Source organism: Sebastes fasciatus, chromosome 17 (assembly GCF_043250625.1).
Source record: "Sebastes fasciatus isolate fSebFas1 chromosome 17, fSebFas1.pri, whole genome shotgun sequence".
NCBI classification, from domain to species: Eukaryota; Metazoa; Chordata; class Actinopteri; order Perciformes; family Sebastidae; genus Sebastes; species Sebastes fasciatus.
The window spans coordinates 25,198,187-25,268,952 of NC_133811.1; the positions used below are offsets into that span (position 1 = coordinate 25,198,187).

At 41.4% G+C, this 70,766-nt stretch overlaps 6 protein-coding genes across 19 annotated transcripts; 3 read left to right on the top strand and 3 right to left on the bottom strand.

Moving 5' to 3' along the window:
• Positions 1–3,723: 3,723 nt before the first annotated feature.
• cdca8 (cell division cycle associated 8) lies at positions 3,724–9,413 on the bottom strand. Its single transcript, XM_074614375.1, has 11 exons — positions 9,270–9,413; positions 8,881–8,976; positions 7,789–7,917; positions 7,486–7,526; positions 7,270–7,345; positions 7,047–7,114; positions 6,802–6,884; positions 5,688–5,786; positions 4,905–5,034; positions 4,180–4,266; positions 3,724–4,062 (listed from the first exon to the last, which is right to left on the bottom strand). Exons 2-11 carry the CDS (start codon positions 8,969–8,971, stop codon positions 4,027–4,029), a joined length of 840 nt encoding a protein of 279 aa, XP_074470476.1. The 5' UTR covers positions 8,972–8,976; positions 9,270–9,413; the 3' UTR covers positions 3,724–4,026.
• Positions 9,414–10,912: 1,499 nt separating this feature from the next.
• On the top strand, positions 10,913–12,324 carry LOC141754932 (class I histocompatibility antigen, F10 alpha chain-like). The gene has a single exon (XM_074614374.1). It carries the CDS (start codon positions 11,004–11,006, stop codon positions 12,069–12,071), a length of 1,068 nt encoding a protein of 355 aa, XP_074470475.1. The 5' UTR covers positions 10,913–11,003; the 3' UTR covers positions 12,072–12,324.
• A 1,406-nt stretch (positions 12,325–13,730) lies between these two features.
• Positions 13,731–16,410, top strand: airim (AFG2 interacting ribosome maturation factor). The gene is made up of 4 exons (XM_074614378.1): positions 13,731–14,171; positions 15,422–15,601; positions 15,690–15,808; positions 16,028–16,410. Exons 1-4 carry the CDS (start codon positions 13,900–13,902, stop codon positions 16,066–16,068), a joined length of 612 nt encoding a protein of 203 aa, XP_074470479.1. The 5' UTR covers positions 13,731–13,899; the 3' UTR covers positions 16,069–16,410.
• A 305-nt stretch (positions 16,411–16,715) lies between these two features.
• cldn35 (claudin 35) lies at positions 16,716–18,280 on the bottom strand. Its single transcript, XM_074614377.1, has one exon. It carries the CDS (start codon positions 17,529–17,531, stop codon positions 16,842–16,844), a length of 690 nt encoding a protein of 229 aa, XP_074470478.1. The 5' UTR covers positions 17,532–18,280; the 3' UTR covers positions 16,716–16,841.
• Positions 18,281–22,458: 4,178 nt separating this feature from the next.
• ago4 (argonaute RISC component 4) lies at positions 22,459–52,790 on the bottom strand. 14 transcript variants are annotated; one of them, XM_074614370.1, is made up of 20 exons: positions 52,577–52,790; positions 49,393–49,461; positions 43,319–43,490; positions 42,948–43,068; positions 41,425–41,606; positions 40,641–40,777; positions 39,465–39,599; positions 38,619–38,706; positions 37,393–37,540; positions 37,150–37,269; positions 36,837–36,965; positions 34,018–34,151; positions 32,399–32,583; positions 32,067–32,226; positions 31,264–31,435; positions 30,829–30,972; positions 30,316–30,450; positions 30,122–30,223; positions 28,461–28,660; positions 22,459–26,750 (listed from the first exon to the last, which is right to left on the bottom strand). In XM_074614370.1, the coding sequence occupies exons 1-20, from the start codon at positions 52,593–52,595 to the stop codon at positions 26,642–26,644; spliced, it is 2,661 nt and encodes an 886-aa protein (XP_074470471.1). In that variant the 5' UTR covers positions 52,596–52,790; the 3' UTR covers positions 22,459–26,641. The 14 variants fall into 14 exon arrangements, with proteins under 14 accessions (XP_074470471.1, XP_074470468.1, XP_074470467.1 ...); XM_074614367.1 differs by having other exon boundaries at positions 30,829–30,996; positions 31,255–31,435; XM_074614366.1 differs by having other exon boundaries at positions 36,804–36,965.
• Positions 52,791–55,423: 2,633 nt separating this feature from the next.
• Positions 55,424–69,268, top strand: clspn (claspin). The gene is made up of 24 exons (XM_074613303.1): positions 55,424–55,662; positions 57,019–57,121; positions 57,654–58,072; positions 58,467–58,610; positions 58,834–58,896; positions 58,985–59,057; positions 59,227–59,329; positions 59,718–60,298; positions 60,392–60,580; positions 60,723–60,886; positions 60,991–61,175; positions 61,499–61,557; positions 61,763–61,959; positions 62,303–62,849; positions 63,870–63,903; positions 64,071–64,164; positions 64,278–64,423; positions 64,567–64,728; positions 64,823–64,944; positions 65,155–65,285; positions 65,531–65,651; positions 66,396–66,472; positions 67,059–67,220; positions 68,727–69,268. The coding sequence occupies exons 1-24, from the start codon at positions 55,633–55,635 to the stop codon at positions 68,850–68,852; spliced, it is 4,032 nt and encodes a 1,343-aa protein (XP_074469404.1). The 5' UTR covers positions 55,424–55,632; the 3' UTR covers positions 68,853–69,268.
• Positions 69,269–70,766: the final 1,498 nt, after the last annotated feature.

Below are 70,766 nucleotides of genomic sequence, written 5' to 3' on the forward strand. Positions count from 1 at the left end.
CCTAATGAATTGGTTTTAGCCTGTTTTGGAGCAAATTATCCTCCCCTCTCCTCCTAATTTTCCAATTTGCTGTGTCATTTATACCTAATTGAGGACCGCACTGGGCTGTATTACTCTCACAAATAGGGTGATATAGTTTATTGAAGGTCTGCTTTATACAGAGGGGGCTGGTAAACCAAACATCAATTGTAGACCATACAGAAGATGGGGATTTTTCCCGGAGGCAGGGGAGCATTGCAAAGAGGCTTTAATTATTTCTCAAAGGCAATCCCGGCCATTGCTCCTACGCTCATTTTATGGTCACTTTCCTTTTCTGTCTTTGATGGAGGTAATGAATGGGCTGAGAATTCACTTTATTTTATCCCTGCTCTGTCGCCCTTCCTGATATTTGCATCTCATATTCCTCTAACCAAATAAGAAAAGCTTGTTTTCAACCTGGCCAGGCCAGGTCCAGCATAGGAATGAATGACAGCACAAAGCTCAGGTTGGTGCTTCCACTATTAGTGCTTTCCACATTAAAACCCTCTGCATGCAGGCTTTGGTTCGCCCTGTAAGGAAAGTAAGTTTGTGTCCTTGACTCTCAAACTGTTCATGGACAGAAAATGGCTAACAAAAGAAGTTATATGTATTTACAAAATCAGAAACGCTGTTTGTTGGTACGCACAGAGGAAGGGACAGATAATACATCTAAATCTCCAGTCTCAATGTCCAATTAGATTTAGGAAAACAATAAACAAAAGTGTTTTCTTAAACTCCTAAAAACTGACGGTTTAACTGCTTTCAGTGTTTACACTTCAACCACAATGTCAACTGTTGTCACCTCTTACATACAGTACCGACCAACACATTTACAGCGCAAACACACCAAAGCCGGGTTTCCACCAAAAGTTCCCAGGACTTTTAGTCCCTGGAACTACTTTTTAAAAGGAACTAAAAGGTTCCTTCAGCCCAGTGTTGTCTGCTTTTCCACCGCGGTCTAAAGACCTGCGAGTGTGTGTTCAGCAACAGTCATCCCTTCAAACTCCAGACCTGAAGGTTATGGTACTTTAAGAAAGTACTATCCCCCTGAGCAGGACCTTTTTGGGGTCTAAAAAGGCCTCAGAAAATGTCCCCAGAACTTGGACCTTGGTGCCTGTGGGCAACATTTCAACTCCTTTAGGTGCTCCAACTTAAACGGTCACTCGCATACAGTGATTCATATTCAAAGAATTACTATATTTTAACCCTTTCGTAGTGTTTGTGTCTGCAGCATAAGCAGCCAAGAGCCTTTTCTTTTGGGTCATTTTTCCCATGAATACACTCCCATTCCGCACCGCACCATCTGCACAAACCTGACAATCACACAAATCAAGAAAGTACTTTCATGGATCACAGAATAGGTTTAATGTCTCCAACTTCTTTTAGGTACCCGGAGTAAACAAACGCTGCCACGTCTCTCACGGACAAATGCCTGAATTCCAGAGCCACCAAGTAAAAAGTTTGTCTCCGTGCAATCAGCAAATGGCATTAACCTCCTGCCTCTCCTCAGAGTAGCCCGTTATTTTCAGGGCTTCATTTCCAATTTTTTTTTGGCAGCAGATGTTCCCCTCCATCCCGCCCATCGTCAGGGGTGCCTGAGCGACAGAGGGGCCGCCCATCAAAACGCCATCAGGACCCTGCTGGCCACCAGACGAACACATGCCCAGAATGCATCATGTGGGGGCCGTTCAGTCCCATTTAACTCTTCCTCCCGTCTGCCACTTCACTTCACCGTCAGCTCGTGTCCTCCTCACTCTCCGTCACCGAAGCAGACAGAACAAAGCATTCGGTGACATTTTTTTGGGGTTCGCGCTGACAAACCAACTTAGCAAAATATGAGTCTCGACCCCCGGCTGGCTCGGTATGAACTGAGTGAGAGACAGCGGCAGACGGAGGTGTGGGCACAGGAATAAATCGATTAGTGGGGCACTTGACGGATGGGATTTATAGGAGGCCTCGACGCACCGGAGAATTAATTTCGCTAGAAGAACATGCCTCTGCCAGGTTCATTCGTCTTAGCGGCAAATTTGGCACTTTCCCCAGGTCTGGGGGCTCAATTAACCAGCAGCTCCAGCAGTTTGGGGAGGAGAACAGCTTTGTTGAGAAATACACCACATTCATGTGTCAGACACATGTGTTAATGATAACAGATTTTGGGAATACAAAATGAGGATGAGGTTAGGTGGTGAACGGGTGGGGTCAGGGGCTGAAAGATGGGATTGGTGGGGGTTGGGGCTTACTGTGGAACAAGGGCACAAAAGGACAGGTAAAAAGCTCCATAGAACGGTTTAAAGCAGTACTGATTGATTTTAGGGCTGTCAAAGTCGTTTAATGCCACTAATTTCTTTCACGCATCTTGTGATTTTTAGGTTGTAGCGGGCTCAGTTTTAAAGCTGAATAAAGCTACTGGTATCATATGAAAGTAGAAAACCTGAGGAATCCATTGGTACCATGTCATACTAGCTTGATGAGAAGGAGGCTAAATAACACTCAATTTTGGTGAGGAAAAACTGGCATGGCCATTTTCAAAGGGGTCCCCTGACCTCTGACCTCAAGATATGTGACTATCGCTCATTTTCTCTAGACTGCTTTAAACCACTGCACAGAGTGGACGCTAATACAGAGTTGCTCGTGCAAGTGTCGACTCTGTACTGTGTGTCTCTCCCTTCCACTATCTCGGGTTCCAGTCCCTCATCCTGAACATCTCAGCGGATGATTTATGTAGCAGTGTTGCTCTGTGACCTCAAAATCCGCCCCATCCATACCGCACCTGTCACTGCGCCACTGCCTGCGTGCTTACTGAAAACCAAGCCATCCGTGCAAAATGGCAATTTTCCACCCACCTAGAGAATGAAAAAAAAAAAAAGGATCCAATCCATTCAGAGGCAAAAGTAGGAAAATTCTATGATATGTAGAGCAGGTGCGCGAGGGCTCGGTGCTCCGCTAACGAGGGAGCTGAACTGCACGCACCGCTGACCGCAACATCTGTCGTTTGCAGGGATGCAGAGTTTGGTTTTTACCTCTGCAACACAGTTTGCACGGCGAGAGACAGCCGATGATGAAGCGCTTTAAGATGGATACAGATGGGGCCCCGTTTCAGCTGGGGGGGCGCAGAGTTCCCATGCTGTGGCGTGGTAGCATATGATGCACGACAATCCGACGGGAATAGCAAAGAGTTCTACTCGTCTGGGCCCAAGGTGAGGCCCGGTCTGACCCCGGTTCATCCCAGGTGGAAACCCTAACGAGCCCATCAGGCCTAACGAAGCTTAACAAGCTTCTAATTGGCAGCGTTATGATGTCCCCGAAGGTCAGAGTGCAGGTTTCTGTGCCAGCATGCGGGCCAGGCTGCCACTTCCTGCCAACAGCGTGTCACGTGACCCACTAAAGCCCCCCTGTGTAAACAAAGTCGTGAAAGGGCAAGAGGAACTTCTTACATAAGCAAAAGCAAGAGTTTGTTAAGCTATTGAGGGAAATAACACCCCAAAACAAAGTGGACTGTTCTGGTAGCAACACTGTAAAGCCACTTTATCAACCTGTCTGCCACCATGAGATAAACAAAGCTCTAAATATGTAATGATGTACATCTAAGTATTCAAATACCAAAACTACGATCTTGATCAGTGTTTGAGCTTCTTAAAGTGAATATCAAGATTGTGAGTGTTATTTTTCTTGATCATAAGCAGGAGAAATAAGTATTGAAACAAATTGTACTTCAATTGTTGGTGTTGTGACCACAGCTTTTAATACTGAGGACAGGTTACAATTGAAGAAAGAAGAAGCTGCTCTGACTACGCCTGACAAACAAACTTCTATGGTGAAATGCTGCCACCTAGTGGTCAACAAGCAAAGGTACAGCTTGGTAGAGATAGATTTGTCTAACTAACCCTGTCCAGTAAATTCTACCAAAACATAATCATGCTAAAATCCAAAAAAACAGGACACCATAAAGCTTTGAAATAAAGATAAAATGTCTTAAAAGTAATGTACAGTGTTCAACAGATGGTTGGGTCACTCCACTGATCTGCACAGGGTTGTAAGTCGATTCTGTCGAGGGAAAAAAAAAACAACCATGAGAATAAAAGCAAATATTTCACACCTAATGCTGCAATAAATCGTGTAGCAAAACAGATCCACGTGATGCTGCAGAAGTGATTAATATACCTGCAGCAGCCGAATGCTCGACAGAGCGGTTTCATCCAGCAGAGACAGGTCCACTGAGTCCAACTGACTGGCCAAAAGCTGAATGCTCTACAGCAACAAATTACAAGACATTTAATTAGTGAATTAGCCGGCTTGTCAGAAGTCATATAATAAATAAAACACAGTGGTCTTATCTAACATAAATACAGGCCTAACACATACTTGAAGTTCCTCAGTATTATCAAGAGTATTATCAAATGTTGCAGTACTAAAGACTTAAAATTACAAGCAAACAAACTGTTCTATTTCAAAGACAAAAATCTGAATATAAAACATAAAAAGGTATAATGATTTTGCTTGTGTTCAGGATGTTTCTGGGCTTCAGCAAAGTGGGGGTGTAACCGCCAATAACAGCACGCAGGGTGTGCAGCCTGTTCAGGTCGTTAAATACCGCCGCTTTGTCACGCCCCCTCGGCTTCTGATATGGAGGCACAAGTCCTTTAGCTCTGCCAGATACAAAGCAGCTGTATTTGATGGATGAGAACGGGTTGTGTGTTTTTATGTGGAAGTGCTCCAGTGTTCGCTCGTTGAGCCGAGGAGGAGGGCCCAACTTTGAATGCTGTGTGTTTTACAAACAGCAACCGACAAATGTCACATGTATACCTTTAATTCCATTCATGGTTCAAACAATTTATTTCATAAATGAAACATCGTCCTGTAGCATCCAGAAGTCTGAGCCCACTCACCTCTCCGTTGCCGATGGGGACGTTGATGACAACGTCCTCATTTCCTGCTGCAATGGGAGAGCCGTTGACTGAAATGCTATAAACCCTCTCTTTGTGGCGGGGAATCCTCACAGCGGGGGTCTTGGGGAGCCTGAGGAAATAAATCTTGAACGGTGAGTATTATGAACCCCTCACTGTGTGTAATGTCTCCGACTTAAAAAAAGATCCAAGAGAGTAAAAATTGCAATAGTTGCTCCATTACAGCAGCATTTCCATTTTAGTGAGAAAGCTATGAGAACACGTCTCTAGTGCCTGCATAATGTAGAACATATAAAGATGACAAATCTACTTGCAGATCAGATCTATAAAAGCAAAGTGCTTTAAGTATCATCCTGAGAATTGATGCAATAGTTTGGGCGTTTATTTGCCCATTGTGTTTTCATAAAATCACAATCAGTACAACAATAAAGAGCAATAACTATAGAAGAATTTCTGCCTCAATGTTAAATACTGAGTATAGCACATAAAAAGCGCACACACAACTAGATAAACACGCACTTGCTTAAATTTAAGAGACAATTCCCCATGCTGCTCTCAGGTTTTTATCACTTCATTTCGGTGGAGACGTTTAACTCCAATGATCAGACTACACCGAATTTTATTGATGCAAATAGCAAAATATGACATAAAGCTGCATCAATTTACAATGCATTAAACATCCTTTGTGACAGAAACAGGGAGAATAGCAGTTGTATTTGACAGAAAAACTGCTGTGGTGTAGCTGTAAGTAGAACGCCTGCTTACCTTGGGTCGAAGCGCGGGGTGACGAGGGGAGTGGGGCCCATCATCAAAGAAGTATCCAGCATACTCCTGGCAGGAGTGACCATTGGCTTCCTGTTCGATCTGAAACCAGACAGAGGCATGTTAGTATATGTAGCTACATTTCCACCACAGGAACTTTCCCCTGGAACTAAGAACCTTTTGAGAAACTCATTGCGTTTCGACTGCAGGGACCAAGGTCTAAATTAAGTTCCAGGGCCTTTTTACCCCCAAAAAGGCCGTGGTCGGGAGCGTAGTACTTTCTGAAAGTACAGGAACTTTCGGGGTGGAGTTTGCAGGGATGACCGTCACTGATTGGTGAAACACACACACAGCACTGCTGCTTCAACTGTACTGCTTCATTCATAAACAAGGAAGTAATCTAGTATCGATTTAGGACCATTTTAGTGAAAGGAGAGAGCATTTCTGTTAGTTTGATAACATTAAAAGTAAAGTTAGGCTCTGCTGCCGGCTTCCTGACACATTTAAAAAAGACAGAGAAAGATCGTGTAAGCAAGCTGAGAGGGCGAGCGGTACAAGAGAGAGACGTAGCACGGCGGTGCTGTGAATGAAAGAGAGAAAAGTTATTTTCTGATTGTTTCACGGCTGTTACGTTCTAAAGCACAAATAAATAACTATCAAACACTCAACAGATGATTTACTGTGGGGATAGACGCTATTAGTTTCATTTTCCTCCTCTGCATTTCATTACATCCAACGTGCATCAGTAAATATACTGTATGCAGCAGTCAATATCCTCGCATGAGACAAAAAAAAAAATTTCCAGCATGATTTTTAGATGAAACAGGCGAACACTCTGAACTGCAGGCTGCAGAGTGTGTTTACGGCTGTGACCACCAGCAGCCCTCGTCTCACGTCATGTTGTTTTTTCACACGTCAGCGGACTCATTTGTCGAATCTTCACAGGTCTTTAGACCGCGGTGGAAACACAGACAACAGCTGGCTGAAGGAACGTTTTAGTTCCTTGAAAAGTAGTTCCAGGGTCTAAAACTACCAGGAACTTTTGGTGGAAACCTGGCTTATGACATTATTGGGCTACTGAACTTGCGAATGGGGTAAAGAAGATAAAGAGTCTTACCGTCTGATGGAGGTGTTCTGCTTGCTGACTGTCAGCGCCTTTGCTCTCTTTGATGTAGTTGGAGGTTTCCTTGTTGCTTTCCCCTGAATTAGGAACAAGCCGTTAAACACCATAAAGTTGCGGCACACTAATGACATTCCATAGCAATCATCCGCTCCGTATATTTATGATCAATGATGCTCTCAAACACTCTGCTGTGTATTCTTCCTCTTATGCGTTGCTTGAGTGAAAAAAGCAGCCATTACCTTCCTAGTTGTGCTCGGGGTGTTTTCATCATCTGAAGTGGATTTGGCTCCACCTTTTTTCTTTGATGCTGCAGGTTGGAGACAAAAACAACGGGATGAAATACACTCCAAACGCTTATTCATTTTCCAAACCAAATAGATTCTTGACTGGGTACTTTGTTGATGGACAGGTTTCATTTAGAAACACTTAAAATGAAAGACACAAAAAGTGTTTTTAACATACTTTTCTTGACTGATTTCAGAAGGACTGCGTGGTCTTCAGCCACAACGCTTTCAACAATAGCAGCTTCCTCTTCTCTCTGCAAACAGACAAGACGTGAATCAAGAACTGAATAAGTGTTTAATAGAGTACAGGGTGTGCCTGCACAAGCTTTAAACTTGTATCATGATTCACAGAGTGTCACATGATATGAGATAATGAGGAAGATAAACAACTCACCTTTATATTATCCACAGCTGGTGACTTTGGTTTCTCAGACACTACAGAGAGGGGCGCAAATGCTTTTCATTTAATAATGTTTAAAAGGATAAAACAATATAACTGTTTCTCATTTTACACAATATAGACCATTGCTGATCATCTGTTTTACAATTATAACATGTTTCAGGAGTCAAAAATACCAGATACAGAATGCTGAAGGAGCCTCTGTTGTGGCACCATTGCAGTATTTCTTAAAACAACATTTATAGAATTGTGATTTTGGGTTTCATAAGACTGATCTGAGTGTTTGTGTCAACTCACTGAAATGTTCCAACCAGCCCATTTGCCTGACGGCTTTGGGGAGCTTAATCAGTGCCATGTTGTAGCTGTTGTCAACATCTTTCAGCAGCTGGTTGATCTTCTCTTTCATTTGTCCAACTCGGGTCTTCACTGTGAAAACAGAACAAGAGTTTCAGTCATTTATAAAAAAAAGTTGTAGCCCTGAAAAGTGTAGCTATTTCACTAACACAAAAATAATTATTGCACAAGTATGAAGTATTTACTGTTTGACAGAGTTTAGAGTTCTTAAATTGTTGCATTTGCATATGTGTATGTATGTATAACAATATATCATTCAATATTCATCCGATGTCCATATCTCCTTTAAAATCTGTCAGGCTCTGTAATAATATAACATGATGAAAGGGGTCATTCTGATATGGTCCTGAGGACAGTCTACCTAGCAACAGTCTGCAGGACAGAAAATAATGCACTATACTAATTTTTAACAGTCTCTTCTGCACTATATTCACTTTTTTTTAATAGTCCTGTATCACAGCTGTTACCCTGCACTATATTAACAGTTTTCTTCATCTCCTTGTATTTTTACATCCAGTATATTACTTACTTTTTACAAACATGTTTTTGCACTATGGAACTGTGATGCTGGAAACTTGAATTTCCTTTGGGATCAATAAAGTTACTATCTATCTATCTATCTACCTATCTATAGCAAGCCTGCCTGGCACTGGTTGGCAATGTGAATTTCTAATTAAGTCAAAATAAAACAAGCTATTTTTATATAGCACATTTCACAATGGACTGCTTTACAAAGTGCCATGTATACTGAAGAATTAATGAATGAATGACTTTATTTCGAACATAAAAATAAATAAAAACAGATAAGAAAATAATAACAAGAGTAATAGTGTCTGAAAAGGAGTAGGTAGAAGTAAAACTTAAATTCCCCTACCCCTTTCTCACTTCTCCTCTATTAACTCATACATCATAGAATGATAATATTATATAATATAATATAATATAATATATAAGCAATCCCAGATTTATTTACATCCCAAATTAAATATATGAACAGCATCCCAAGAAGAAACTTGCAGAGTTAAATATATTCACCTTCGCTGTCGAAGTCCTCCAGAAAGGCTTCCAGCTTGGCTGTTTTGGGGTTGTTCTTCCGTTGTTTGGTGGTCCTTTTCCTGGGAGCCATGTCTTCTACATGGAGAGAGAGATAGATAGATAGATAGATAGATACATTTACCCAGACGCTTGCAGACAACACGAAACAGTGATATCACCAGGTTAAAACAAGGGACGGCCGACATGCTGCTGGTAAACATGCTAACAGTTAAAGCTAACAGTTAAAGCTACCGTCAGTTGGTCTGCTAGTTGATAAGTTTCCTAGCTTACTTCACAATTTAACTGTTTCTTTCACACGGAAAAACATTTAATAAAACACTATAAGTAATTTGTTTGGTTGTAGACATGTTTTATAAACTATAACTTACCTGGTTAGGTGTTTTTCTTCGTAGGTAACTCTTCTTCTTCTTCTTCACAAAGCCGTTTTCAAATGTCGGCGCGGGGGAGGGGCCAGACGTGACGTCAGCCAATCAGAACCCGTGTTTGCTTTCGCGTCACGAAGAATTGTTCTCGGCCAATCAGAGCACTAAACGTCACGTGTTTACATCTGGAGGAAGGAAATTGTCTTCTTCTTCTTCTTGGGTGTTTATTGGCGGTTGGCAAACCAGCTTACTGCCACCTACTGGGCTGGAGTGTGGAGCAGGAGATGGGCAGGAACAAATAAATAAATATATAAAATTAAATTAAAATTAAAATTAAAATTAAAATTAAAATATTATGAATAATAATAATATTAATAATAAATAACTAAAATAAAATAATAATAATACTAATAATAATTAAATTATCTCCATTATTCCTGTTGCCCTTAAAGGGACTATTTGTAACTTTCAGAAATGCTTGTTAACAGCGACACCTGTGGCCGTGAAATCAACGAAAGTCAGCGTCGGGCTCGCGCCTGCTCGCTCTAAATATACCTGAACGAGCATCGCTCAAAACAGTGAGGCGACACACGTCAGCTAAAACCACAATATCACTCTATATTTCAGCTGCTTGGCAGTAATGTTAGCTGACCAGACGAAAGTCTCTCCATGAACATGATTTAGATCTGATCTTAGTGTTGGCTTTTACTGCCTCAGCGCAGGCTGATGCAGCGGGGCTCTGCAGCGTGTCTCCCTGCTCTCTCCGCCCGCAGCCGGAGAGAGCAGAGGAGACACCGGCACCCGGTCGGTAACGAGACGATAACGTTACTAGCTGAGGAGCTCCGTCACTTCACAAGACACGGGAAACCTCTGTTGGTCTGGAGGAGCTGCAGCAGTTATTTCTGCAAAAACGTCCACTGTACATTCACTAGATATTCTCAGAGCTAAACTAACTCTTCTGCAGTGTGTAGTGTGCGCGCATGCACGTGAGGTGGAGCAGGCAATGTGCTTGCCTTCACTGAGTGAAGCGATTTCCACCGGGTTTTCTTTCGGTTTTCTTTAAATACATCCATGATTTCAACCATTGGTGCTCGAGCTGGAAGGACGGTATCAGTGTCTCTCCATCATAATCAGAAAAAGTCGTCATCCTATCAAAGCTTCAAAATGCGATAGGTCACAATGGAGACGTTGATTGTGACTCCTGACACTAATGTGTATGTCAAGTTGTATATGTATTTAATGTTGTGTACCTGTTTATATTTATTACATACTCTGATGGTTAAATTAAAATTCATAGAGGGTGATTATTATTTTTTATTTTTTTATTTGGGAGAGTGAAAAGTGAGCGTAGCTGCAGAAACAGCCTCATACATTTCTACACATTTCATTCCATTAACCTACAAAACCCAATAGAAGAGCTGAGCAGCAGAAGGTCAAATCCTCCTTTCATATGAGAACACATGGTGAAAGCAGAATAAAGCCCCACGTGTCTCCCCATCCCCCTCCACAGGTGGAAAGAACATCATTCTATTTTCACTTTCGTTTTCAACCTCAGTGAGTCAGGTTTACCCGGTTCTAAGTCACGTTGATGCTCAGCTTAAATCCCCATTGGCTCAGATGGAGGTTGATGTCAGCGTCCCTTCTCATCTCTTACTCATTTCCGCCCTGGTGCTCGAGCCGGAAGGACAGTATCAGAGTCTGCAGAATCAGAAAAGGTCGTCATCCTATCAAAGCTTCAACATGCGATATTTCACAATGGAGACGTTGCTTGTGACTCTCCTGACAATAAGCCTTCAAGGTGCGGTAGCAGTAACTCACTCTCTGAGGTATTTCTACACTACGTCTACTGGAGTCCCAAACTTCCCAGAGTTTGTGGTTGTCGGGTTGGTTGATGAAGTTGAGATGCTTCACTATGACAGTAACACCAGGAGAGCAGAATCCAAACAAGACTGGATGAGCAAAGCCACAGAAGAGGATCCTCAGTACTGGGAGGCAGAGACTGATAGCTGTGTGGACGACCAGCAGGTCTTCAAAGACAACATGGAAGTTGTAAAGCAGCGCTTCAACCAAACTGGAGGTCTCCACATTTACCAGTTGATGTACGGCTGTGAATGGGATGATGAGACTGATGAGGTTAGAGGTTTTCTTCAGTATGGTTATGATGGAGAAGACTTAATATCATTTGACCTGAAGACAGAGACGTGCGTCGCTCCAAAACAACAGGCTGTCCTCAGCAAACACAAGTGGGATAATAGCAGAGCTTTGATAGCAGGGAGAAAACACTACCTCACCCAGATTTGTCCCGAGTGGCTGAAGAATTATCTGAACTACGGGAGGAGCTCTCTGCAGAGAACAGAGCTTCCCTCGGTGTCTCTCTTCCAGAAGACTCCCTCCTCTCGAGTCAGCTGCCACGCTACAGGTTTCTACCCTGACAGAGCCATGATGTTCTGGAGGAAAGACGGAGAGGAGATTCATGAGGACGTGGACCTCGGAGAGATCCTCCCCAACCACGATGGAACCTTCCAGATGAGCATTGACCTGACACTTTCAACAGTCACACCTGAAGACTGGAGGAGGTACGACTGTGTGTTTCGGCTCTCTGGTGTGAAGGACGACATCGTCACCAGACTGGAAAAAATCAAAAGCAACAGAGAGAAGCCCACTGACGTGACCGTCCCCATCATCGCTGCAGTGGTCGTCCTCATCGCTGTGATTGGATTCGTCATTTATAAAAAGAACGCCAAACGCCCTGCATCTCCTGTAAACAACCCTGAGGTCTCGGAGGGACTGAATCCAGATACTAACTGATGAACACCCCAGCCTGCACACAGTTTTCTGGATACATTTTGCACTGGATCAAGTAGCAGTGCCGCCACATTCTCCTCCGTAAACTGGGAATTCATTGGTTATTCTTCATTCATATCATAAACTGGTGGAATCAGGGTTGGGAATTTATTTGTAGATGCTCATTGATTGGAATACAAAGAAAACTAATTAGAAAAAAAATACAAATATTATCAAACATAAATGGTGACATTAAATTATTTGGATCATTTAGTTAGTTAATTAAAAAAGAAGTGGCATTTCCTCTGATAAAATATTAGTTTAAATGTTGGTAAATCAAATGAGGATGATTATTTTTTGGAGGGAAGTAAAACAATGATGGCATCACAGAACTCTTCATTTCTGGTTAGTGGTAACACCAATGTAAATTTACATCTAAAGACACAATAGAAATATTTCTATGATAGACACACACACATCCACGTAGACTCCTAGGGTCTGTCAATATGATGATGTATACCTTGAGATAACAGATATTTGTCAACCAGTAGAGTTTCCTTTACTGTTTATACTGAGGAAGTCATCATCCAGTAACATGCTGTGAAGGCTGGCCGTAGGTGTCAGTGTACTGGTTGTCTATGTGTGTTACTGCTGGTGATAAACTGTACTCCACCTCTCTCCCAGTGTGTGGAGAGATTGTGTAAATAGTTTGTTTGAATATTTCTTTAAAAAACTGATACATTTTGAAGATCTTGTTTTTATAATAATTTATGTCTTTGAGGTTGTGGGATGTTTGAAGCTTCTCAGCACACTGATAGAAATGTCCTTGTAAATATTTTCTGCTAGTGTTTTTGGGACAAGAGACGATAACTCTCTTAGTTTTATAAACATAAAGAGATTGAACAGCGATGCTCAAAATCACGTCTTGTGTTGAATGAAGTTGCTATGCTATTTCACTCCTTTTGTACTGTTTTGTTTTTTCAATAAAATATATATTAAAAAAAAACACCCATTAATGCTCTTTTAATTGAAATGGGGGAAACCACATTGGAGTTGAGGAGCCGCATGTGGCTCCGGAGATGCAGGTTGTTGACCCCTGGATTAGACCATGGTGCAGCTGAATGTAGGAATATGTATTTGATTTATCTCTTTTATTTGATTGATTTATTTTTTTGCATTTTATTTGTATACTAGGATTTTGTAGATATTATTTTTAAATGTATTCATTTAGTTTTTTTTTAATTTATTTATTTATTTATTTTTTATATTGATATTGTTTTGCATATAGGAGTTTGATTTGTGGACCAAAATGTGACAATGTTCATATAAAAAAAATCAATAAAATACTAACTATATATATAAAAAAAAAAATACTCAGCACGGAGAACAGCGAAACAACAACAAAGGCTGTAAGGCAAGGCAAGTTTATTTATATAGCACATTTCATACACAAAGGCAATTCAAAGTGCTTTACATATATAAAAGCAAGATAAAAGAGCACAAAGTGCATAAGATAAAAACGAATAAAAGAATATAAAAGTATAAGTTAAGAGAAAAAAATTAAAAGGATAATAAAAACAATCAAATGTAAAGGACTATCTTCTTCACCCAGGACTCTACATGAGGATTTAATCCATCCAATAGTGATCTACCAGTGACCTCTGGAGGGCAGCAACACTCCTCTGCTGCGTCTAGTCTGCAGCAAACTACAAAAGAAGAAGAAGAAACATGGTAGAAATGTGATGCTATTAGCAGCTAACATTACAGGCTCACAGAACCCCTATTAAAGCAGTGCATTACTCCAAAACAGATGTTTTATTTGTTGCACACGCGGCTTTGATTTTGTCCTGAGATGTCCAAACCTGCTGCTCTCGTTTCACTTCATCAGGCTCTGAGGAAAAGCTTCCAGAGTGTTGAGAACAACCAGAGAGTGTGGAGGAGTGTGTTGTTGGACTGCAGTCCTCTGATGGTGTCTCTGGGGAACCTGTCGGAGCAGTCCAGAGCTCTTTCTAATGTCCACATCTCCAACACTCCTCTCAGAGACTTCCCTGATCTGGAGGAGAGGCTGAGATTCAAGCTCCTACAAGCCACCGACACAGTGCTGGGACAACTCAACGACAAGATGTGAGTGACACTAAATAGAAGTGCAACACAAGTAAAGAGTGTTAAGACTGCTAGTGATGATGATGCACAGAGATCCACACACGTGTTTGCTTAATAATCACTCGTTGTGACAGCAGCAGCCATGCAGCAGGGCCAGCTCAATCTGTTAGAGGGGTCCTGGGCAGATAGGAGCTATGGGCCTCTAGCGACCCCCCTATAACAGGGGTCTGCAACCTAACTGTTTTTTGTTTTCATTTTTATTTATCATTGTTGTAGGACTATGGTGCGACGGTACGACGGAGTATTAGGGCCACATTGAGGGGAAAAAATAAATCTGAGATTTTGAGAATAATTTAGTAATTTTACGAGAATAAAGTCAAAGATTTAAGAGAAAAGAAGTCGTAGTATTATGAGAATAAAGTCATAATATTATAAAATCTTTTTTTTTATTCTCGTAATATTACAACTTTTTTTCCTCGTAAAGTTATGACTTTATTGTCGTAATATTACGTCTTTTCTTGTTAAGTTATGACTTTATTCTCGTAGTATAACATTTTTTTTCTCGTAAAGTTCTGACTTTATTGTCGTAATATTACGACTTTTTTTCCTCGTAAAGTTCTGACTTTATTCTCGTAATATTACAACTTTTTTTCTTGTTAGGTTATGACTTTATTCTCGTAGTATAGCATTTTTTTTCTCGTAAGGTTATGACTTTATTCTCGTAATATTACGACTTTCTTTCTCATAATATTTTGGATTTATTCTGGAAATCTCAGATTTTGTTCCCCTCAATGTGGCCCTAATACTCCGTAGTACATTTGCACTTTGGCCCTCACTGCATTAGACTTATATACTATATACTTAGACTATAAACTGTGTTACTTTCATCAAAATGCTCAAATGTTTTGCGGCTCCAGACAGATTTTTTTTTTTTGTGCCTAAAATGGCTCTTTTGATAGTAAAGGTTGCTGACCCCTGCTGAGAGAGAGAAAGAGAGAAGGTGTACTTGTCTGTGACTTGTGTATTTATCTTGTTGCCTTTTATTACCATGCCATGTGGAGGTACCGGTCACATGACTGCTATTGCAACTTCATTATATTCTGCGCAGAGCCCAAGAACAAAACTCATGTGTCAGTTTTCTTGTGATGATTTGATACGACATTTATTTAGGAATATGCTCCACATCATCTAAAATAATAAAGGGTTTAAAGGTAGATTTTTGATTTTGACATATGGCTCTTATACTATCCATGCACCCCTCTTTCCCTCAGGTCTTCTCTGCAGTCCGTCAGAGATTCCATCAGTAACCAGGTCTCTGCAGTCGTCCAGCTTTACGAGCAGAACGCAGACAGTCTGGATCTGCCGACTGTAACCGAGCGCTCGGCCACCGCCCCGTCAGTCTCCGACATGCTGGAGTGGCTGCAGGATGCCGAGCGTCACTACCGACAACAGTATCCTTTCTGTTCATGTTAGCGTTGGCTTTGCATTACGTTTTGGGGTCTCTTTTTTTTTTTGGTTCTCCTCAACTCATGTGTTCAGATTTCTGAGGAGGAAGACTCTGCTGCAGACTCTGAGGGCAGAAGATCTCTCCCTTTTAGAATCAGCTCCCAAAAGATGGAAATCTTTGGAGTCTCCCAGTGCAGAAAACCACATCACAGGTATATGATGTGGACATTTTCAATGTTGTAATGTTGCTGTGTTCATCACCTACCGTAGCAAAGCCATTTTAATTTGGTCTAATGTCAGTTTATAGAACTTGAGACCAACGCTCAGCCAAATCTATGGTGGTTGTTTCATTCATTCAGCTGTCAGTGTTACTGTAGTAGTGAGGTGCTAAAGATGTTGTAGGTGAACTGATTACTTCTGTCTTCTTTCAGATACACTTTGCAAAGTGTCCTTCTTTACGGAGTCCCAATGAAGACAGTCAAAAGTGACATTTATTGGAACTCTGACCAGCAAATCTGACTGATGAAGAGGCTAGAAGAAGAGAAGAGCAAACATACACACATGTGTAGATGGACCTTATTCCTGTGGACCTTAAGGAAAGGACTGGATTTTTATTTTTTTATATAAATGTCATTAGACATGCTCTATAGGATGGGAAGTGTGTGCATATACCAGACTTTATATGGTAAGTGAAGATGAAGAGGAAGTTTCCACAAAAAAAGGACCCTGTGGCGTCATTTCATACTTAAAGGGGACATATCATGAAAAATAAAGACAGTTGCAGATCATAGTTGGTGAAGCACGCTTTAACAAACTTGTTTTATTTCACACTTTTCGATGTAGGCACACTCAGTCAAGGCTTTACGTGACAAATCGAGAGGTAATGACACTGTCAGAGAATAACTGCTTAAGAGATCACTGCAAATCTTCACAACACCAGCCATCATTAAAGCCATCATAACTGTCATAACTTGATCTGACGATATAGGCAATGGGCTTTCTTCAGGCACTACTGGAAATCACAGTGCAGTAAAAAGTCAAATTTCAAACACACGTGTGAAAGTACTGAAGACACGTTTTAACACATTACAAAGAGATATACAAAATATATATCTTGAATATATTAATAAATATATATATTTAAATTTATTGACTTAAAACTTGAGACGGAAAATTTAGGAAAGAAGCAAAGTCAACTCTTGAACTTCATCCCTCTCCACCTGCTAGTGTTCCTTCCTCCTCTTCCTATACATACTCCTTTAATGGTACACTATTAGACGTGATGGGTTTTGGTGGATCTGGTGCTGAAGCGGGTGAATTAGCAAAGCTCCGGCCTATGTAGCCCCTGCGGTACCTGCCGCTCCTCTCCATGAGAGGGCAGGTGCTGCTCAGCACGGCTCCACTGATCATGAGAATGACGGCAGACGCCCAGCCCAGATAAATAGCCTGACCCAGCTCTCTTTTGTGCATCAGTGGCACGTTGGGGTTGTAGAAATCCTGGACGACGGTGTTGGCGGTCCAGGAGACGGGAATCAGCACGCACAGGCCGGTCAGGATGAAGAGAACGCCGCCCGCCAGCGCGATGCCCGCCTTGGCTCGCCGGTCGTCGCCGGCGCAGGTGGTGCACTTCATGCCGCAGCAGGACACGGTGCAGGAGAGCCAGCCCATGAAGATGGCCAGGCACATGAGGGCGCGGGCCGCCTGGATGTCCGGAGGCAACGCCAACATGGAGTCGTACGTCTTACATTGCATGTGGCCGGTGGTCTGGTAGATGCAGTTCATCCAGATGCCCTCCCACTTGATCTCCGATGTTAGGATATTGCTGCCGATGAAGGCCGAGACCTTCCACTGAGGCAGGGCCGTGACGGCGATCGCCATGATCCAGCCGGTCACCGCACAGGTGAAGCTGATCAGCTGCATGCCGGTGTTCACCATGACGACAATACCTTTTTTAGGCCAACCTCTGAGGGTTCCCCTTTATCTACTACAGTTCTTTTGTTTGTTATCCTTCTTTGTGGTCTTCGAAGTCTACTCCTTTTGTCTACTTCCTGTCTGGCTTCCTACGGTCTTTGCCCCAACGCCACTTTGTCAGCAGCCATTTCCTTCTCTTTTCCTCTTCCTCTTCAACATCTGCTCACCGCTTTTCACTTCCACGTGTCGTCAACTCACAAGCGTTACCCAGAAATAATCACTCGCTTCCTCTCCACGGTCGTCCACCTATTCCAAAGGATCAGAGGCACTTTCCCCTGCTATTCATTCCTCAGTTTGAGTCAATGCATTATTGACCAGCCGATGGCTGTGCAGCTACCTGTGGCGGGATCGATCGGCCTTGTGGATGAAATGGATCCCAGCCAAGCTTTCTTTTTTTTTATTGTCTGTCTTTGCCTTCAGCTCTGGTTCAAATCCAGGAGGCCAATTGTTGAGCTGCAGTGTACTTCAGTGTCACACTCGTGGTATGGTGTAGCCTTACCTCAGATGGATCAGCCTGATATAACCTGATACTTGGATTCTGATGCTGCTGTGCGTGTATCCTGTCACAGCAGGGTTGAAAAGGGTGATGCTTGATTACACAGAATAGAAATCGGCGTAGCTTTTTACCTCTTCGTCGACAGAAATCCAACGTTTAGTCCTCATGGAATAAACGAAAACAAACACCCTCAAACAGCTGTTTCAGAGTCAATCAAAAGAGGTTATTCCAGCCACTTATTTGAGTAGGATTTTCCTAAGAATCCACATCAAATTTGCAGGAGACTGGCTGTTAAAGCTGTGTCTCTAATTTAAAAAAAGAAGCACAGGTTTCCAGAGGAAAACAGACAGCAGAACTCATCATCAGACGCTGCTGCTGCCAGTTGAAGTGTCTCCTTGTGGACAATAAACGGCGCTGAGGTCCAAGCCTTGACGAGGCCACTTCAGCTGCTGCTCGGCTTCACCCCACCCCCAGCTGCTTCCTTTGGTAGCAACGCAGCCCAAATGGGTCAGTCTGGGTCCAAACAAGGGTATAAATAACAAATCAAGGCCGTGTGGTAGGACTTCTGGATAAGTAGAGCATCTGTTCACTTCCTCCCATCTTCAGCACCGTCATTGACGGTCAAACCTGCGAGAGCAACACTGACTGAACCCCAGCGATGCAGGAGGGAGGAAGGGAAAGGGCAAAAAGAGGGTGAGACAACAAAAGGAGGGAGGGAGGGAGGGATGGCCGAGGATGGAGCGTCGTCCGTAGGTGGATCAGTTGACACAAAGACAACACGGTGGGGGCCTCTACAATGAGGATTACACCACTTTGTGTTGCTTCGTAGCACGCAAACTCACATGTATTTTAAAGGAGCATTCACAAAAATGAGCTTTCACTTGCTCCTTTTTGTCTGCGATGAAAGAGAGAAGCTGCTTCACAAAAGGGGGGTATAGGGAACAACGACTGGTTGAAATGCTGAAAAGACACAGGAGAAATACACAGGTAAAAAAAACAGTGTTTTACGATTGTGTCATCTGGACAAAGGAGATAACAAAACCCTGAATTCTGACACTTAAAGCAGCAGTGGGTAGAAGTGGAGCAAATATAATTAAAACAGTCCCTATATCCTGACAGTAGTGCATGAGACAGGTAATCTGAAAAAAAGCATGTGCCTCTGGTGTCCTCCGGTGCTCTTAATAGCATCTGCAAGATTTCACAGACCGGAGGAAAACAACCAATCAGAGCCGAGCTGGAGCCTTGCCGTCTCTGAGTAGCTGTCAATCACTCGCGATCTCCGATCGAACGGTCAAACTAGGCAGCGCTGATCAAATATTAATCAATATTCTGTTACTGTGATGTCTATTTCTCACATAAAATATTTTCAGAAACATCTCGTGTTGTACTGTTTAGCTGTAAAATGAGAAAAGTGGAGATCAGTTGAGGAAATACCAAGCACCGCCCACCAGCCGGGGCAAACTTTCTCATTTTACAGTTAAACAGTACACTACAAGAGGTTTCTGAAAACATCTGAGGAGAGAAATAGGCATTACAGTAACAGAATATTGATTCATATTTGATCAGCGCTGCCTAGTTTTGACCGTTTGATCGGAGATCACGAGTGATTGACAGCTGCCTCCGTTGAATGAACAGCCAATAGGAACGCTCTCTTTCTGAAATGACCTGTGATTGGCCAAAGTTTAGATTTTTTTTAAATCCTGAAAACAGAGCCTACCATCCCTTTAACCCAATATTGATTTTATTTTTGGTTTAATCTTAATTGTTTCGTGTCATTTCAATTGAATTTTGCAAAACTGTGGCTGAAACATTAACAGACTTAAGATGACAGGTCTACATCTGGTGATTTATTATCAATATATTGTTAAAGGGGAACACCAACTAAATTAAGAATTCCAATATGTTATTTCCATTGCCTAGTAAAGTTCAATCAATATGTGTGAACATGAGCTACTCTCTCTCTTAAAGCCAGAAACCAGAGAAGTAAGTCTCAAACTTGTGATGTCATCAAGTATCAATGAATGGGAGACTGATTTTGATTGGTTCTTCTTTTTATATACCCAAATTAGCTTTATTCTATTGTAGTGTTTGCAGAAAATGTTCTATATACTCAGATCATTCCCCTGGGTGCTCTCAGTGTCATCTATAATATCTTTCCATATTCATTGTTTATGAAGCATCTCCACACTTTATACTTGATGACATCACACGTTTGAGTTTTAGCAATCTAGTTTTTCGAATTTGGGAGAGAGTTGTTCATGTTTACTAATATTTTCTGGACTGTCTTAGACCATAGGAATAACATGAATGAATTTTGAAAATGGCCATAGTGCCCCTTTAAATAGGTGTAAAAAAAAGGACCCTGGTTGTAGCAGAAGGATCTGACAGCACCTCTTTGTCTTCATATTCTGAAATGTCCCTTCCACCCCAAGAGCGCTCCCGCTCCATCTGCATTACACTGAAACCTTGGTGTGCGAATGTGCCGATGAATTAAATATCGTGGCATCAAGATCTGAGGTTCAGGTTTCCTTTCTTCTGTAGCCTCCGCTCTCCTAGGTAACGGTGGTCATGACAACCAGCCAGGACACAGGAAACGGGAGACTAGAGGAGATGATACACAAAAGGGAGGCAGAGGAAGGTGACACATACCAATGATGGCTATCCAGGCTGAAAGAATAAACAGACAGATGTAGGTGTGTGCAGTGAAAGCGTGCAGCCTTATCTTCATTATAATAGAGGGATATCACCAACATGGGTAATACCTTTAGGTTTGTTCTTGTTTAATGACATTGTTACACACAAAATATTGAATGTATTGGAAATTCCTTGAATTCCTTTGTTCCAGAGAGCTCATACACGCTGACTGCGTGACCTCTTTTACCTGAGGCACCAGGAGGGGAGGGAGGTGCACAGCAGCCACAGCATTGTATCCAAAGCTACAGGGGAAACAATTTAGTGAGAAATCATCTTTTAAATTATGTATGTGTAATTTAATAACACACATTTATGGACTAATGCAAGATAAAATACTAGTTTTTTTTTATTTAATGTTTAATGCAGTCGGCTTTTTGAGTAAGTTCAGCCACCAAATGTTCCCACCATCAGTATAAATAATATTGATTAATAAAATTAAGTTTAAACATGAGAGCTGTCAATCAAATGCTCATGTTTAGTTTTACAGTAAATATGTGTTGAATTATTTTTGTGTGTTCTTTTAACCTTATTTGAACCACTGCTTCTCTTACAATGACATCCTGTATTAAAGGAATACCTCACGCCTTAATCAGTTTCTCCCCATGTTACCTTGAATTCTGGAAGAAAACTCTTTCTCGCATGCCTCCACGGTTAACGGAGAATAAAAAACAGAAAATCCTCAATGAATTGAAGCAAATGGGGGCCACGTTTACAGCAAAACTATATCAAAACATCAGTTTACAGACTCTCACACAACTCGTGCAGTATAATCCAAGTCTCATCATTCTCTGTTCGGCGTGGAGGCATGCAAGAAAAACTGTTTTCTTCCTGAAGTATTCCTTTAAGAAGGGAAAGCACACAAATCTTCTTCTTACAATTTTTCAGCCCGTAACATCTGTTTAAGTGTGGACTGCTGGTGATGATCTAATAAAGAGACATCACCACGTTACGGAAGAAAAGGCAGGACTTGAAGCGAGGTGTTTCAGGCAGTTCAGGAGCAGAGTTTCTGTGGGGGAGAGTATTTTTGTGCTTTGTAACTTTGCAGACCTTTAACATGCACAAAAACACTATATAACACACTAAAGGAAAGGGGGAAAGCACAAAAGCATAATAGGTCCTCTTCACAGAACACAAGAAGAGCCAAGTCCTTCCTTTGTTTTGCCCGTGTACCTGCCAGGATGTTAAATGGTGCCACAACAAAAGTACATTATTTACAGTTCAAGCTGCTGCACTGGTTAACAGCTACATTCATACATTTGTTCAGCATTTCACATATCTAGGTTAGGCCACGGGCTCCAGTATATGAGTATATAGCAGTATCCTAGTAAAGCCCATAGGTCCTCAGGCACATACACTGTCTCAAGAGTAAAGACAGATATAAGTTCTTAGCTGTTCTTGACATGGGCTCACTTAAACAGGAAGTTCAGTATGACTACATCAACACCGGTTAACATGGAAAGAACACAGGTCTGTTCTAAGATGGCCATCAAGGTGAGGAAATGGATAGAAGAGTAAAACATTAATGATCCAAGTAATCATGTGATCCCATTCACCGTCCTTGGTAAAGAATGCCATCTAGTGACTAAATACATGCACACGGAGACCTTGGTGTTAACATGGCCAACTACTAGCTCTATAAGGATTTACTGGTTTTCAATAACATCATGCCATCTGTCATCAATGACGAGAACACACCAGCTACGTTATAGGCATAAAATACCAATTTATTACTTTGCACATTAACACAAGAATTCCCTGCAGGCTAAAAAAAAAAAAAAAAAAAAAAAAAAAGTATTTGAAGCAATAACAGCGAGTGAATGGCCCTCTGCTGGGGGGGCGGAGCTTGAACAGGCCCCGCCCTCTCACAACCGGTCAGAAAGGGTTCCGTTCATTCACAGAATCGGAGTGTTCCATTCACCGAATTGGAATGTTCCAATTCCATGATTCTATTGCTATCAGACAATCACACACAGCTTCAGAGACCACTAGCAGAACAAAACAAAACAAATAAAAGGAACAGAGCAGAGCTATAACAAACCCCCCCCCCCAAAAAAAAGAAAGAACCAAAGAGGGAAAAAAACAAAATTAAAATACACAATACACAATGTCAAATTACAAATCCGTTAAGATATAACAATATATCAAAGTGAGAGGAATTTAAAAATAATTCATGCTCTCTATCGGGGCACAGAAAGAATTATGGAGCTTTTTTTTTTTTTTAAAAAGGTTAAAAAGAGGTAATCCTGCTCCCTATGATGCCATGGGGACCGCTTCACAAAGAGGGAAGTGCATTTGTGAGGGGTCAGCAGAGTTGCCATGGAGACAGGAGAGCCCCCCCAACGATATAGGCGTGGCCTACAGGTACAAACCAGGAACCCGGAGGAGACGAAATGGATGCTCGCTACGGGTAGCCTGGCAGAGAGGAGAGGGGTTTCGGTCTTTAACGGGGTCCGCGTTTGAAGAAAGTACCTCGTTTGAATTTGGACACGACGCAAAGAGCCGGGCCCCCTCGCCTCGGAGAACAGCTTGTACCTCTCGCAAAAATTACTGACATTTGTGTAGGAATCTTTAAAACGCAATCTTAGAGAGACTGGACAAATATTGCTAGCCTAAAACAGTCCCACAAAATTGATCAACATTTACCCAAAAAAAAAAAAAAAAAAAATTATATTTTTGCTCATAAATATGATTCCAAAATTTTTTTTTTTTTTTTTTTTTTTTAAAAGGACAATACTCTGGCATGCAGGCGAGCAAAGTCTACATTTTAAAAGAAAAATTGTCTAAAGCCTACATAACTATTCCACCAAAATGCACATTCCCACTGATTGATACAAGCAAATAAAATAAAACAAAAAAATAAAAACAAAAAATTAAAAGTACAGATACACAATATAGCGAGAGACCAACAACCACAATGAGTAGAATTATAGCTTTGTTTTTCCACATTTTGAAAACTAGAACTGGGTTAATATTGCTTTGCAATGTCATTGTTACAAACAGGGAGTGATCATTTATCTGACTGGAGTTTAATGACCAAATATTTGAGGGTTTAAAACATTAATCATTCCCCGTTAAGAGATGAATATTCAAATCACAGCCCACTTGGCTTGGTGAAACTAGTGCACGTTTTAAAAACCGATCTGCCCCCTTTCAACAAAGAGTAAAAGTTATTGCATGCAATGCCTGGACGACACCCTCCCATACCCCCCCACCCACTACTACTAGCCCTCCTCGTTTCCTGCTTCTCTTGACGCCAACGCCCACGCCTTCAACAGGCCGGTGCTCAAACTCATTCATAGTAAACCTGCTGCTTTACGGGTGGTTTATTACAAAAGAATTTTCGCTGAGCGGTCCCCTCCTGATGAGGCGTGCACGTCGACTGTTCTCCTTGTCCTACACCTTTCTCCACCACCGGGGGACACCACATGCACAACTGTCACCACCTTGCTGATGTCACTATGGTTTCCGTGGTGACAGTTTGCATTGTGTTTGTACAGGGGTGGGTGGTCCCAAGGGCAGTGCTTATGCTTATTGTCGATTCATTTAATCCAGTGTTAAAAATGCATACAAATATGAAACAAACACCGTCAAATAGCAGAGACTTTAAGGTGGGTATACTTCAAATACACACAGAGTTAATAGAAACCGTTTTTTTTAAAAAGTCTAAAAATTCAACTCATTGCCTACCGCAAACAAAACAAATCCCTTAAATCTAGGTTCACTCCGATTACAATCCCTGATTGTCTCCATCTATCTGATCAAAAAACCAACCGATACCAGCTGAGCGGTATATATATACATATATATATATACACAAACAGCAGCAGACCTGTTTTTTACCAGTCGGAGTGCTACACAATACCTCAAATCTGCCGCGAAATGTCACTCGCATTAGAACCTACAGAGGAAGCATGAATCCATCCATCCTGGGGCCGACTTCTTCTTCTTCTTCTCACCGTTAGCCAGAATGCTACAGAAAAAAAAAAAAAAAACTCTACCCTACCCCCCCGCCCCGCCCCCTAAACCTGCAGCTCAACAACTGAAGTCTATTCCTGAAGTCGCACTAGTAACTATAGAACTGGCTTTGCTGCCGACCATAAAATTTCATCACGATAGTAACAACATTGACAACAACGATAACAACAACGACATCAATGGTAAACTACTAATTCTAAACAACTGGTTCTTTTTTTAAGATAACCACAAAACATCTTATATTAAACTTTTACAAATCTGCTTTGTTTGATTCGTATGTATAAATGCATAAAGGTAAGAGAGATTGAGAGTGCCCTCTGTTGCTTGCCTAGCGTCCCGGGTCAGTGCAATGAATTGGCCAATATTAGCAAAGGAGACCTCGAAAAACTACGTTGGTTTCCGGCCCTTGATTACTACTTCTACAAAACAAAAAACAAATAAAAAGAAAGAAAAAGCAATGTCCAGCAGTGTCGTCATATAATCTTTCAGATAATCAGGTCCAAAGAAAAATAAGATCCTGCTTTTCACACAGACAGCAAGGTTGATAAAGACCATACTCTGTTTAATGCCGTCAGCCGTTCAACAGGTCCCAATGCTGAGCCAGTCACGGGCCAGACCACGGTTACCACTGCTACACAGTCAGACCTGACTTCACTCGCTAGCTTGAAATGGATTAAGTTGCTTTTTCCGGGATTTTCAATGATGGTTTTGAGGCACTAGAGGTGCAAAAATCCCACCCGCAAGGCATTAGCAGCAGGCTAACACACGTTGTAACTCAAAGCATTTCAATTAACAAGTGACCCAGGACTGCTACAAATACCCACACCGGCCTCTATGAGGCCTGTTTTAGTCATATGTCTCAAAGTTGCTCTATAGATGTAAATATATGCTTATATGTACTGTATGTGTGAATATAAAAACAACAAATCTGAGGCATTTACAGCAGTTATCTCCTTGATTTCCCTTTACAATTCAGTGGCCTGCCATGAAACACACGCATGCACACACACACACACACACAACACACTCTCATACAGCAGTACATGTATATACAGAGGGTGCACACACAAACGCACTCACACAAACTTCTTCGCTAAGATGGGAGGAAAATAGTAATGGGCATGGACACCCAGGTCACCTCGCTTGTTAAAGACCGTAAAAGGAGAAAAAAGTTAAAACACACGCTCATAAAAAGGAAAAAAAAAAATATATATATCATTCTCAAAAGGTCGACTCCCCATCCATCTCTTTTCGTGTAGAGTTCCCCTCCCGACCACCCAATAAACCCAAGACCTTGTGACAGATTTTTGCCCAAAGGGGCTTTGAGGTAAAAGTAGATAAGAGTCCTGCTTAGCTGGGAGAGCTAAAGAGCTGCGCTGACCGACACACACTGTGCCAGTCCACTCCCTTGCTCAGTGTATCTTACAAACACAAGAGTGCAGACATTCAAATAGAAAAAACAAAAACAAACTCAAAAAATAATGGCTCAACTTGTAGGATGTGTGTGTATGGTTTGTTTTTGTTTTTCCGTGTTTTTTTTTTTTTTTTTTTTTCCTTTTTGTGCATTGGAAACCCCTCGGGGGGTTTGCAGTGCTGGATTGCTGGTTTGAGTGGCGGCTCGATTGGGAACGCTGGTTGGAGATTGTTCCTTGAAATAAAAACCTGCTGGACGTACTGAGACGCAGCAGATCCCCCTCCCCCCCTCCCACCCCTGTCCTAGAGCCGCTTTGGTGCAGATTCAGAAAAATGTAGAGTGAGTGTAAAGAGAAAGACTACAAAGTGAGAGAGACAGATATGGGAGAAGAAGAAGAGAGAGAAAGAGAGAGACTGGCAAATAAGAGATAAAAAGACAGAAGAAGAAAAAGAAGAAAGGGAATCCGCGGGTGGACTGGCTGACATGCTCGCTAGCTCAGGCGAAGTACATGGTGTGCTGGGTGTCATAGTGGATCTGAACTGCCTTGGCCAACGCCTGGGGGTCCCGGCCGTTACTCTGGCCCGACACGTGGCTTCCTTCAGCACTGCAAGACAAAGAAAGAGAGAGTTTACTTTGACGGTCAGGAAGGATATCGCATCACAAAAACACAGGAGACGGAAGGTACATGGAAACGCCAGAAAACCAGAACCAGGAGCTGAGTTCTGGTTAGTGTCACAATACCAAATCTATGATAGGATACTCCGCCTAAATATCTCGATACTAATACAATACTACGGCAAAAACCTAAAACAAAAGGAAAAGTAATGGAATAATAGATGACAGAACATGGAACTTAAAGTTCTTTTTATTAATAAAACAAATGTGAATGTATTAATAAAAAAATGTACATGGTATGCAGTAATCTGCTGTCCCCTGTACTTGAGTTTGTGATTTCTTTGACAGTAAACTTCACACCAATCAGCCCTTACATTAAGACCACTGACAGGTGAAGTGAATAACATTGGTTATCTCGTTACCATGGCACCTGGCAGTGGGTGGGATATATCAGACAGCAAGTGAACATTTTGAACTTTGTACTTTGTGTTGGAAGCAAAACAAATTGGCCAGCGTAAGGATGTGAGTGACTTTGACAACAAGGGCCAGATAGTGCTTGCTAGACGACTGGGTCAGAGCATCTCCAGAACTGCAGCTCTTGTGGGATGTTTCCGGTCTGCAGCGGTCAGGATCTACCAAAAGTGGTCCAAGGAAGGAAAACTGGTGAACCGGCGACAGGGTCAGACCCGAGGCTCAATGATGCACATGGGGAAGTGAAGGCTGGCCCGTGTTGTCTGATCCAGTAGAAGAGCTACTGCAGCTTAAATTGCTGAAAACGTTAATGCTGGTTCCGATAGAAAGGTGTCAGAACACACAGTGCAGTTTGTTGCGTATTGCGTCAGGGTGCCCATGCTGACATAATGTTATGGCTGATCGGTGTATATTCGCAACCACATATCACTTATTAAACAGCGTTTAATAAGGCTTTTTTTGTTTGTAAAACAGCACCCTTGTCGTCACACCATAACAGTTAAGGGGCAGAGTAGTAGCACAGGAGACGGCGAGAGGCTTCCTAAACAAAAACCAACCAAATGATAATAAACGCAGATGAAGTTCTTTGAGAAGTTGATGAGAGAAAAGCTGCTAAAATCAGCAAAACACCACAGTAACTGTAGAAAGCGTTGTGTTGTGTCGAAGTGGTGTGAAGAGAGAGAAGAGTCACTCTCGTCGGACTGCTTTTCCTCTCCGTCCATGTCACGTTACTGAGGAACAATAAAATAATACTTTTAACAGAAGCTCTTTGGTGGGTTATGTGTTTGCCGAATTACAGGAGATGCTTGGACAGATTCAGGAAAGATGGTGAATCTAATGTTATTGGTAGATTTGATCGGTAATTAGAGCCGCGCTGTTATTTCCTTGTTTTTTTTAAGGGAGTTCTTCTGATACAGAAACCAGCTCAGAGCGGGATTGGTGCAGCCGGTAAGCGGTTCGAGACCGGCTTTAATCTTATTTTCAACTTCACTTGTTGACTCTATCCTTCTGGTTATCACTACAGCTTGTATTTTGACTGCAAAGTTATGACCATCTGCTCCCGCGGGATCCCAATCCTAATGCCGTCCTCTAAACATCAAAACTAGAAAATATAATAATTTAAAAAACATTATCCCGAGGTCCATGAGGCTCGGCTCAGACAGCCCGAGCACCCTTAATGAATGATCCTGTCTTGAACATAAACCACAGACATCCAGGGCTGCCTCACCTGTCATGGTCTTTGTCCACCAGGTGATAGCGGGCTCGGAAAGCCACTAGCCTGGCGTAGTAGGCTGGTGCCGGGATGGAAACGGAGCGCGTGCAGCGGACGTAGGTGTGGCACAGCTGGTAGGTGAGGAGCTGCAGTTCGTCGGCCGTGAAACAGTTGTCATCCCACAGGACGTGGTAGTGGGAGGGACGACTGGTTCCCTGAAGGGAGACGCCACATTAACATGTTACATGCCAATACTGTACTGATACTTTCATGGAATGTGATACAAAAAACCTTGATCTTTTGATTTTTTAGCATTAGACCCCCCACTGTGGATCTTGACAGACACAGTGGGAGATTAAATGTTTTAATTGACCCTTTTTCAGAATGACACACCAGCTGAATACACTGCTTCTGTCCCATGCCTGAGGCATATTTGTTGGTCTTAATTTCTATTTGTATACAGGAATTCCTTTATATTTATACAAGTGTAGCATCATGCTGCCAAATAGGTTTGCTAAAACGGAGCCGTTCTCCCGACCAATTGAAGAGCAAGAGGCAAATGCTGCAATGTGCACAAACTACTGAAAGTGTCTTTCTGCAGCCACAATTTACATCCATCTTAATAAACCTACAGGGGACAAGTGTTTCATACTGAAGAGATAGTTTGTGGGTCGTGTATCATTTTAAATAACAGCCAAACCATCTAATGGGTCAAAGAAGCATCCAAATCAGACCGTTTATTGTCATTAAGCATCATTACCGTGGTAACCACGGAGCAAAATTGCTGTACCCTTGAAGACAATTTTTTGCGTACATGAGCCAAATCCATACACCATTTCAAAAACTGCAAGAGAGACTTGGAGAACTGGACTAGCTCAGTCCAGGACACAATGCACAGATGCATTCGTTTTCTCTAGGACTGTCAATCAATTCAAATATTGAATCGCGACTAATCGCATGACTGTCCATAGTTAATCGGGATTAATCGCAAATTAATTGCACATTTTTTATCTGTTCAAAATGTACCTTAAAGGGAGATTTGTCAAGTATTTAATACTCTTATCAACATGGGAGTGGACAAATATGCTGCTTTATGCAAATATTTGTATATATTTATTATTGGATATTAATTAACAACACAAAACAATGACAAACATTGACCAGAAACCCTCACAGGTACTGCATTTAGCATTACAAATATGCTCAAATCATAACATGGCAAACTGCAGCCCAACATGCAACAACAGCTGTCAGTGTGTCAGTGTGCTGACTTGACTATGACTTGCCCCAAACTGCATGTGATTATCATAAAGTGGGCATGTCTGTAAAGGGGAGACTCGTGGGTACCCATAGAACCCATTTTCATTCACATATCTTGAGGTCAGAGGTCAAGGGACCCCTTTGAAAATGGCCATGCCAGTTTTTCCCCGTCAAAAAGTTTGGAACGTTATTTAACCTCCTTCCCGACAAGTTAGTATGGATTCTTTAGGTTTTGTAGTTTCTTATGATGGCAGTATCTTCACTCTAGCTTTTAAAACTGACACTAAAGTTAAAAGGAAATGATGTTAACGCTTTAACTTTGACAGCCCTAGTTTTCGTATAAAATTAAAACATTTAAAATCAGCACAACACTTTTGGGAAAACCTGGGGAACGCGTGTGAGCGTGTATAACTAACCTGAATTCCAGCATGGCTGCACAGGTAGAAGTCGAACTCGGACGGGTGTGTGATAGTGCTGTCCACCGTGGTGCCTGCTGGGACGTTACCGCTCTTCCCCACCTGCAACGGATGATCAATGAGATTACAGTTAAGATTTGCAAAATACAGTGTTGTCAAATAGGACACGATTAAACACCACCACATCTACTGACCCTCTCAGCTTTGTCAGAGCAGAACAGACGAGTGTGGTGACGTTTCTGAACCACGATGTAGGTAATGCCCGGTCTGTAATCTTCCTCCAGACTGATGCAGGCTTTCCTGATGGCTATCAGCTCCGGCCACGCCACCTGGAAATACAAACACACTTGAAAGGGATCCTACGCAACATGTTGCCGTGATATACTACTACAATTGTACATATCATTGTTCTGTGGCACTTTAAGATAAGATACGTTTTTATTTATCCTGAGGGAGATTGCTGTGCAGCAGTTGCAAGTGGGAAGAAAAGTAAAAATACAAAGAGTGCAATACAAAAAGTGTAAGATAACAATAAGGTGCAAATCCAAAATATATATACAGGTTTTATCAGCCTCCTCTCAAAGTGAATCACAGCTGCCGTTCTTGCCAAGTAGATCACACTTGGGACTTGCGCGCCAAGAAATATGGTAGAAATAAACCGGAGATAAGCGTGAAAATAACTCTGCCACATGCTGAGAAGCTCTCACCTGTTTCATTTGTCCCTCAGACACGCCGCCGCGATAATAAATGATTCGTGTGGGCTTAAAACGCGTGGACTTGTAGAACTGGATGAGCAGCTCTCGCACCATGTTGGTCAAATCTTGGATTACTTCCTGGCTGAAGAGTTGCTCCTGATGAGACGGAGGAGTAGGGCACTGTTAACGGAAACTTAAAGTAAAGCGAAGTTTGAAATACAACCTGCAATATTTAGATTCATTATTAGTCCTTCAACACAATTTAATTCAATCCAATACAACTTTATTAAATCCATGAAGACAATTTGATTCTGGGCAAGTACAAACAGACAGGAAACAGACATATGACTATAATTACTGAATTAATATGATATCAATAACATGAAAATCCAAATGTCACTTTCACTAATAAGCACACACACACACATATGGACACACCTCTGTTACCTGCGATATGTCTTGTCTAGACGTCTGGACTCGCACCGTGGCGCAGTATCGGCTGGGGTGGCCGTCCATGCTGCCCACCACCGCCGCGATGGACGGCTTCTTCCCGTCACCCGCTGGAGGATGTGTGACATCCGCACCCAGGAAGATGACGGGCTGCTGAAACACAGAGGGCCTGGACACCGAGAGCAGGACACAACAAAAACACATGTTATTGTTGTCTTGGACTTCTATATTTGCATTCTCCCACATTTTGTATTGCAACTGCAGCCCAGCACTTTATCCTCAGGATAAATAAAGTTTTATCTTATCTTACAAAAGAAAATCACAGGCGGGTACATCAGATTTCTTAGTCGTGCTGTTCTTGGTTTAGAAATTTAATATGAGGAAAATTATGTGAGCAAAAAAATCCAAATGACGGAGTCCGCTTCCATGATCATTTAATTGATTACCATCGGTGTTAATCAATTAAATTAATTAGTGTGCGGACACATTTTTCTGTCTTTTACATGTTTTTCTCTCCAGCACCGAGTATTTGTCGTCTGTATGTGCGTGCTTTTGTAAATAGTTTTCAAAAAAGATCTAAATATCATCATACAAAAGACAAAAAACTGACTGAATATCTATTATATATGAAAATTATGCAGATTATTACTTCAGCTTGGATTGCTCTTTAGCACATGATTACCGGGGGACTATCTGTATTCAGAAAGCATCTGACCAATCTATAAAAGTCAAAGCCAGGAAGCGTTCCACACTCCCATCGAAGTCTGCAACGAAGAAAATGACTAAAAATCCATGCTGACCTCTGATGAGGCACCAGGACGTTGTTGATGCCTCCGAGCTTGGCGTTGATCTTGAGGCACAGGTTGGAGAGGGTCTGGGGGGACGTCTTCACTACGTTCTTCACCTGCACACACTGGGTTGCCATGCCAAGGAGGGTGTCGCCAACCCGCTTCACCTCAGCTGCAGACAAACGGAGATAACCCAAGATCAATATCACAAACGTTTTTTGTATAAAAAGTATTTGCTGTAGAATCAAAAAAATTTAATATGTGAGCCTCATCCTTCCATCATCATATCTAAAACGGTTTCCTCATTCACTATAAATGCTAAATTATGAATTTCAATGTCTTACCATAGACTGGTGTTTTGCCAGGCAGGATGACCACAATCAGCTGCAGACCTACATAAGACATCTTGAGGTGTTTGAACATGGGCTCCACACTGTCAGCTCCTTGGGCGTATTTACAGAAACATGGCTGGCCTTGAATGGGCATCCCGGCATCCTTGGAGATCTTTCGCAACTGGTCAGTGAAGCTCCTGATGAAAAGCATTAAACGCTCATCAGAAATCAGCGGTAATAAGTAAGACAAAGGGGTTATACAATTCAATGTAGCAGGGAGAAATTGATTTATTACTAGACAAAAACACTAAACAAAAAGTAAAGCTGAGGCTGATGGGAATATCAGTTTTGCAGGTATTTGATCATAAACTCTATGACCTAATGATGGTGCTAGAACAGTTAAAGGTGCAGTGTGTAGGATGTGGCGTCATCTAGCGGTGAGTTTTTACAGATTGCAACCAACTGAAATTTCTCCCGTGTGCCAAGCGTGTAGGAGAACTACGGTGGCTGACGCGAAAACACGAATGTCTCTCTCTCTAGAGACAGTATTTGGTTTGTCCGTTATGGGCTACTGTAGAAACATGGTAGCCGGCCCCATGAAGAGGACCCGCTCCCTATGTAGATATAAACGGCTCATTCTAAGATAACGAAAACCACAGGATTCTTATTTTCAGGTGATTATACACTAAAGAAAACATACTTATTAACCCTCATCCTACCAACCAAGACTAGCACCTGGGGTCCCTGGGGAGCCCAAGAATGAATATACTACTGTAAGAAACAACCATCAGAGCAAAATGTTATTACTTATTTCTTCTCAAAACATTGTTATGTAATTAATCTCATCTGAGGAAATAAAAACAGAGTATTATTATCTTAGGAAGGTTGAAGTTAATTTACATATTGTGTAAAAATAGACAGAGCACATGAGGAAATCTGTGTCTGCTGCATCTGTCTCCTTCAAAATGTGTGATAGTTTAAATTAGGAACCATCTATCTATTCTATTTCAGATATTTTAACTAAGTCCTCCTTTTTAAAAATCACCAATTAAAACAGAAAATGATATGAAGTCATTAGGAACAAATTGATTGACAAATTCATGAAAAATTGGAATGTTTTGACGGGAGGATGAGGGTTAATATTATATTACGTTTCTGCCAATAGATCCCCCTAAATGTTACACACCGTTCCTTTAAGGGGTCACCAAGGGTATTACAATTCATCCCGAGGGGAACATGAATGTCTGTACCAAATTTCATAGCAATCAATCCAAAAGTTGTTGGGTCATTTCGCTCAGACCTACAAATGTAAACCTCATAGTGGCGCTACAGGAAACGTCAGGGGGATCACCAAAGTCATTAAGTCATCTGTCAACCAGGAATGTTTGTACAACGTTTTGTGCAAATCCACCAAACAGTTGTTGGAAGATATTTTAGTCTGGACCAAAGTGGTGGGCCGACTGACCAATAGACATTTCCGTCCATGGAGCCACGCCGCAAGCCTGGCCTTAAACAAACCAATGTTTAAAAGGCTCATCAGCATTTTGCCTTGTTCTGTCACTTTCCCTTCTCAAGTACATGTCTGGTACAAGCCTCATTATAAAGCCAAAACAGTTGACGCCGTGACTCACTTTAGCAGGTCCTCTCGACACTGTTTCTGCGGGGCGAAGCAGGCCACAGCCCAGACCTTGATCTCGATGCCGGCGTAGAACTGCTTCCCCCTCATGTCCCACACGCCCTGGTTGGGCGTGGCCACGGTTTTGTTCTGCGGAGAGAGTCCCTACTCTCTTAGTCAACCCCCCGATTGGATGAGCCAATACAAAAGGTACTACAGCGCAACCAACACTTTGATTTACCCACCACACACAGAGACAGACATAATGCATTACAAGCACACCCAGCTGGCATACAGACACTGTGCACTGTGTTAGCTAGACTTGAAACATTGAACACACCGTGGTATACTGTGCAAGAAGTATTAATCTGAGACTTATTTAGAGATAGAGAGCAATAGAATCTTAATATCCTGGTTTTATGGCTTCCCTTATTAGGGAGTCCTGACATGAACAGCGCACAAGAGTAGTGTATCTAAATCGAAGAAGCGTCATTAGGTGAGTGCTCCTGCTTTTGAGTGTGGTTGTGAATACAAATTCAAAAGGGCAGTGGCTTTCAATTAAGTTAACAAGATTTGCCAAAGGCCATTAAGAGCGTCTATTCGTCAAAACAAGTGGCCACAATGAACTGCTTGAGAGTGGTGCAACAAGAAAAGTTAAGAGCTTCTCCATCTCATTACAAGATCGTCTCGAAAAAATCCTCAACATGATCAAAGTCACAGGATTTAAAACTACCTAATAAATATTGCACGTTGTTGTCAATAATATATAACACATGTTCATACAGTCACTTCAGGGAGTATTCATTTTGGTTTCTGTGAATACTCTGATGCAACTGTGTGTAGCCATGTGGTTTTAAAATGAAAGCTGGGTGTATTTCATTCATACCAAGCGATCAGAGAAATGGGGGAAGCTTTCGGTCCACATTTAAGGGCATTTCACTGGAAGCCGATTAGACTCGATAGCCCAGCAGGCAAGTCGCCAGAGAGAGAGAGAGAGAGAGAGAGAGAGAGAGAGAGAGAGAGAGAGAGAGAGAGAGAGAGAGAGAGAGAGAGAGAGAGAGAGAGAGAGAGAGAGAGAGAGAGAGAGAGAGAGAGAGAGAGAGAGAAGAGAGAGAGAGAGAGAGAGAGAGAGAGAGAGAGAGAGAGAGAGAGAGAGAGAGAGAGAGAGAAGAGAGAGAGAGAGAGAGAGAGAGAGAGAGAGAGAGAGAGAGAGAGAGAGAGAGAGTTGTGATAGGATTTTCTTGGGTATATATTAACCAAAGTGTTGTTCAGGCTGCCAATAGTGGGATTTAAACTTGGCACTGGAATATAAGAACATTTGTTTTTCCAAGCATCAATCTGCTTTAATTCTGTGAAGAACAATTGTAAATTTAGTATTAGAGTAAAAAGGGGAAAAGCTGGCCAAAACACTGAACCAACTTCCCCACAGGGATCCATAAAGTCTCATCTTATCGTAGCAGAATCGTTGACCGCTGCCTCTGAATGGGGGTGTTATATGCCAGCGCCTTCTAGTATTTATATGAACCTTTCCAGTTTCAGATGGGAGTTAAAGTCAAACAGGCTTTAAAGGTGAATCTTTTAAAACAGATTTTACTTTAATGTTGGGTGGCTACGAGTCTCATCGTCATCCTGCTAGCAGCACATCCATTCTTCCCCCCCACTTTCACACACAATCCTTGAATCTCAATTTCAGCCTCTAACTGACAAGTTGGATGCAAATGCTGATTTGAGATTCAGTGGGTGAATCTCAGCAGTCTGCGGTGACTCGCTCCTCATCTCCATTCCTTCAGACACTACAGCCTTCGTCTACAGCACATGCACCATAATATTTACATACTTAGAGGCTGTGTCAGTGAAGGAAAGAGTGTTTAAAGAGATGCACTTAACAGACTGCAGAGATGCACCACAGGATTATAACACAGGGAAAGTTCCAGGTCTGCACATATTTAAATTGAATACTGTATCTAGAAACCACATCAATTAATATAGAGTTGCAAAATCGGAGGAGACGCTGGTTCTGTAGGTGTTTCCCCCTATTCAGTATTCTCATTTGAAATTTCCCTTTTAATGACACCTTCAATTTTAGTCAACATGGAAAATACAGGACCCTCCTGGATAATGTAACAATCCTATAGATTGAATGTTATGGCCACCTGCTTTAATTCCTTTCTAAGAAATCATGTTTTGTCCATCTGTTTGTGCATGGTGGACGGCTCTCTAAATACTACAATACCCACGAGCCCTGGCCACTGTTGCCATGGAGAAAGAAGCCAATCAGAGGCGCGAATCAGCGCTGCAGCAAAATTCATCTAAAATTGAGCCAGTGAGTTAATTTAAGGTGCAGATCGTATCATCAGTACAACACCGTAATCTTAAAGCTTTTACTTGCCGTGAGCGGAAAACATAACAGAATCTGACGCTCTGTGATCGGATGTTTTTTACCAAAATGCACCATGGTAGTCGTAGTTAACTTCTCCCATTATGTTTTCATGTACACGAGAAAGAAGAACATTTCTTCCGGGAACCAAGGGCGCCTAAAATAGCCTGTCTCTCTTTGCAACTCTGCTGTTTGAGCTCATGTTTTTTTACTAAATGGCAGAGACATTTTTTTATTTATTAAGTATTTAATTATGAATCCACCTCAAATTTGCTCAGAAATCCACTCAATTCATTATCATAAATCTGTGCAAACCTGGATCTCCCCCCATTTCCCAGCATTCACTCTGATGGCCCCCCCACCCTGTGTGCAATCCCCAGTAAGAACGTGCGCCCCAAGAGAGCAGCCCCTTGCCCAGTACTCACCCTGCCACAGTCCCGCCCTGTGTCTGTACTCACCCGGCCCCCATACTGCAGCATGGGCGCTGGGAGGACACGCCCCGTCACTTCTGTCATGTCATTGTGAACCACAATGCCAAATTCCTTCAGGTAGGGGTCCGGGCCCCCGACCATGCTGTTGCTTTTGACCTGGGGAACGAGGAGAAAGTTGTACGCTGATTTCTCTTGTCCATTTCTCTCTTATTCAGCATTTAAGCTGATTGAGTTCATATCAGCAACTCAAAAACCACAAGTCCGTAGAGAAAAATCAACCAAATGCCATCTGCTCCAGTTGCTTTTCTTACTCCCACCCCAAGAGGGAAACAGCACTCACCAGTCTGCTGATCTCTTCCTGTCTGTCGGGGGCTGAGCGAGCTGTAGCTTTGATCATGGTGGACGTCTGGTTGTCGGTCAGTTTCTTGATACAGCGCTGGCCTGCTACTATGTTACAGACCTACAGGAGCAGGATGAAACATTTGATTAATTCAACAAACGGCAGCAAGAAAATTTGTGTCGGTGATCGTCAAACCCTGAATTAAAATAATGATATTAAGCCTCAAAACAGCCTCTTTCTCACCTCCAGGGGAAGGTAGGTGTGCTTCTGTTCCTGCCCTACTTGCAGACACGGTAAATGTGGATATTTGAGCTGCAGATTGTACTTCTGCTTGAAATACTGCGCTACTGTACACTCCATGGCTTGGCCGTTCTCAAGTTGTAACGGGAACCTGTGAATACATGGAAAATGTGAAGTGAAGCACACAGAATAAAGTATATAAAAGAAAAACACAAAAAGGAAAATATGACCAAAGCTGCATTAATTGTGTATTTACAAGGTCTTAAAATTGTTATGCCTTTTTTAGTACACTTAAGTACACAACTGCTGCATTTTAGTAGTAGTCGGCTACTCCCAAAAGATATTCCTGTAGTGATTAATCGCGGGAGATATCACATTCTTATTCACCAAATAACAATGATCAATTCGTCAAAAAGGTCTGAAATACAACTGTTTGACTGCAGTAACAACGCGACTGCTTTCTTGCAGGCACCGCGGGAGATATTGCCACGGCTTTAATACCTGCCCAGGAAATTTTGAGCGTCAAAAACACTTCATTTCCTTCATTCTGGTGAATTTTTATGCACCAATTTATGGTGGAAATGTTTTTATTTATCTTAAGGAAATTCAGGCGACATGTGACTCAACCTGCAGAGCGCTCTCAGCGCTCCTCCGGTCACAGTGACACCCTGCAGCAGCCGCGGACTCATGTCATGAGCAGCATATTTCCTCTGTCACACACTTCCGATTGCTTGATGCGTTTCTTCTAACAAAATGAGTCGTGATTAGTCCACGAGTGCCGTTTTTACTCCTCGTGTGGACGGTGCACACAAGCTTCTGTCTGTGCTCATCTCTCCGTGTTTTGACGCTGTTGTCTCGGTGCATTAAACATCGCCTATCCAGCAGTGCCCGGCTGCAAGCTTGTGTGTAATGCAGCCTCTGGACGTTTCCACTCAGCCCTTGTGGTCCGAGCCCCCCCCATGGGTTGCATCGGAAAGCAATGCAGTTTTCATTATTTTTCAATACAGGTTTTAATGTTTACTATAATATAATGAATTTTGAGAGGGGGCACAAAAGCTCATTTGGACAGGCACTGCCGTGTCGCCGGCACCGAACCGCAGATTAGTCTGCAACGATGCCCAGTGTTGACTAGTGGTTTTGATAGTTGACTATTCTGTGAAACCCCGAGCACATCCAATGTTGCCTTTGCTTACATATGAGGGTGAACAAACTGATGTGTAGGCACTTACGTTTGGTGGCTGGCAGGTCGGCGTGTAACATTGCACACACGGTACTTCCTCTTCATTTGACCACAGTGTGTGACCTCCACTTTCAAACCTTTTTTAAAAAAAAAACATACAAGAAAGAACATTAAAGATGTTGCATATAGTTGCTGCAATAGTTTGAGATCTTTAAAATTAGCAGGTTGGAATCTCCTGTTCCTCTACTGCCATTTTCAGACCACGATAAAGACAAATGCTGACTGGGCACCCAACTGTAGACGGAGTGTTTCAGCTCTCTCCAGTTTCCCCTCCACATTTGTCACAACTCGACCCAAAACACAAACGGAAACAGAAAATTTAGAGCTTACGAGTGTCTGCCGTAGAAAATATGCAATCGAAATTCCACACTGTCTGAAAAATCCCATTATGTCCTGCAAGGTTGGTTCTTTGTGTATTTACAATAACAGAAGAGAAGACAGAGACTGGAGTTGCAGCAATAAAAGCTGTATTCAGTTACGAATACTTGTGTGAATCTCATGGACACATCTTTTTGAGAAACACAATCCTTTATAACCCTTAGGTTAAGAACAAGTGCTCATCATTGGTGGAGGCTAAGCAGCGTGTATGTGTAGCGGGTCTACAGCATGATTATGTGTGAGTGGGCGCTGCTTCTTTTAGTTCTTACACTCTGCATGAAAACAAACATGCATGTGCCTCACAGGCCAACACCTCTCGGTAATCTCTGTGTGGAATTTGATACACAGTGAGTCACAGAAGTTGTGTATATAACGTGTGTATGTTTGACTTGTTGGTAAAGGTCAGCGTACTGTATGTGTGCGGGGGTGTGTGTGTGCGCTGGTATCGAGTGCTCACCTCTTATTTCCTTTGTGAATTTGACGCGCTGCGAGTCCGTCAGTGGTTTGGTCTGTTCGTTGATGTTCTGTATATCTAGCACCTCGCACATGAACTCGATCACAGGCTGGGCGCGGTAGAAAGCGGTGGCTGACACTGAGGGGGGGAGAACAAATATGAGAATTATTCAGCAAATCAGCCCCATAAATCAATCAACTACAAGCAAGTCAAATGAGTCCATGATGCTGTATATCTCTGTATATCTCTGCTGTGGGGATGCAGCGGTTACAATGGGAGCTTTAAAAGCACCTTCTTGCAGCCGTAATGAATGTCCTGATCTCATTAACAACGACTAAATATCTTTCCACAAGAATGACTTAGTCTCCTCAATGTAACCAAGTGGATACAAACAAACAAACAAATTATCTAGTGAGCAAATAATCTCAGTCAAGTAAAACACCAGGACCTGTGTTTATAAAGTATTTTCTAGGACACTGAGTCCCTGTCTCGTAGAGTAAGACAGTTAGTGTTTTTAGTGTCAAGCAGACATCCCCGCTACCTACTTCACTCTTAACAGATTAAGGAACTGGTTTTAGTGCCAAAATGCCTTGTGAAATACAGAGTTTTACAATTTCAACTGACTTAATGGGTGTGCAGACTGGTAACAGCCCTGTGTTTAAAAAAACAAAAGCAAGGGGGGGATGCATTGTTGGGAGAGAGACAATTGAAAACAAACCTGAAGTTCAATTTGAGTAATAGATATGGGCAGGGTCTGAAATTAACTCTTTTCACTGCCTGCCACTGTGGCAGACAAGTATTATTATACTCAGAAATTTTATCTGCCACTTTTGAAATTTTCATTTTAGATCTGATGTCATTCAATGTTCTATATATTTTACATAAAAAACATATGCATGGTAAATTACAGTGTTCGAATTACACTGGGGCTTCTGGGGGAGCCCTATTTTTGGCGGAGGGAGGTTACTGTACTGGAGCTGATAGTGGAAATAAAATGAACACAATCAATTGCTGATTACCAGAGATCGTGTGCAGACAAATACATTAAATCTTGTAGAGGATTAAGACACGATACCATTATTTATATTGGTCAGTTAACACCCACATCAAAATATCAGCCTGATACAGAATGCTTTTAAATTGATGTATACAAAGCAAATATTAAATCTAAGGTCTTACCGTCGATGTTGAGCATCATGTTCCACATGGCAGGACGGACAGACTGATGGAAACCAAACCACACCTCCCTGCCTCCACCCAGAGGATGATAGTAGCCCTCCGGAGGGGAGAAAAACGAACGCCCCACAGGAGTATACCTGAGCACACAGATCACAAGATTACTTTTTAATAATCAGACAGATTTATATTCAAATTTGTTTATTATGGAAAATATTTGGGTTAAACAGCTAAATATAAAACTTTTCATAGACACATAGACGAATCATAGCTATAACTCAAAAATACATTTTGGTTTCTGAATCAGGTTAGACATGAAAGCACTGGAGGGCCATTAAGAGACACATTTTATGTTTGCGAGAGGTTTGCAGATTAATATAAAATGGTATTAAATCTGACAAGTGTGCACTTAATTATCTGTGTGCAGTGAATTGATTTTCCCTCATGATGCAGAAGTTTCACCATTTCAGTGTGATGTGATATCCAAATCAAATTCAACAGAAATTTTAAAATCCATTTAGAGATGAACACAAATATATCAGTGACGCAGTGCCCTGTGGTGCAGTTGTTATGGTGTTGTGGTTAAAAAAGCTGCTGTTCGGTAATCAATTCCATAATCCAAAACGTAATTTGATTGTGATATTATTTGATCCCGGAGACACATGACAGCAGGATATTAAATAATACAGACAAATAAAAGATGAAAAGCAATAAGTCTGTCAACAGATGTGGAAAAAAAGATGTGGGTGGTGTGTTTGTGAGAAGGCAGAGGTTTGAGAGTCGGTACCTCATGGAGGGCAGATGCCGTGTGATGACATCCAGAGCCTGAACCGAATCTTCGGGGACCTCGTTAAGGTGACCCGACAGGGCTTCCAGCAGCATCTGAAGACTGACCACAGACACCCACTGCAAAGACACCTTGAACGTTTGATCTTTACCCTCACCAGGCAGAGTCACCTCCAGATCCACCTAAAGATGAGAGAGAGAGAGGAAGATGAGGACACAGAGGGGAGGGGAAGGGGAAAAAAGGGAAAGGAAGAAATAAAAGATGAGCGGAGGGGAATGGATTGAAGAACAGGCGAGGGGGAGAGATAAAAGGCAATAAATACCCAAGGACAAAGCAGATTGAAATAAAGAGAGCAACACAAAGAATCCTTAAATAGGTTTGTCTTTGAAATGACAAAAGATGTTAAAACATTACATGAGCACAGCCACACAGAGTCGACAGGTGTAAACAAGAAGCAAAAAGCTGGGGAAACTCTGATGAGAATGTACAGTAGTACAGTAGTAGTTTAAACAAAAACAAGGCAGTTTTTTTCCATTATACTTTGCTTAAAGTGGCAGTAGGCAGTATAGTTTTGGCATCATTGGGCAAATTCCATAATAACCCTTCAGCATATTGTAATTCAAGTGTTCTGAGAGAAAACTAGACTTCTGCTCCTCCTCATGGCTGTTTTCAGGCTTTAAAAAAATCTAGCCTGTGACGAAAGACTTTGATCAATCACAGGTCATTTCAGAGAGACGGTTCCTATTGGCTGTGCTACGGTCACGTGACCAGAACTTGGCATTTCTTCATCAGATTTCACAAACGTTCTCATTTTACAGCTAAACCTCACACTACAAGATGAAAACATTTGAGGCTAGAAATAGCCATTCATTTAACATAATATTGATTCATATTTGATCAGCGCTGCCTAGGTTGACCGCTTGGTCGGAGTTCGTGAGTGATTGACAGCCGGCTCTCATCGACGGCAGATCAGCTCTTACTGCCTGTTTTCCTCCAGTTTGTAAAATCTTGTAGATGCCGTTAAGAGCACCAGAGGACACAGAGGCACATGATTTTTTTTCAGGTTACCTTTTTCATGCACTGCTGTCACAATATAGCGTTTTATAAAAATAACTTTTTTTAAAATCATATTTGCTCTAATCTCGCCTTCTTCAGCTTTAATTCAAATCGCAGACTTTTTTTTGTGCCAAACATCAACACTTGCGGTCAGGTAAGCATTTGCAAATAACTTCAATTGAGGATCAAAAACTGGTCTCACATTCCTGGTCCAGACTTTCCAGACCGATTCAGCTGGCAAGCTTCCACTTACAAACCCACAAACACTCAACCTAATCCACTAAACCATTTATATGCCTACCACCTCGCGCCTAACATACTAACAAATCACTGGGTTTAGATTCTTAAATGAAAACTATTTCTCTTTATGAATCCTTTAGAGACTATTGATTCTTCAACATGACAAACAAATTAATCTGTGTACATGCTGATGACACGAGGGGTCAAGATGTGTTTGAAATACCAACCCTATCTCTCCCAATTGGCAGTGGATGTGCTGTGTACATGTTCCTCTTCCCGTCGTAGCCAGGTTGTCGATCTCCAAAGATCTGCATCTTGAAGTGCCGTACCATGGTGTCCACCACTTCCCTAGAAGACGGGGACAGCGGGATGGTGAGCCAAAAACACAGACGTACCAGTAACTTAACATTTTCATACTGCAAGTTTCTTTTTCCTCACTTCGCCATTTATTAGTATCTAAAACATGTTGCACCTAGTAGACGAGTTTCTCCTCGGGCAGTCAGTGGTTATAAAAGCTACAGATGCAATTGGCATCTGTAGCTTACAATTAAATTATTAAAACTTCCCCGTCCCCATGTGCATCTTCGGTAATATTTACCTGTTGACCCTCCGAGGCCGTTTCTCAGGCTTGATGTCGATATCATAGTGATAGACATCAATCTTGGGAATCTGCACCTGGAAGTGGTTCGCAAGGAGCCGGATGGGTTTCCCCACCGTGCCGAGGCCGGGACGCCGCGGAGGCTGAAACAGAGAGGGAGGGGCGGGCGGGCCTGGAGAGAACAGAGAGAAAAACTGATTGTGAATTACCAGAGTTTATGAGGGCTTTTATTGACACTGTTGACATGCAAGTTAAGAATATCAGTAACCTTTTTCATTTAAAATGTTTAATTCACACATTTGTCAACTTCCTCCTCTCAGCGAAGGCTTAATCTACCAGACTCTTGAAAGAAATGCATGGATTCCTCGCCACGAAAGAACTACCCTTCAAATAAAGCATGTTTGGCGTTTATTTTGAATGTGAACAAAGGAGGCGACAGTGAAAGCGTGAGTGCTTATCTTTGCATTAGATGTCAGATTTTAAAAAAGATGAATGTGCACGGCGTAACGCCAAGCTTGTTGCAAACCATCTCATCAGTGACACCTGCTTGAATGCACTGAAATGGCCTCGCTGACCCAGAGGCACTCATAACATAGACGGTTTGATTGATCCGTAACTCTGGCCCCTGACCTACATGGGTCAACAAGGGGCTGGCGAAACAATGACCTCCCAATTATCCTCCGGCCCGCCCCCAGCTCCACCCAGACACACAGGGCGCCCACCCCTCACGCCGAGACAAAGAGCGAGCTCCTCTCAGACAGACAGCAGCAGGGCCATATGGAGGGGGTGCCACGCAGAGGGTCTGGGATTACCGTTGCACGCGGTGCACACCACACACAATGCATACAGTGTATGCATGTACACAGGTGACTGACACAGGTGTGGTGCCTGTGAGTCTTGTATTGTAGCATAAAAAGCTGCGGGCATGGGAGGAACACAACGTCTTTAGTTATCCCGCTACTTATTTACATTAGCATGAGCGAAAGGAGGCCCTGTAATGCCTGCTCTGTCCGTTAAAAAAAGGCCATGCATCACTCTGTACAAGAGCGTCTGCTTAAAGAGGAACCACACACAGTAGATCTGAATTTAGTCGGGTCGAAAGACGAAAAAAGACAGAGCACACTCGAAGGCAAAAAAATATATATATACAACTGCTATTAAAATAACATTGTGTTGGTGGTATTGAGGGAGGTTGGAGGAGGCTGCTTAAAGCATTTGTTAACTGACAGCTAAGGGACTGCGGGGGTCCTCCTGAACTCCATGCACCCACACGCTCCAGTTAGCAAGTGAAGCGCGAGAGCACGGACAATCGGGACCCTCCCCATCGCTTCCTGAAAACACGCTCCCGAACATGCCCTCATCTAGCCTGGGCCCCAAATCACCTCCTCTGCTCCCCGCTACCCAATCCTCCTCCTCCTCTTCCTCCATCTCCATCACACAAAAACAACCCATTAGCTTGATTATATATATTATACTATCACTCGGCTTTTCTACATCGTTATTATGCTCGCGATACAGTCTCGAATAAGAAGCTATTCGTCACATTTCTGTTTGTCTTTGTCACGACTTGGATTAAAAAAAACATCTGATGATTCACTCTACTTTGTCCCGCTGGCCTTGTTACCGATGGCAACAAAAAGGCATACCACGAGCTCCGTGTGTGTATAGTTCTACATTATGTATCGCAGGCACTTTAAGTGCATCGCAATTCAATAGTAAGCTCAAGTGCATTCCTTTATGCCTCCATTTTGGTGCGTTGTGTTGATGGTGTCTGCTGAAAGCTTTACAGGCAGGAAAATGTGTTTGTGTAACATCCTGTCTTCGGCTGTAAGTACATGGGGGAGGACAAAAGTGTTTGATACAACACCACAACCGCGAACTATATGACCACAGAAATTACCATACAGCTTTTATACGAGGTTGACCTTTCACAAAGCTAATGCATATTGAAGGACTGCTGTACTGAGGGTTTCTGCACAGACTTAAAGACCTTTTAAATACCACATAGATGCAATTTAACACCTGTTTAAAAGATTATTTTCATTATGCATTAATCTGACATGTTCGATTAATCGTTTAGTCCAGTGTTTCGTACCCAAATTTTTTTCTTGGGACCCACTCTTTAAAAATAACAAACCATCGCGACCCAATTCACAATAAGCCTCATCTATAGAAATGAACGTTCCTGACTACTTTTACTGCCATCACCTTATATTATCTTGAAAAGGTAAACCAGCCATTTCAATTAGAGGTATACGTTTGATAAATCACGACTTTGTTTTATGCATGTTATTGAAAATGTATACACACATTAAATACATTATAAATAAGACCAAATAAATAACAGGCTCTCGTGTTTTTCATCTCATCAGTAAACAAACAGAATGTATGCTAGCCTTTCATATTTGATTCAACGATATAAGTAGGCTGCAATTATTAGAACAATACGAGCATTCAGGCTCCCTCATATGGAAGAAATTCTGAAAAAAAATATTTGGTGACCCTAATTACATCTCCGGTCTTTGGGAATGATTGGTTTAGTCTATAAAATGTCAGAAAATAATTGAATATGTTTTGACCGACAGGCAGAATGCACCAAAATATTGAGCTTACGAGGATATTATCATATTATTATCATATTATAGCATCAAATCCTCACATTGGGGAAGCAGAAACCAGAGAACGTTTGGCATTGTCGCTCAAAAAAAGAACTTAAACGATTGATCGATTATCAAAATCTTCTGAAGATTGACTAGTTGATTCGTTCTCTAATTGTTACAGCTCTAGATCACACCATCCAAGTATGAAAGCATGATGGAAAGCCAGTAGGGACGATATGATCTAGAATTATTTATTAAGCAGCCCGCAATCAGTAACAAACTACTACTGCCTTCGCCAGGCAAGAGTAAAGTTAAGTAATTTTATTATCTATTAAGGCCTTTTTTGAGGAATCTAAATTAAACTTCAAGACTTTAAGACCTGCAGAAACCCTGCGTGTACTGAATTATATGACATTGTACATGGGTTTCTATTTTTCTCTACTGCATATACAGGTACTACATAAAGGGTTTTACTCTATGTGAGCAGCACACAGAGAGTTCGAGGTCTTCCTCTTCCACTTTCACCAAAACCAGAGATGTACCTATATATAGCCTCCTCAGCTGCCACACTACTACGCTTAGATATGCGCGTGTCTGAACACGAAATGCCTGAACTCATCCTTCCTCTACTAACCCGTCTACTAACCGCAGCCAACGACACCAACCGCAACTGAGGGTCTTTAAATAAACAGTTTATGGCTCCAACTAAGAATTATGTTTTCATTAGTGAATTAATAGTTTAGAGCAGTTACAATGTCCTTAATCCCAAACTGATGTCTTCATATTGCTCGTTTGTCTGACCAAACAGTCCAAAACCTAAATATATTCTGTTTACTATCACATAAGATGAAGAAACACATTCTCACAACGCAGCAGCTGGAGATGGGAAGTGTTTGGCTGTTTTTGCTTTAAAAAAATAACTGACATGATTAATTTGATTAGCAAAACTGTTGCAGAATTGTCTGTCAATCAACCTAGTAGATAAATAGACCTGTCGTTTCAGCTCTAAATGTGATTTTAACACCATTTCAGTTAATTGGGTTTGTTGTTTTCCTTCATTCATCACCGTCTCAGGTTAGTTTATGTGCGCAAACAAAATGACGACAACAAAACAGTGGAAAAGATACCAAATGTATGGCTGCAATATGTAGGATAATTGATTAATCTCCTGATTGTTTTCTATTATATATCAATTTAGTCTATGCAGCATCAAGAAAATAGTGAAAAATTGCCAATCACAAGCCCAAGGCGACTTCTTCAAATGTCTCGTTTTGTGTGACCAATAGTCCAAAACTCAAAGATAATCAGTTTACTATCCTCTATGACAAAGAAAAGCAGCAAATCCTCTCATGTGAGAAGCTAAAAACCAGTGAATGTTTTGCATTATTTCACTATTTTTTCTCGCGAAAATTGTCATTTTTCTGCATCAACTAATCAATTGATATTTCCAGCTCTAACTAAATGAATTCCACCGGGCGCTTTACAGCACCCCACTGCACCTACGGATGGGTTAAAGGCAGAGGTCAAATTTCACATATGTACCTGTATGTATATGATAATTCTAATGAAGTTCAAGACATCATAACAACAACAAGCAAGCACGAGGGGTATGCTGTATACATAAAAGAAACTAGAGTAAATGTTGGGGTAAATGTTGGGTCACTTCAGTATTTTGTACTGCATGAGAAAAAAAAAACACAACTTGGCCTACATTCACGCAACAGAGAATATTTTAGTGCCCCAAACGTTCATGGGGGGGGGGGGAAGACGGGCACATGCAAGCAAGCAGACATAAAAAATTCTTCGAATATGAAAAAATTCAGGAGGAACATCACATGATCGTCCCGGCTATCCAACACTACAGAGCGCTACTTAATCAGAAATTAGATGAAAGCTAAAAAAATATACAGAAGAACATTATGTCCATCTAGAAGACACTCCCTCTTAAGTGATTTCTTTTCTGAATATGCCCTTCTTTCTTTGTCACACGCATATTTTGATGATAAAAATGTACATTTTTCTATGCTAGTGTGTTTTATAGCAGTCTTTCATGCATTATTGAATTGATCTGAACAGGTGTGTGAATCCTTTCCAGAATGAACTATCAATAAAACATTTTAAACAGAGCTAGAGAAGACATAAAGAGACCCTACAGACTTGTCCAAAAGTGGCATTTAGTCCTCCATTTAAAACAACTCATCAAGCTTCCTGCATAATTTTTACGCTTCTGCTCCAAGTGAGACAGCGCTGCAGCTACTTTGAGTCACAGAGGAAGTGAAATTAGCTTTTTCCTGGCTCAGAAAATGACAGATGTACCGGAGCCAAACAAGTCTTTCTGCTCCTTATGTAGTCAGGAGGGCGTCTTGGATCCAAAATTGACCACCAGCGTCTTCAAGGAGCAACACAACACGGTGCAAAGATTATCGCCTGCCTGTCCAAACTACGCTTCTCTTCACTCATCTAATGTTTAAAAAAAACATGAGACTGTGTGTGGTGTGCTCACATTTGATGAGAGGGGGTTTACTCCTCGTGCACTGTAGAGCCTACTAGTAATGCTGTTGCGTGTCCCTAGTAACCACAGTGTGATCGAGCAGAGAGACAGCTGGGCTTAAGCTAAGCACGAGGATGATGGCTTGGCCGGGTGATGAGTCAGAGACTAACAGCACTGAGCGGGGAGCGCGCTCACGCCCACACCTACAAATCACCTGGATTAAAAGGTACTACACTGGACTGTGGAAAAGGCTCAGCTACTGAGAAGGACCCATTCACAAGAAGGAACTATCTGCCACTCAGTGTGGAGAAGTTTACTTCTTAGCTGCTGCTTCAGGAGCAACTGAATTTGACTTTAACTGATGAGTTCAGATTACATTACATACAGCCAATGGATGCATTTCTCGACTGGCAGTACAGCTGCTGAAACAACACACATATCCAGTCTATGCGTAATATCTCATGTCATAGATTTTGGGATAATCATGAATTTCTCGCTCAAGTTATGTAATTTTTCAACTTGAGTGGGCTCATCTTTGCCTCAGTTCACGCCACCTTCAGTAAAATTGCTGTCCGACTGCCTTCATTTACGTCTTTCCTGTGACAATCTATGCATTTGTGTCAACCGCTTCAATTCTGAACACCACTTCAACTTCAACAGTTGCACCTAAACAATAAGAACAGATGAAACGAGCTGCTTTGTGAATACATCCCAGGCCTACATCACATCATTACACACAACCCTGCCTAAAGAATTCTAAACACACTAGCCGTGTTTTCCATTCACATATTTTTTACACACATTTTGAATTATCTCATTAGAAAAGCTGTATGGAAACGGCAGAATTTCATAAAACTCTTAAGTTTTTACGCTCGCTTGAGGTGTTTTTTGTCTTTGTCGGAAAAAAAGAGTTGATGCGCTACATGCTGTATGGAAAAACGCCTTTGCCGAATAAGTTCTGACCTAGCGAACATTTAACTCACGTGTCTGATGATCAGCCGTTTCCCCCGTAGAAGTCTTCTCGGATATTCCCATTATGTGTGATGGCTTGTCTTTGTCGCCGGACAGAATGGGAAAATGGTCAATAGGGGTACAGCGATACATCGATTATGGATCAATATATCAATTCAACGATCAACAGTCCGATATCGCCGATTGCAAAGTGAAAATATCGAGATACGCCTTTATTTTGAAATCCAACATGCCACGTCTGTGTCACCGTTTCCGTCCAAGCGCAGCTCCTTCCTTTAACATTCATACAGTGCTTATACATGAGAAATGTGGCTATTTTTATTCTTTTTATTAAGAAAGAAATTTAAAATGTCTGGAAAAAGCCCAGTAATAAAATTGTCAAATCATATTTTAGTTGTTTTTTTGTGAGTTGATATAAATATATGTCGTTAAATAGGCATAATGATATCGCCTCATATCAATCGCGAGCCCCTGAATTGAATCTGAATTGTATCGTGGCAGACATTGTGATATAAGCAAATATATTTTTGTCCAAATAATCAATATAATATTGTATCGTGAAGAAACTTGCGATTTACCCCCCTAGTCAATACTAGTTGACATTAAAGAATAGTTCAAACTTGCCCAATTGAAACAAATTCCTGAAGACTTCACTCCATTTTTCTCTTGCAGATATAGTTAGATGGACAATAGACAATTTGTTTTGTTTCCGGTTCACTTCCTCTACTAATTCTTCTACTGTGTTTACTGGCGGATTACAGCCATACGTAGCCTATAACGCCAACGTCTACGTCTACGTCTGACCAACTACGCCATAGCCGATTTTATTCCCTCCAAACACGCCTAATTTGCATTTCTTTTTTTTGTTTGCTTAAAATTTGGACAATTAATTGGAAAGACAGCCAGACATGGTTTGAAGAAATCACCCTACAACTGAACCAGAGGAAGTTGACTTTTCAAATTAAAATCTGCAACACTAATTTCTTGAGATTTGCACATTTCTACGCAGGGTCGGATTGCTATTGGTTGTTTGTCTATCAGTTTTTAAAAAAGCATCATTCTGGTATCACTTTGCTGATTGCAGAATTGAAACTGATCTTGTCAAAAGTGTATATCACTTATTACATCTGTTGAATATGTTAGGCATTCAAAAGCACATGAAAAAAAACTCTTGCATCCTAGTATAGGCCAACATGAGTGTAAAAAGGTCTGACACTGGTACTGGACACTATACAACCATGCTGCTGTATCCCTATTTATCATTATTAATTAACGTGAGTAAATAATGTCTGCAATATAGCAAACCTACATAAAAACACTCCACTCTGCAAAGGTAAACATGCATTAAATACTAGTCCTCCCTGAGAAATGTAGCTATGGGCTTGAGGAAATCCTGGAAGCACCAGGTGTGTTTTTTGCAATGTAGCAGCAGCTGCTGTTATCATAGATAAGAACTTGGATGGCTTGCACTGATTACGTGTATGTGTGTATGTCTCACACACACACACACTTGTGGATGATTGTACAATATCTCACAAACATTCCCCTGGACGCTCACACTGCAGCACCTGTTTTAACATTTATTTAAGCACTTAAAATAATGCATCTAGGTTTTTCTTAAATGCCACCGTCTTTTTTTCTATAGAGCAACAAAAATAAACAAATTCTTCACTGTGGCAAAAAACAAAATTAGATTTTCTCTGCAAGCTGCATTCAATTATTGCATGTATAAGGGCACATTTCACAATCAAAATGAGGAACTATGTAGAAATAAATGGAGGTAGACACATTTTGCCTATAATAAAAAAATTGCATGTGCATTGTGCATTGCATTGTGTCGCTGGGTGTATATTCAAGATTCAAGAGTTTTATTTGTCATTTGCACCTAAGTACATTTGAATTCTGAGCAGTTTACATATATATTACGTATATAGGAAAACAGCTGATTTTCTGTCTGCATGCTTTATCATTAGATCCCTGCATCCCTTAACATAATGCATCTGGGTTTTTCTTAAATGCCACCATCTTTTTTTTTTCTATAGAACAACAAAAATAAACAAAATCTTCACTGTAGGCAAAAAAAAAATCTTTTTCTCTGCAAGCTGCATTCAATTCTTGCATGTACTTAAAATAATGCATCTAGTTTTTTTTTAATGCAACCATCTTTTTTTGTTCTATACAACAACAAAAATAAACAAATTCTTCACTATGGCAAAAAAAATAATTTGATTTTCTCAATTCTTCGTGCATGTAAGGGTGCATTTCACAATCAAAATGAGGAACTATGTTGAAATAAATGGAGGTAAAAGACACATTTTGCCAATAATTGCATGTGCATTGTGCATTGCATCGCTGGGTATTATATAGGAATACAGCTGATTTTCTGCATGCATTTATCATTAGATACCTGCATCGCTGCAAAGTGCCTTTGTTATCATATAGGAGGAATAATATGGAGCTGGCCCTGCAGATCTGATCGATAAAAGCGCCATCCATCCATCCCTGCTGTGTGTGCTAACCACAGTCGCATGGCGGGGTTGAAGCAATGACAGCCTCTCAGTAGATTACTTTGTCACAAAAACAGTTCATGTAAACTGCTTATAATGTGTTTTACTGCACGTTTTATGATTGTTTTCCCACCCTATTGCTGTCATCTTGGACGGAGACGGAGAGACGAAGAGACGCACTGTGCCTCCTCCTCCTCCTCCTGATGGCGTTGGTACAAATTTAAATGGTTTTTTAAAGCTAAAATATTTGACACAGGTTGTATATTTTTGGACAAACTCGACGGGGTTTTGTGTGTTAGTCGTTTGTAGGAATTAGGAGCGTATTATGGTGGAAACACGTCGTGAACAAACAACGTAAACACACCACCACGACGCGGAAGGAAGGAAGGAAGGTCCTAGTTAAATCCCCACACACACACACACACACGCACACAATGCCTACGAAACACGACGAGCAGACACATAATAACCGCGCACACGTTTACTAGGTAACCGATTTTAAATACGGTGTAAATAAAAGTCACATTATAAACACACAAACTGGGCCTTTGGTTTGTTTTTGCTCCGGAGGCCTCGCTTTGAATCCGCGGTCTCCAGTGACGCAACGCATCCGCCTCACACGCGCCCAACAAACGGCTCTCTCTCGCCTCAGTAACCGTTAGTTTCTTTCTCTCTTTATATTCCTTACCGGGTCCGAGCGCTTCCATGGCCGAGGCCTCTCTCTCCGTCTCTGTCCCGGCCTGGCGGCTCCGTACCGACGCTGATATTGGGGGCGGTATCGCGAAGCTTAAAAGGTGTCTAATTTAAGAAAAGGGGGGATAATATATAGATAGATGCGCTGATGACTGCTGACTGAACTAACTGACCTGAGCTACCAACGCTGCTGCTGGTTTCTGGGGGATTTGGGGGAACTGCGCATGCGCGAAGTTAGAAGCCAGTCTGCGCATGCGTAATTTGCTGTACCGCACTGACGTATCATCGAAATGTAAATACACTTGACAAGAGAAAACGGTCATATTTGGTATCTTTACACAAATGAAGATACCTCAAAACTAAACCCTGTCTGACTAGTACAGGGGTCAGCAACCTTTACTATCAAAAGAGCCAAAACAATCTGGCTGGAGCCGCAAAACATTTGAGCATTGTGATGAAGGTGACACAGTTTATAATCTAAGTATAAAGTATGACTTTATTCTCGTAATATTACGACTTTTTTTCTCCTAAAGTTCCTACTTTATTCTCGTAATATTACGACTTTTTTTCTCATAAAGTTCTGACTTTATTCTCGTAATATTACGACTTTTTTTCTCCTAAAGTTCCGACTTTATTCTCGTAATATTACGACTTTTTTTCTCCTAAAGTTCCTACTTTATTCTCGTAATATTACGACTTTCTTTCTCCTAAAGTTCCGACTTTATTCTCGTAATATTACGACTTTTTTTCTCATAAATTTCTGACTTTATTCTCGTAATATTACGACTTTTTTTCTCATAAAGTCCTGACTTTATTCTCGTAATATTATGACTTTTTTTCTCATAAAGTTCTGACTTTATTCTCGTAATATTACGACTTTTTTTCTCGTAAAGTTCTGACTTTATTCTCGTAATATTACGACTTTTTTCTCCTAAAATTATGACTTTATTCTCGTAATATTACGACTTTTTTTTCTCGTAAAGTTCTGACTTTATTCTCGTAATATTGCGACTTTCTTTCTTGTAAAGTTATGACTTTATTCTCGTAATATTATTATTTTTTTTCTCGTAAAGTTATGACTTTATTCTTGTAACATTACGACTTTATTCTTCTAATATTTCAACTTTTTTCTCGTAATATTACGACTTTTTTCTCGAAACGTTATGACTTTATTCTGGAAATCTCAGATTTGTTTTCCCCTCAATGTGACCGATGTGCAACTATTGCACTGTAATGCAAAAAACAGGGTTTAGTTAGTTAGGTTTTTAGGGGAAAAAATCTGAGATTTCCAGAATAAAGTCAAAACTTTACGAGAAAAAAGTTGTAATATTATGAGAATAAAGTCAGAAGTTTACGAGAAAAAAAGAAAATAACACGTAAAATGACTTTATAATATTATGACTTTATTCTCAAAATCTCTGATTTATTTTGTTTCCTCAATGTGGCCCTAATACTCTGTCGTACCGTCGTACCATAGACCTATAACAATGATAAATAAAAATGAAAATGTAAACAAAAAACAGTTATTCATTTCCATTTTTATAAATCCATAGGGAGCCACTGGAGAGGGGCTAAAGAGACGCATCCGGAGATGCAGGTTGCAGACCCCTGGACTAGTATGAAGAATGAACTAAAACTGCTAAGTAAATCTTTGTTGATTATGACTGACAAAAAAGCTGTTAAATTATTCTCTTTATTTGATATGTACAAATTAATTTGAGATGAGCCCTGTTTCTTTTCTTTTCTTTTTTCAGTTTTTATTCATTTATTTATTATTTTATTATTACATATTATTATTTTTTTATTACTTGTTCCTTGACCAGTTTTACTTTATTTTTAATCACTTTAAATGTTATCTTTGATATATGTTGTTGCCCATGTTCAACCTAAAGATGTTTTTCTTACTGTTATGATATTTGACAGTGCCTTGTTGTATGTATATTTGTGATAACAAATAAAACTTGTGTGTATTTACATTGATTTTTAAAAAATCAATGTAAATACACACAAGTTACCTAATCAACACAAGGTGAAGTAAAGCATTATGAATAAATAATACTTTGGAGAAAAGCAGTGGTGAAGAAAGTATTTTAGCAATATAAAGCACATTCACTCAGATACTGTACTTTAGTGCTGTGCTCAGATACTTGAGAACAGCACCAACTGTAGGCCACTGCTTGGTACTAGAGTACAATTCATTATTGTCAATTAATTGAGAAATTACTTCAGTGATTCAGTTTTATGGTAGTTACAAATTAATTATGATGCTTTATAATGAATTTAGCCAGCTAGCTTTAACTAACAGTATCTAAAGTAACTTAAATATCAGTCTGTTTATTGTAAATACTGTATATATTTTTATATTGTTTAAATTGTTAATTTTTTTTTTCACTTTTGTTTTGTTTTGCTTTTTTTTTACTGTGTTGTATCTTGCTTTTTGTTTTTACTGATTCTTCTTGTATCTGCACTTTCCCCTTTGTTGCGGTACACTGCAAATTTCCCCACTGTGGGACTAATAAAGGAATATCTGATCTTATCTTATCTTATTGTTTACCTGTTTACATTTCTGGCATTGTGTACATTTACATTTTGCACCTTGCTTGTCATTTTTATTGTTTACATTTTGTTTTATTTACACTTGTTCCACTTTGTATTGCATTTGTAATGAAAAATCCGCCCGCCTGAGCATTCCAGGTATTTAAAACCAACTCTCACCAAGCTGTGTCGTCACAGTGGGCGGGTACAAACGTCCCCAGTGGACCAATAGAATTGCGAGAACTGCTCGATTGACACCTCGGGGCCAGCTGTCACGGCGCGCGAAAGATCGAAAGATTGAAAAATTGTACTCGGTGTGTTGAAGGGAACAGGCGGGAGGAAGAGAAACAGCCCGACTAAAAGGCTTACTAAATGTACTCTAAAAGTATAAAATAGCATTAATCTCGTAGACATTTTGCTTTTAGACGTCTGTTGTGGCTGTCGAGATTCAACGAAGCGTTGTCTCCGCTGGTTTATTGTTAGAAAAGACCGTTAAACTATCACCAACGGACAAAGATGAGCCTGCTGGTCGCTCAGCAACAACAGGTGAGGAACTGAGCTCACTTATCAGTTGGTGTTTATATTTACATATCTATGTAATGCACAATACTGATATTACTTATGAGTAATGAAGAAAGCCTGGCAAGATTAAAAGCATTACAGTTGGCTAAAAAGACATTAGATAACTGCAGATAGTTAGCCAGTTAGCTAGCTAGCTAGGTTTAGCTAGGGGTGGTTGGTTGTAGTCTCGGCCTGGTTTGTTAAGCATCTTACTTTGTTTACCTCTGTTAAAATCTCACATCTAGAAAGATTATAATCTTTGGGATTACTCACTGAAATCAATTACTTGTGTCTGTAACGTTTTATTCATGTATGGTTCATGTAACATTGACTACAACACGTTGAAAGGAAGCTAGCCAGCTAACGTTAGGTGCTCATTGTTTGGTTTATTACAAGTCAAGTTTATTTCTATAGCACATTTAAAACAACATGAGCTGAGCTTTACAGACATAGGCAGAATAAAAACAGGTCAACAGAGCAGACAACAAAATCACACATATCCACAGACAGAGACCAGGGTAAAATCCATGAGTAAAAGACTGTTATAATGAGCATTATAAAAGGCCAATTAGTAATCAAGGCTTCACTAGTGTAATATAACATCCATTTGGCTGCTTAAAGTCACACAATCGTGTGAATATGCTAACTAGAGAAACTAGAGAAACTAAATAATCATTCTGTGTGGTTTTTTTTTTTTTTTTTTTACAAATACAGACATGATATAACTTTGGTACCTTAAAAAAAAGGTCATGCAGTGAGTTGTCTGCCACTTTAACCATGCCATTAATACCTAGTACCTCTTTAGGGTTTCATTAAAGTATGGTTACCATACACAGAGCACAATAAGCAACCCTGAAGAATACCAGAATCTGGCAATGTGTGCCTTTAGATTAAGGCTGTATGTATAATAATGCACACAGTGCACTTTCATAGACTAAGCTACTGGAGTTACCCTGCACTATATTAATTTTTTACTGTCTCTTCTGCACTATATTCACTTTTTAATAGTCCTTTATCACAGCTGTTCCCCTGCACTATATTCAGTTTTAAAAGTTTTTCTTCATCTCCTTGTATTTTTATATCTGGTAATTTTTTTTTGTACTTTGCACTACTAACTTTTTTACTGCCTTTTTACTAACATGTTTTACACTATGGAACTGTGATGCTGGAAACTTGAATTTCCCTCGGGATCAATAAAGTTACTATCCATCTATCTATCTATCTATATATCTGTATTACACTGAATGTGTAGACTCATGTAAACAGCCCAAACAGACTGCAGTTCCGCCTATACTATAGAAACTGCACATCTTGATGGGTGAAATCTGTTTTTGTACCCAGGCTGAGGGGCTCCCGGCACCAGGGAGTGATTCAGACAGCGGGATGGGCTCTCCAGCAGAGGAGATGGTCACAGAGACGGCTAACAAAAGAGAAGCTCTTCCAGGTGAAGTAACACAACAATGGATGATAATCCAATTCAGGGCAGGGCAGGGGACACTTTGGCTGTGTAAATGAGGGCTCCATTCATGTTAATGTCTATACAATTGCGGGAAACTTGTTTACATTTACATACAGTTTTAGGTATTTAGTGGACACTTAATCACAAAGCTTACGATGAGTGCAGCAGTCACGGTACTATTTGAATGGCATCCCATGATTCTCTCCTGTGCAAATTCTCTAAAGGTGTGAAAGAATAAATGCTATGTAAAAAAAATAAGTGCCTCAAGGACTTGACTGCATGTACAGATTAAATATAATACTCCTTTGTCTTATTTTGAAGAATCAAATTTTAAGTGTATTATAAAAAACAAAAAAGTAAGGGTGTAGAGAGACAAAAAAAATAACATACAAGCACAATACACCAGACAAACAACAGAACCAATTTCAGATAAGATGAGCAGTTATTTTGGTTGTAGTGCCTCTGAATGTGTGCATTATATATTTGACTGTTTTCTAAAATGTTATTTCGTTTTCAGATTCTGACGACGATGAAGACATCACAGTACACAGAAAGCCTCATCGTAACGCCATTAGAGACAGCGACAGCGAGGAAGAGGAGGCAGCTGCGGAGAACAGTGTACACATGGCCGAAGCACTGGTCTTATCTGCTTCCAGCGGGGAGGAGATGGAGACCGGAGAGGCAGAGGAGGAGAGGAAAGAGAGGGGGGCGCAGAAGAACAAGAGAATAAGCCGTGCTCCCGTTGACAGTGAAGACAGCGAACCAGAGCAAGAGAAACGTGGAGAAGTGGAGGAGCAACAGGAGGAGGTGAGGAAGGAAGCGAAATCGATGAAGGAACGGAAAAAGAGCCAGAGGCACTGGGAGAAAAAGGAGAAGCGCAGCAAAGCGATGGAAAAGCTTAAGAAGAAGAAGGAGAGGTTCTCTGAAATGAGCGAGGTTAGTGAAGCTCTCTCAGTGGAGTTTTCTTCTTCTTTTCCTGAGAGAGACAAAAAAATTGGACACTTCTATGTCGTGATAAGTTTGGAAGCTGCACATAAACCTTGTGTTGCATATAAAGTACAAACTGCTGTACACGTCACTAAATATTGTCTGCGTATTTAGGTCATTGTTTCACATTCTATCCATTAGGAATACTGTTTATGTCACTGGCTGTGTGTGTGTGTGTGTGTGTGTGTGTGTGTGTGTGTGTGTGTGTGTGTGTGTGTGAAATTGCACTGGAGAACCCAAATAATCAAATTAAGTAATTCAGAATCAAATGATTGTTATAGAATAAGAGTCCTTGATGTGGATTATACTCTATAATTTAAAGATAACTTTTGCATTTCCCTAGAATGCGCCTCTCCCTCGTGCTCTGAATGACAGTGGATGTCTGCTGGGCGACACAGACCTGTTTGACACCGGTCTGGACGATGAGGAAGAAGAGTCTCTGGAGGCCATCCGAGCTGCTGTCAAGCAAAAGATGAAAAAACACAAGGTACAAAAATTTGCAATTTGAATCATTCATTAAATTTTTTAAGAAGGAAGAATCAAAACAAGCACTGTGTTTATATGTAAAAGCTGTTAGCAGGAATTTAAGCCCTTCCTTTGTGTTCTTACCACTGCTCAGCTGTTTTGGTAAAATGCTGTGGCACAACACCAGTTTGCAGATGTTGTCTAGACAGGCCTTTGTTTGTAATCGGTGTTAAATATCGCTGCAGGATCCTCTCCTGGATGAGGAAGACGAGGACGATGAAGATGTACCAGAGAAACACCAGCGTGTGGTATGCAGTGCCAAAAATGCTTGAATTTATTCTGAATGCTGTAAAAAATAAATAGATAAATAATAACAAAAATGTGTGATGTTTCCAGGAGAGGAAAGCTGCTCGCGCCAGCAAAGAGGCAATGAAGCAGCTCCACAGTGAAACTCAGAGGCTGGTCAGAGGTCAGTTTACAAGAAACACATCTATTGTCTTTTTTTGAATTTATTGTGGCAATGTGTTAACTGTTTTCTGATAATTTCTCTCTAAATCACTCTCTCATGTCTTCCGTGCTACTGAGATGGTATCTTTGACGTGTTCTTCTATCTTTGACGTGTTCTTCTGTCTTTGTAGAGTCTACACTTGGCCTGCCGTACCACATCCCTGAGCCCAAGACCATCGACCAGTTCTTCAGGAAGAGAGCCAGGCCAGAGGGTCCTGCCATGGCGTTGTTGAAGTAAAGACAAACATAACAGATAACACGCATGTACTGTAGGGATGTACCGTGGTATCGAATTGGGTATCGAGAATTGTGGAATTAAGTAATTGGTATCGACTACTAAATTTCTGGTATCGTGACATCCCTGCACACATATGTCAGGGCAACAGCTAGCAACATGGGCCAAAAATTACCTTCAACTTTACCAGACAAATCAGATTTATTTCACCAGACTAGTTACCTACCAAAGTCTGCAGCATTTAGTTTCCCCTTTAGTATAATTTCACATTTAATTAAGTTAATTTCAAGTTTTGCATTTATTTCTGTCTCACACATACAATCAACAATCAATCAAAAGTTTCAAGGCTGCCGTAATAAACTTACATGATAATCTTATTCTCTTCAGATCTACAAAGTATTCAGCCATGATGATGGAGACATCGTCACCTCCTCCTCCTCCCACCAACCCACCCAGTGAGCCCCTGCAGCCGTCCACAGAGCAGGACTCCTCTCCCTCTGTAGATATGTCGTCCACTCAGATCCCGCCCATACCTCAACCTGCCGCCACCTCGTCCCCGCAGCAGGAGAGCCTCAGCCAAGCCAGCCTAGATCCCGACCAAGAATCTGGACCGATGCTTTACCTCTCAGAGAGTCTACAGGAGTCCGTCACCACAGATGGAGCGGTGAGACCTGCTTCTGATTCTGGAGAAGAAACGTCTCCTGCTCTCTTAGAACAAAGCAAGGCTGCAGTAATGTCTGAAGCCCTGCAAAAAGAGCCGGTATCTGGGGCTTTGGTGGAACCTTTAGATGCAAAGTGTGGGAGCGCTGATCCAGCTGCAGCAGAGCCTTCCGCGCAGCAGCCCACCAAACCTAAGAAGGACAAATTCTCCAGGCTGAAGATGCTTGGACTGGACCCCCCACCTGTCGCTAAATTGTGTCCGGATGACGGAGCCTTTGTTCAGCTCGAGCCTCCACAGCTCAACCGTGGTAAGTGCTGGTTCTTATAGGATTTCAGCCCAGTTAGAAGAGTAATAAATCAGAATAAACCCTTCTACTATTCTACTTCTCTTCTTCAACTAGGCGTGGAGGCCCTGAAGGTGCGTTACCTTCGTCACGTCAAGCCACCGGCTCGCCCTCAAGGAGAGCGAACGATGCAGCTCAACATCGTCCGTAAGGACACCGCCCCGTCCGGCCAGGAAGAGCTGCACAGCGAGTCGGTCACGGTCACTGTTAAAGAGGGAGCAGAGGAGCCTGTTGCAACCAAACCAGGTGTGGATACACATAGAGAGGCCAGGGATTCTGGGAAATGAGTTAACTTTGACAAGTGTATTTCAGACTGGGAAACCAGATTTGTTGACCTCTTTTTATAGCAACATCAACGGACAACTTCCTCTGTCCCGTCTTTTCTTAGGAGAGAAGCTGCTGACTCTGAAGCAGCGCCTGCAGCTCGCCATGGCCCAGAGGAGGCAGGAGGAGAGGGAACGCAAGGCCGAGCTGCATCGTCTAGACAATGAAGAGTGTGGCGATGAAGAAGAGGAGGAGGAAGAGATGACCGACGAGTCTGAGGAAGAAGAGGTAAGAGGATGTTTGTTTCTCGCTGCTTTGGAAATTGCTTTATACACATTTTGTGCATTTATCCCTTTTGTACTCACATCAAGCCCGTTATTCTCTTTTACCAGAATGTAGATGACTTACTGGGAGGTGATGATGGTGAGGAGGAGGAGAAGGAGCACGAAGATGAGGAGGGCAGTGTGGCCCACAGTATCAGGAGTACCTCTCCTGTGGCGCTGAACAGACCCTCTGACCTGATTAATACAGATAGCACACTCATGCTGTTCCCCGGCAACTCCTGCTCTCGCACCGGGTAAGTTTGTTTGGAGTTCCTGCTTATGTGCGTGTGTCTTTGTAAGTAACTCTAGAGCATGCACCTTAAAATAATTTAAATAACAAAACTGCCTTAACTTAACTGACAAATCGTGAGTAAGTCTATTACTTTATCATTACCCGATTGGCCTATTTAGGGGGAAACAGCTTGTAAAATACATAGAATAGCTGCATATTGGCATGTCTCAACCACTAAAAACTTCATCATTTATAATTGTTGTAGTTTCTTATTTGTATGCACTGTACATTTACTCTGTTTGTGTATATATAGTAAAGCTTCATTTGCAATGTTCTCCTTTTTAGTGATGGTGTCGTCAGAAGGTCTGGTCCTTCTGGACAGGACAGCAGCAGCAATAAGATGGGTGGGTAGAGTGACTTTGTCCACACTTGTTTACACTCAAAACAGACTAATGTATAGTTATCATTAGCTATTAATGAGAGAAAATGTTTTAAATATAGTGCTGATGATGTTTTTGGTTTCTCCATTCCACTTGAAAGTGCTCTATTTGGCAGAACACTTTTGCAAAAAATTTGCAACTCACTCTCTCTCGTCCTTGTCGTCTCCAGAAGAGGACGACTCTCTGTCCCTGGTGAAGGACAACAGCCACAACAGCAGCTTTGAGCTGGCAGGATCCATGATAACCTCCTACCAGCCTGTCAATCACCAGCGCTCCGCTGGAAGAACTATCTCCAACTCCTCCTCCATTTTCCGCTCCCCGTCCCCCTGCCTCTTCAGGCCAAGCTTCCTCGGCTCTGCCTCCAAGGTAAGATTAAAAATGACTTCATCAGGGGGGTTTGAATTTTGCCAAACCTGCACAGGGTTAAACAAATGGGTTTCAGCTCAGTCATTTGATATGTACTCAGACATTCATGTTCAAATGTACACTTGCACCTGCATATACTCCCATTATCAAGAGCCTGTGCAGGAATGGTATGAAGCTATAAGTTTATACAAAGACCTCTCCTAAAAACTCATGGCAAGATAAACTGGACTGCATTAAATACAAATGGGGAGAAGCAACTACAAAACAAGGACAAAGATAATTATTTCAGCATTTATATATCATGTTTGCTGCTTTAATTTCTCATCTTTTTTTCCTCCATCAGAGTTCAGGCAAACTGTCCGAGCGCTCTCTCTGCCTCCCCGTTGAGGACTCCCAGGACTTGTATGCACCTCCGTCCCCAGGAGCAGATTCGGGGCCGCTGGGCGGAGCAGCTTCTTCTTCTGGCCCCGGTCTGGGAGGGGACTCCCAAGGTCGCTTCTCCCTGGAGGACGACACCAACTCCCAGCTACTGGACTCAGACGGCTTCCTTAATGTGGGGCCGCGGCCCGGTGCGCCTCGCTCCCACAAGAGACAGTTGATCCTGGACAGCCTGGATGAGAACGCCATGGATGCCAACATGGGGGAGCTGTTGGGGATGTGCTCTGGTGTTTTTGGGACGGCGGCGAGCGGCGGCTCTGGCAGGGCCGTAGGCCTCGGAGCATCACAGGAGGACGAGCTGCTCGGGTTGTGCTCTGGAGCGTTTCCACCAACGCAGGCCGGAGAGGAGCAGAAGGAAACGGACAAGAGGGAGGAGAGAGGACAGGATGAAGAATCTGATAACACCATGGATCAGCTGCTGGGGCTGTGCTCAGGGAAGTTTCCTAGTTCAGGTAAGGGAGTGTTTGTTGTCCCCCTTTTGAGTCACCTACACCGTACAATATCTGTTTTGCAGACAGGTTAACATTTGATTCATGTCTGGCTAATAGTAACTCACTAAGCTATTAGGGGTGGGAATCGCCAGAGCCCCCACGATATGATCTTATTGCGAATTTAAACATTTTGCTATATGCTGATTATATGTGATTTATTACCTTTTTTTCAACTGCAAATTATGCAGTTTGTCTCTGTTTTATGTTATGAGTTTTCATTTCACACATCTTGAGGTCAGAGGTCAAGGGACCCCTTTGAAAATGGCCATGCCAGTTTTTCCTCGCCAAAATTCAGCCTAAATATTGAGCGTTATTTAGCAAGCTTCCCAACAAGCTAACATGACATGGTTGATACCATCAATTCCTTAGGTTTTCTAGTTTAATATTATACCAGTATTTTCACTCTAGCTTTAAGACTGAGCCCGCTACAACCTCTGAAAGACAGAATAGCAGCCAGATTGTTTAGAGGTTAATAGTTTATACGGTATAGCAAAAGATCGATGCTTGACGTCCGTGTATTGATACAATATTGACACGCAAAACATCGCGATACTATGCTGTATCAATTTTTTCCCCCATCCCTATTAGCTATAAGTTTCTTAACAGTTTATTGAAAACCAAACAGTAGATCTTATTGTGAAGGGAAATTTTAACTTGTCAATAAGTAGTGGGGCTGTAGTTGAGATGACAGTCCTGCGAAAACTCTTACTTACTTTTTTAAATGTTTTTGGTTGGGATTACTATCGTTTTTATTTGATTTCACTTGACTGTAAGAATATTTTCTGAAATTTGTCTTGCGTCTCAGGACGTACACCGTTTCACATAAATACAAAAATATAAAACACAACATTTAAACCAAACGATACTACAAAGATTTATCACAACAGTCAAGTGGATGCAGTTTTCTATATGTCCTTTGATTAATTGTTTTCCTTCCTGTGACACAATATTTAGATTTGTCTCCTTTGCCTCTCATTGTAGGTTCTGCTCACACGGCTTCGCCAGCACAAGACAGGTACAGTTCAAAGACCTGCTGAAATTATCCCAAAATATTTATGTAAATGTTGATTTACTTTTTCTGATTCTGTACAAAACTGCTCTGTCCCTATTAATTCAGTTTAAAGGATTAAGGGAATATGAATATACGATGTAAGTTTCTCACTGTGATTTCTCTCTATAAAGTAAAAAGAAGCCAGAGGAGGAAGAGCAGGAGGAGCAAGAGGATGGGGACTGCGAGTTCCGGCTTCTGTCAGATGTGGAAAGTCACAGTGAACAGGTGAGATTGTCCCTTGTTACGTTTTTAGCTACAAAAGCTCCGGTCCAAGTATGAATAACATACTAAATGTATGTGTTTATGATGCTAATGACACGTGAATTGTGGGTTTATAGGAGGACGATGATGAGGATGATGGAGAGGAGGACGAAGATGGAGAGGCAGATGCTGACGAGGATGAAGACAATGACATAGAAGAGGAGGAGATGCAGGGTGTCTTTGCATCACAACGGGTTAAGAAGAAGAAGAAGAAGAAGAAAATGTAAGTGTACAATCAAATCTATTTAGGTAGTTTGTTTTATTGTCTTCTCACATTATGGGAAAATGAGTTCCAGTCATTTTTTTATCAGATGATCTACACTGCTGTAGCCCAGGTGTTAATAGTTTCTTGCTTCCTGCTCACAGGTGTTTGGCCGACTACCTGGAGTCAGAGGCTGAGCAGTCCGGCAGTGACCTGGGAAGCGACGACGAGGACGGCGACAGAGGGAGCGAATACGAGGAAGATGAGCTTCTCGAGGAGCTTCCCTCCGATGAAGAGCTGCAGGACCAGGTCAACAAGATCCACATGTGAGTATAATGTCCCAAGCTTAAACTGCCTTAATGCAAATACAGAGAGTTTCCTCCACCGTGGCTCCAATCATAACCGGCGTTGTTTCTACAGGAAGCAGATAATGGATGATGACAAACGCCGTCTGAGGCTCTACCAGGAGCGTTACCTCGCTGATGGCGACCTGCACTCTGATGGCCCGGGACGAGCTCGACGCTTCCGCTGGAAAAATATTGGTGAGTTCACAGGATGAGGGAATAAACACCCATAATACCATATGCTAGAATTTTATTAAGAATTTACAGCAGCCAATTCAACCAATATAACAAATGTAGTTAACAAATATAGACTGGAGAACATCGTCAACCCTGCCTTTAACTGAACTTAACTTCAAAGTTGCTCCAACATGCCATTCAGAGTTTCCTTTTTTTGAATTCTTCCTCCAGATGATGGTTTCAACATGGACGGGACAGGAGCGGATGGCGAGGAAGAGGCGGAGGAAGATGATGACGTGGACCCAACTGAGGTCCAGAGGAGGAAAGAGAGACTGGAGAGAGAGCAGTGGCTCAGAGAACAGGTAGGTTGTCGGGTTGTTAGAGGTGTGTTCGAGTCCTTATGCACAGATACTGACTGATGATTTCAAAATTCAACTTTTTGTAAATTCAGTGCAGTCTTAAAAGAGATTTATTCCTGTAAACGTACTAAGAAAAAGCTAAACGTGTGTGCATTCAGGACATACTTGGTTGAGTCATCTCCCTCCTCTGTATAGGGGGGAGTGTTGTTATTTAGTCTTCATTCTTCTCTCTGTGTCTCTTCTCACAGTCTGAAGAGAAAGCCAAGAAAGGGGAAGATTTGGACGCGGATGATGAGAAGATTGGAGAGGAGGACAGTCATTTTATGAAGCTGGCCAAGAAACTGACTGCCAAGACTCTGCAGAGAAAAGGTCGGTGTGATACGAGGCCTCACAAGAAGAATCCCATGAACTTAAATAACACCCAGACTTGCTTTTGTCCAATAAGACATACAGTAATAGACTTGTATAGTAAATCATTAGAACGCACAACCACCAGACAGGTCATTTCAAAGTTTGGGGGCATTTTCTTTGTGTTGATTTTGGATCTACTTGGCGCTGTCAGTTGAGAAGACTGTCAGTCACTTCACCTGATGTGCTCCAGAGCTTTATAGATAAAGCAGAGACACACACACACACTGATTGCACCAAAACACTGGCATGTGTCCCAGCAAACTAAACACAGAAGAGGGAAACAGCTGCCAATAATACTGTCATTGCTAAATGGCAAGTCACTTCAGAGCGTTTATTTCCAGACAGTTGAGGCATTCTTGCGTTCCTGGGAAAAAGAAATGTGTATAAAACTTGAGTGGCTGCATGTAATATTCATGAGTTTTTTGTTAGTGGCCGCTTTACATCCTCACATCCAAATGACAAAAGTGGACTATACAACTGAACATTAGTCAGATTTAAAGGGTGACTATTTGTACAGCTGTACCAGAAAACTGAAGACATAAATGTGCTTTTTATACACCAGTAAATTGTATGATTTATAATAATTATATAGCATCTTTCAAAGCAAACTTTAAAAGACCTTTACATGAATGTATCAAGATTTTATTGTATTATTATTTGACCGGTAATATTCATATCTAACTCTCAAACTTGTCATCCCAGAGCCCCCTGTGGCACCACAACCAGAGAAGAAGACCTCAGCTCTCAACCCCTTCCAGAGACCCTCGCAGCCCCTACAGGTACGCCACCGTCAACATCCCCCAGTTGTTTAAAAATCTTGGAGTCTTAGTTTCACTTACTTTTCTGACTTTTTATTCTTCGGATTCATTTTATTTTATTTAATTGCACACTTTGCTTTACAGTTCAGAAGATATTTCTTGTACAGTATAACATTTTTGTTGCAAAAACGGGTAGCACTAGACTAAATAAAAATCAGCATTACTTCATCACTTGTTGGTGAAAGATTTAAAGCCATTATTCTGGCTCTTATGCCAAGAACGTGTCTCTATGATAGGTATTTCAAATGCTGTACTCAAGAGGTTTGTTTACTCTACCAGCCACTTTGGCAGACAGGCAGCCATTAAGCTTAAGGATCCAGTGAGTTATTGGCTTTTGGAGGACCAGCTAGTGGCCGGTGGAGAATAAAGATCAGTTTTCCTTGTACTTCTACTAAATTTAAACCTCACCGAAAAAGATCAGAATGAGAGGTGGAGAGTGGATGTCTGCAATTAGCTTTAAATATTTTACCAACCATGTATGTTATATATTTTCCCTGTGATCTGTACAGGGTGAATGTGAGACTAATGTCTTATTCATTTCTTCCAGGTGAGGAGAGGGTCACTCCTGAGTCAGCCTAAGTCCGTCCTCCAGAAGCTGGCCTCGATCTCAGACGGGAATCCTCTGGCTCCTAGGAACAGCAGAGGATTCCTGTTTCAAACTCTGTCTCCTGAGAAGGACAAGTCAACCTCAGACGCTTCACAGAAACAGGTCAGTCTTGTCCTCGTATACGTTGCGGGTGTAGGATAGCGTCCCGTTTGCTCAAAGCGGCGATCAACAATGACACCATTGAGTCCTACGGTGCACCCATGCTTAGAAAAAAAACTCAATGTATGAAGAGACAGATATCTGTGATACACTAAGGGGCTTGGTCAAAGTAATTTCACTATGACATTTTGTTATTGGCTTATAATCAGAATCAGAATCAGAATCAGAATGGTGTTTATTGCCAGGTGTAAGAGGTATACACTAGGAATTTTCTTTGGCATTATTGGTGCGAGACAAACTGTATAATAACAAAAGAATAGATAAAAACAAAAGAATAGATAAAAACGTTAGAATAAAATAATAAAAATGTACAATTTACAAATTACAAATAAGCTATAAACATATAAACAGCGAGGTCGAGGTCATTATCTCCATATACAGCAACCAGTGTACAGGGGAACGGTGTTGTGATCCTTCAGTGCTCCAGTGTACGCAATAGAGAAGCAAACTGCTGCCAAAAGATCAAATAATAAGGTAGTATTAAGTAGTATTACACAGGGAAATGATGGTAAGATTCTAGTTGTGCTTATTAGATAACATGCAACGAGTGTTAGAAAAGTGCAGTCTTGCATATGAGAATGTGAATGTAAATGTTAGACAAAGAAGTTTGTATTTTAATCTTTTAATCTGACTTTCCAAATCCATTACAAAAAGTATGTGTTTCCATGGCATTATTGCTAAAAAAAACACACAAAATCCTTTCATGTCAAACTCTGGGTCATTAAGTCGTAGCTCACACTGGCCATTGATTGTTCCACATATGTATTTGCGAGTACTGCTAACACACGGATTGCAAATGGTGGCAGCGTCATGTTTCACAAAATTACAACAACAAAAAATGTGTGAATCCTGCAGGACTCTGGCGTGCTCGTGCACGGATCCCAAGAATGATGAATGTTTGTTTTGAAGTGTTTCGAAATGAGTGAAAGTTGGAATGATGTCATGTTGCAAAACTGGTGAGACTTGCAACTAGCGGCCGAAAGGCTGCACCGATGTGGGAACCTCACCGCTGATCTTTGTGGTGCTGCTTCACTCTTCTTCTTCAGTTCTTTAAAAGTCTTCAATATTTTTCATAAAATTACAACAAACAACAAATAAAGTCAGTCATATTTTCCAGCTATTTTTGAATGAAAAGAAGAATTCACTGCCGCTGAACTTCACCCACTTTGATTTTTTTCCAGTCCTGTCTGGTTGTGTATCTTTGGCAAGATCTCACTGTTCTAAAATAAGCACAATCATGTACTGATTCTGATGTCTTCTATATGTACGACACTAGGTGGAGCCAAAGCCCACACACTCCTATTACATCCTCAAAAAGCAGTTTTTCTTCCAAGCACAAGATCCACCATTAACTATATTGCATTTAATTGTTTGTTTTTTTAAATATACATTATTTACCACACAATAAATTTATTCATTTCTTTAACTTGTGTTATGTTTGATCGTCAGATGATGAAGAAGAGAGGACCGGTGGGAGCGGTGAACCCGACAGCAAAGAGGGTCTGCAGGGAGAACAGACCTGCAGCACAGACTAAAGCCCCCCAGAGGAGCATCTTCAACTTCCTGGACCACTGAGGTCACGACAAACACTAACTGAACGATAATCATCATCAGCAGGCTGGGAAGCCAACCGATAAAAAACAGTATTTACCAGCCACATCCGGTATTTCACAAGCCGGTGAGACTTGAACAATGAAGACGGCGGTGAAATGTCGGCGGCTGGTAGACGTCCTCTGTATCGCTTCTCAAACACAAATACGGGTGCTTGTATGTGTGTTTGCATGTTTACACTGCCTTCATATGGCAAACTGAAGCACACACACTGAGGCATCTCTTGATGTTTTACCTTTTTCTTAATCTGGACTTTCTGACGGAGGTCCATTTAAAAATGTTTTATCATGTAAATAGGATTGATTTGATTTGAATGATTAGGGAGTTTTTGTATGCTAAATGTATTTGTTTTACATTGTAAATAAAAGTGTATTTTAAGACTTTGCTTTTGTCTTCTGTTGTCCGACCGGATGTGAGCTGTCGGTATCAGGTGGTCAAGGTATGTGTGTGCAACAGGTATGATATCCAACGTCTCTGGATTGCCATGAGATTTAGTCACAGATATCCATGTTCCCCAATATGATGAATCTTTACTGACTTCTCCTCTAGCGCCACCATGAGGTTTATCACATCATGTTGTGGTTTTGAGTAACAATATCTCCACAACTATTGGATGGATGTTTCATGAAATTTGGTACAAACATTTATGTCCCCCTCAGGCTTGTATTGTCATAACTCTGGTGATCTGACATTTAATCTAGCGTCATTTATCCAATACCTTAATTTATGACTAAATACCTGCAAAAGTAACATTCCCATCGGCCTCAGCTGTACTTTGTTTAGTGCTAATTAGCAAACGGTAGTACACTACAATACGACCAGGGTCCATCTGTAAAGGCACATGGTTAAAGGTGTGTTTGGGGCTGGAAAGTTGCTACTTTTATTTTGGAGGATTTGTCTCGTCTTGATACTTTAAAGAGGACCTGTTATGCTCTTTTCCCCCTTTCCTTTAGTGTGTTATGTTGTGTTTTTGTGCATGTTAAAGGTCTGCAAAGTTGCAAAGCCCAAAGTCCACGCCAAAGGGACAGAAACACTGCTCCTGAACTGCCGAAAAAGCCTCTCTTGAAGTCCCCGCCTTTTGTTCCGTAACGTGATGATGTCACCAAGTAACACATTTGCATAATGCCTGCCTAGCGGCTAGTTCGGCATGCCCTTAAACAAAGCTAGTTAGAGCGGAGCTGGAGCAGAGTCCAAAGAGTTTGGTTCGGTTGACCAATTTCAACAGAGTGGGCCAGCTGACCAATCAGAGCAGACTGGAGCTCAGGACAGCCGATATGAGAAAAATAAAGTGTTTTTTGAACATTAAAGCACGTAAACATGTTCTAGTAGAAACCCAAACTAGAAGTATGCAACTGAAAATAAGCATAATAGGTCCTCTTTAATGAATATTTGTGTCATTCATGTATGACATAGCTAATTTAAAAAGCCTTTCTGGGTTTTTTCTTCTTGCGATTTAGACATTACATTTAAAAGAAACTGCTTCCCATACCACTCTTGGACACCACCTCTCCTCAAATACACCGTTATCATGCCTCTAGTGGATAAGACAGTGCTTATCTCATCTTCATTCCCTGCACACACTTAATATCACCAGACGTGAGTGTCTTCCGGGACTGCACTCACCAAAGGCCACTAGAAACCAGTATAAAATACTATTTGATCTCATGAATACACAGAAGAAAACAGACCACAAACAGCTTTCACAGCTTTCATCCCTTATTGTCCCTAAGTGAAGGCCTCACTTCTCCACCTGTCCTTTGCTGTAAATCTTTGAGACTCTTTATTTCACTTTTTCTTCCTGGTTTTTTAAAAGCATAATTGCAGTTTAGAGACTAATGATTTGGTAAGTGGCTAATAATAGGCCGGGGTCTTCTAACG

Coding starts and splice junctions, on each gene's coding strand:
- airim (XM_074614378.1), top strand. CDS start 13,900: ATGTCCAAACCTGCTGCTCTCGTTTCACTTCATCAGGCTCTGAGGAAA. Junction 14,172..15,421: donor GGACAACTCAACGACAAGAT/GTGAGTGACACT, acceptor TCTTTCCCTCAG/GTCTTCTCTGCAGTCCGTCA. Junction 15,809..16,027: donor TGCAGAAAACCACATCACAG/GTATATGATGTG, acceptor GTCTTCTTTCAG/ATACACTTTGCAAAGTGTCC.
- cdca8 (XM_074614375.1), bottom strand. CDS start 8,971: ATGGCTCCCAGGAAAAGGACCACCAAACAACGGAAGAACAACCCCAAA. Junction 7,527..7,788: donor GGGCTGGTTGGAACATTTCA/GTGAGTTGACAC, acceptor CCCTCTCTGTAG/TGTCTGAGAAACCAAAGTCA. Junction 7,115..7,269: donor TCTGAAATCAGTCAAGAAAA/GTATGTTAAAAA, acceptor TCCAACCTGCAG/CATCAAAGAAAAAAGGTGGA.
- clspn (XM_074613303.1), top strand. CDS start 55,633: ATGAGCCTGCTGGTCGCTCAGCAACAACAG. Junction 64,165..64,277: donor TGGAAAGTCACAGTGAACAG/GTGAGATTGTCC, acceptor GTGGGTTTATAG/GAGGACGATGATGAGGATGA. Junction 64,945..65,154: donor CTTCCGCTGGAAAAATATTG/GTGAGTTCACAG, acceptor TTCTTCCTCCAG/ATGATGGTTTCAACATGGAC.
- ago4 (XM_074614359.1), bottom strand. Junction 40,778..41,424: donor CGGCATCTGCCCTCCATGAG/GTACCGACTCTC, acceptor CTGTGTGCTCAG/GTATACTCCTGTGGGGCGTT. Junction 32,584..34,017: donor TGTCGAGAGGACCTGCTAAA/GTGAGTCACGGC, acceptor GCTTTTCATCAG/GAGCTTCACTGACCAGTTGC.
- LOC141754932 (XM_074614374.1), top strand. CDS start 11,004: ATGCGATATTTCACAATGGAGACGTTGCTTGTGACTCTCCTGACAATA.
- cldn35 (XM_074614377.1), bottom strand. CDS start 17,531: ATGGTGAACACCGGCATGCAGCTGATCAGCTTCACCTGTGCGGTGACC.